General features: G+C 38.4%; 6 protein-coding genes across 10 annotated transcripts; 2 read left to right on the forward strand and 4 right to left on the reverse strand.

Annotated features, from left to right (window-relative positions):
• Window positions 1–1,527: 1,527 nt before the first annotated feature.
• LOC134804468 (uncharacterized) lies at window positions 1,528–16,372 on the reverse strand. Of its 2 annotated transcripts, XM_063777643.1 has the most exons (11): window positions 16,151–16,372; window positions 14,912–15,248; window positions 14,633–14,821; window positions 14,349–14,537; window positions 12,131–13,534; window positions 11,445–11,533; window positions 10,714–10,887; window positions 7,892–7,984; window positions 7,135–7,248; window positions 4,380–4,491; window positions 1,528–2,059 (listed from the first exon to the last, which is right to left on the reverse strand). In XM_063777643.1, the coding sequence occupies exons 2-5, from the start codon at window positions 15,054–15,056 to the stop codon at window positions 13,410–13,412; spliced, it is 648 nt and encodes a 215-aa protein (XP_063633713.1). In that variant the 5' UTR covers window positions 15,057–15,248; window positions 16,151–16,372; the 3' UTR covers window positions 1,528–2,059; window positions 4,380–4,491; window positions 7,135–7,248; window positions 7,892–7,984; window positions 10,714–10,887; window positions 11,445–11,533; window positions 12,131–13,409. The 2 variants fall into 2 exon arrangements, with proteins under 2 accessions (XP_063633713.1, XP_063633623.1); XM_063777553.1 differs by lacking the exon at window positions 16,151–16,372 and having other exon boundaries at window positions 14,912–15,289.
• Window positions 16,373–18,826: 2,454 nt separating this feature from the next.
• Window positions 18,827–19,667, reverse strand: LOC134793408 (uncharacterized protein KIAA1143 homolog). Its single transcript, XM_063764984.1, has one exon. The coding sequence runs from the start codon at window positions 19,502–19,504 to the stop codon at window positions 19,100–19,102; it is 405 nt and encodes a 134-aa protein (XP_063621054.1). The 5' UTR covers window positions 19,505–19,667; the 3' UTR covers window positions 18,827–19,099.
• Window positions 19,668–19,953: 286 nt separating this feature from the next.
• On the reverse strand, window positions 19,954–22,457 carry LOC134793437 (lipase member H-like). Of its 2 annotated transcripts, XM_063765013.1 has the most exons (5): window positions 22,279–22,457; window positions 21,996–22,188; window positions 21,330–21,730; window positions 20,978–21,163; window positions 19,954–20,868 (listed from the first exon to the last, which is right to left on the reverse strand). In XM_063765013.1, the coding sequence occupies exons 1-5, from the start codon at window positions 22,361–22,363 to the stop codon at window positions 20,651–20,653; spliced, it is 1,083 nt and encodes a 360-aa protein (XP_063621083.1). In that variant the 5' UTR covers window positions 22,364–22,457; the 3' UTR covers window positions 19,954–20,650. The 2 variants fall into 2 exon arrangements, with proteins under 2 accessions (XP_063621083.1, XP_063621092.1); XM_063765022.1 differs by lacking the exon at window positions 19,954–20,868 and having other exon boundaries at window positions 20,937–21,163.
• Window positions 22,458–24,142: 1,685 nt separating this feature from the next.
• On the forward strand, window positions 24,143–29,570 carry LOC134793423 (exportin-1). Of its 2 annotated transcripts, none has more exons than XM_063764992.1 (4): window positions 24,143–24,276; window positions 24,603–27,586; window positions 28,411–28,554; window positions 29,180–29,570. In XM_063764992.1, the coding sequence occupies exons 2-4, from the start codon at window positions 24,698–24,700 to the stop codon at window positions 29,324–29,326; spliced, it is 3,180 nt and encodes a 1,059-aa protein (XP_063621062.1). In that variant the 5' UTR covers window positions 24,143–24,276; window positions 24,603–24,697; the 3' UTR covers window positions 29,327–29,570. The 2 variants fall into 2 exon arrangements, with proteins under 2 accessions (XP_063621062.1, XP_063621071.1); XM_063765001.1 differs by having other exon boundaries at window positions 24,224–24,281.
• Window positions 29,571–34,739: 5,169 nt separating this feature from the next.
• On the forward strand, window positions 34,740–37,601 carry LOC134793452 (putative lipid scramblase CLPTM1). Its single transcript, XM_063765031.1, has 3 exons — window positions 34,740–34,957; window positions 35,187–36,807; window positions 37,107–37,601. The coding sequence occupies exons 1-3, from the start codon at window positions 34,859–34,861 to the stop codon at window positions 37,271–37,273; spliced, it is 1,887 nt and encodes a 628-aa protein (XP_063621101.1). The 5' UTR covers window positions 34,740–34,858; the 3' UTR covers window positions 37,274–37,601.
• A 2,768-nt stretch (window positions 37,602–40,369) lies between these two features.
• LOC134793463 (E3 ubiquitin-protein ligase RNF8-like) lies at window positions 40,370–55,745 on the reverse strand. Of its 2 annotated transcripts, XM_063765042.1 has the most exons (12): window positions 55,498–55,745; window positions 54,792–55,382; window positions 53,844–54,095; window positions 53,322–53,519; window positions 53,159–53,236; window positions 52,580–52,693; window positions 51,755–51,996; window positions 48,377–48,492; window positions 46,489–46,534; window positions 44,958–45,080; window positions 43,459–43,757; window positions 40,370–41,947 (listed from the first exon to the last, which is right to left on the reverse strand). In XM_063765042.1, exons 1-12 carry the CDS (start codon window positions 55,585–55,587, stop codon window positions 41,805–41,807), a joined length of 2,292 nt encoding a protein of 763 aa, XP_063621112.1. In that variant the 5' UTR covers window positions 55,588–55,745; the 3' UTR covers window positions 40,370–41,804. The 2 variants fall into 2 exon arrangements, with proteins under 2 accessions (XP_063621112.1, XP_063621122.1); XM_063765052.1 differs by lacking the exon at window positions 46,489–46,534 and having other exon boundaries at window positions 55,498–55,739.
• Between the last annotated feature and the right edge of the window lie 15,204 nt (window positions 55,746–70,949).

Consider the following 70,949-nt stretch of genomic DNA (forward strand, 5'->3'; position numbering starts at 1 on the left):
TTTAAATTATACGTATATGTACGAATAATAAGGAATCTGTAGGTAGGCACCTATAACCTTTTTATCAGTAAAAACCTTTTTGACAGAACTTTATTCTTTATTCAAACACTATGTATAAGTTTACAGCTCAAGCCAAGGCACTTATACTGTTAATTAGGTACATATATGTTGTCAGTATCATAAAATTAGTAGGTACACTTATTGTATTACACACTTATCTTTATAATTGAACATACAACTTATGGACTAACTCTAAGTGATTGGCTTTATCCATGACAAGCTGTTTTTATTGTTTTATTATTTTGATGTACCTTGTTGCTGTGACCTTTTGATAATGTCAGCAGTTGGTTCTTCAGATTTAACGACAGCTAGATTTGCTCTATGGCATTCGTTTCGGATTAAAAGATGACTAAGACGAACTAACAGTACACGGAGAAGACGAGCTTTGTGATCATTACATATCCATAGCATATTATCACATTTCGTCAGCATCACCATGACAGCTTTCTCAGTAATATGTCTCTCATGAAGAATCGGTTTGATTTTAGCTTCAAAATATGAGGTAAATGTATCTACTAATACGCAAAGATTTAATTTGTCAATAAGGCGGCTGTGAAATGATGGCACGTTGGGTTTCGACTTGTGGGACAATGTTGCCTAATAATTCCGAAAAGGTTTTCTAAGCTATCTTGGTTTAGCTGCCGAAGATTTAAGTACTTGAATCCTTATGATTCAATATACTTCCAAATGTCTTCCAATGATGATAAGGACGTAATGTATCCCTGTACGCATCGGATGTTCTTCAGTCTTAAAAAACTATCAGTCTTTAGGAAATACATAGTACTCATGACTTGTTCATAATGTCTCCACAATTCGACGTGGTTAGTTTTCTTGGAAACATTCTCTCGTCGGCCCTTGATAATGTCTTTTCTGGACGAGGGCCCATTTGTGCAATCAAAAAGCCTATCAAGATCTTCTATGATATGGGCAGTATCCGAGATTTCCTGAGCTTTCTCAACATCATCATCACCGTGCTTCTCAGCCATCTGTTTTAAAATAGCAGCGACGGTATTACTGACCACGTGAGCAGCTAGTTTTACTTTCATTTTCGACCGAAATGTAGGATTCACGTGTAGGGCTGTTAGTTTTTTGAAATATAAGGTACTTTTATTTTTTTCCGCCACTTCTCGCAGGTGAGACCACTTACCTTTTTTCCCGTTTATTACAATTTCTCCTCCATTATGAAAATTGTTTCTTACCGATTTCAGTAAATCCGGAATATCAAACATTATATAAACTCTCTTATCATCCAATATGAAATAATTGGTAGTAGTTGGGATGCCACACCACCTTTTGAGTAAATTCAAACTGCCAATAGTAGTGGGTCCTTGGTCACATACTGTGGTAACCACCGTGTAACCAATATCAGCAAGTGCCTTTATTATGTCTTTAATAATACCAGCAAGGGTTTGCGCTGATATCGTCCCCTTAACAAAATAGTAGGCTATCGGTTGCTTCAGTTTTTTATGTTAGCCTTGTACCATGAAAACAGGCGTGATCTGCCACTTCTGCACTTCTGTATCGAGTTTCTCCTAAATCCGTAAATCCTTCAATTTTATCTGATCTGGTGTTTAAAATCGGACGCTTTTTCAAAGCAATCTCGTCAAAAAGTAAAGCGACCAGCCTATCTTTTTCAGTTATTGCTGTCGCCTTCTTTTTAAAATGATTCATTATAGTCGGGATGATGCCCGGCTCTAATTCCATGTTTTGAAGTTGACTTTGTAATGTCCTAATGCTGGGCAAGGCCACCAGTTGCAACAAATGACGATATGTCCTGGGAGATTTCTTGTAAATCGCTATTGCCAATGCTTTTTCTATTGGGGTCCATCTTTTTCCTCGCGCATTTCTACGGTTATTGCGTAAATACGCAGTTATTAAGGTCTTCAGAGCTAATGATTTTATGCGGGGCATTACATTTCCTTCACGCAATGTTGATATTTTCTGCTTGTAGAAATCATTTTTTTTAATAATTTTCTTTTTCGAGGTGACACTTGTAAATCTGTAAAATAAAATTTATACCTTATTTAACCGAGTTATTTCAACGAAAAACATAAAAATAAAGATCAAATAGTTCCTTTCCATAATATAACTAGTGGCTCTGTGAGCTGTAGACCTCGCGAGCAGAGCTTTAAATATAGTAAATTAAAAATAAAACAATACGAAATTTATGTGTAAAAAAATACAAAAGGTTATAATATCCCAGCATACAATTACTGGGGATCGAACCCAGACCCTCTGTGCAAAAAGAAAAAAGCGAACGTTTACAAACTGAGCCAAATAGTTCTTAGATGGGTTGACGAAATTTAGCTACTCCTTCTCAAATTAAAATTAGTTAAAATTAAATATCTCAATACCTCCGAAACCAGCGAAATAAATTTTCTGAATTTTTGGTCATTTAATCTATAAACATATCTCAAAAAGAAAACACTCGTATGGTACCGATACCACTATTTGTTTAGGCGCGAGCTATCACGACTCCGCCATTATAAAAAAATTCAAAAAACCGGACGGACAAAAAAAATTTATTTAGACATAGAATCCAGTCACAAAATTTCACGAGATTCCGTTAAGAATTGCGACCTGTAGAGGAGAACATCCGGAGTATCCGGACATACAAAATCAAAATGCTCCAGTCGAAACGTAGACCTTCGCTACGCTCCGGTCAATAATACCACAATACTTCTTTATTTCTGATAAAATATAAATAGAAATCAATAATTTTAAATGCCATTTAAATTATTTTCAACCATAGTGCATCAAGACTTTCAAAAATATTTTGCCTTAGAGGAGTTTCATTCATTCTAGTTTTCATGAGCAGTTCAATTTCAACAAATAGCCCAATTATTTGCAGATATAAAGTTAAAAAAAATCGCTGTTGAGGCTGTATCTCATGATAGCTAGACAGTTGAAGTTTTCACAGTGTATTTCTGTTGAAGCTATAACAACAAGTACTAAAAACAGAATAAAATAAATATACAAGTGTCGCTCCCATACAACAAATGTGATTTTTTTGCCGTAATGGTACGGAACCTGTCGTGCGCGCGTCCGACTCGCACTTTACCGTATGGAGTAACAAACATAGACAAGTGCGAGTCGGACTCGCCCACCAAGGGTTCTGTACGTTTTACCCGACTACGGCAACGCAAAAGGAGGGTTATGATTTTGACCGGTATGTATGTGGGTATGTATGTATGTTCATCTGTTCCCTAATAACTTCTAAAGTACTCATTATAATTTGACAAACGATATGTCATTCGAATCGTCTGTCGTTCGCTGGTTATAGGCTATATGACGTCACAACAATTTGAACACGGCGCCCTCTAGAGGTTATAAAGTCACGAACGTTAATATATATTATGTACTATGAGCGTCATATACTAAAAGCGTCGGGCGTAGCCCAACGTACGTGGCGCGGTGTACGCGTTCCAAAGCCAAAGGAGTCGGGCGTAGCCCGATATATGCGGCGCTCTGCGTGCATTTCTGTATTGACGATGCCTTCGCAAAAGTAATATAAAGTGGCTTCAAATAGTCATTAGTACGAAATCATGACCCCAAAATTAATTCAAAAACTAAAACCCGACTAGCCGACTACTACTGCAAATCGCGCTCTAAAAAGTATGAAACAAGATATAATTTGCATCTGAGAATATCATACAGGAAATATTATTAATGTTATCATTTTTTAAATTAAAAAATATAATGTAATATAATTTACTATTTTTTTTATAAATTTACAGAGATTCAGAAGATAGCCGTGGTCGTATGCCACGTTACCTTAAAGTTTATAATCGCGTGGCATACGACCACGGCGATCCTTTGAATCTCTGTAAATATATGTATAAAGAAAATAGTAAATTATATTACGTTGTATTTTTTAATTTAAAAAATTATAATAAAATAATAATAATAATTTCAGCCTATTAGCGTCCCAATGCTGGGCACAGGCCTCCTCTCATCGAGAGGGCTTGGGCTATAGTCCCCACGCTAGCCCAATGCGGATTGCGGACTATATTTTCTGTATTATATTTTTAGATAAGAATTCTATATTGTTTCATACGATTTGCAGTAGCAGTCGGGTTTTAGTTTTTGAACTTATTTTTTATTAGTATTTGTTGTTATAGCGGCAACAGAAATACATCATCTGTGAAAATTTCAACTGTCTAGCTATCACGGTTCATGAGATATAGTCTGGTGCCAGACGGACAGAGGAGTCTTAGTAATAGGGTTCCGTTTTTACCCTTTGGGTGCGGAACCCTGAAAAACAACGGAAGGATCCTTCTAATTTTGAAATCTTTATGTAAATACACAGTGCTGTTTACCTTTGGCAGATAACTTTTTTCTTATAGGTGATTGGAGGATGCTCTTCTTTTTTTTAGAATAATCATGGTCTAGTAAATGTGACTCTCTGACTCTGTCTCGATGTAGATGGCTCTGTAAATATGAATAAAATATTTTATTACATTTGGTAATAAGGAGTTACCATCTCTAAGATGTTTGCTAAAAAGTAAAAACCTAACGTGAACTAGGCGTCGTTGAAGAATTTCAATCTGATCATCATCAGCAGTTCCACTTCATCAAATGCCACGTTTTTAGGGTTCCGTACCTCAAAAGGAAAAAACGGAACCCTTATAGGATCACTCGTGCGTCTGTCTGTCTGTCCGTCTGTCACAGCCTATTTTCTCGGAAACTACTGGACCAATTAAGATCAAATTTGGTACACATATGTAAATTAGTGACCCAAAGAGGGACATGTTTTTTTAATAATTTTAAAATACATAGGTTCGAAGTTATTTACGAAAATAGCCAAAAAATTACCATTCCCCTCCCCTTTATCTCCGAAACTACTGGGTCTAAAAATTTGAAAAAAATACATAATAGTTCTTTACCTATAGATGGCAGGAAAACCTATTAGAACTGTGCAGTCAAGCGTGAGTCGGACTTATGTACGGAACCCTAGAAATACAAACGAACAAACAAAATTTACTTTATTCATGTAGGCCTAGCAACAAGCTCTTATGAATCGTAATTAATCTTAATCTAATTATCAGAGCAATTTATTGATGTTAGTATTATGCCATAATAAAATTGGATTATTATACATATCAAATTTAACACTAAAAATTTCACAAAAGGATCGTCAAACATTAAAAAGATTGTATAAAAAAATACTAGTCTAGAATTTCTAGAATAAAATCTAAATGTCAAAAAAAAGCATAAGTAACAAAAGAAGTAGATAGTATTACATCGGAATATCCATTTCCTCATCAATAATCAAATATACCTAATAAATAAATAATCATTTCGAATAACAATTAATCCCACGTTGTAATATCATTCATGTAGTCTTGTGTGGTATAATAAGCTTTAGAAACAAGTTTACGCTTTACATAATTCTTAAATTTATTAATAGATAATTCAGTAATATGGTTTGGAAGTTTATTATAAAATCTTACACAATTACCCATGAATGATTTTTTAATTTTATGGAGCCGAGTGAAGGGCACTGCGAGCTTATGTTTATTTCTAGTATTAATATTATGAATTTCACAATTTTTCCTAAAATTTACAATATTTTTATGTACATACAGAATATTCTCATAAATGTATTGACAGTGCACTGTCATTATGTCAATTTCCTTAAATTTATCTCTAAGTGAGTCTCTATGGTTCATTTTGTATATTGCTCGAATAGCCCTCTTCTGCAGAACAAAAATGGTATTTATCTCTGAAGCACCGCCCCACAGTAAAATACCATATGCCATAATGCTATGGAAGTAACTAAAATATACTAATCGAGCTGTTTTCACATCAGTTAACTGACGGATTTTGCTCACTGCAAAAGCTGCAGAGCTCAGTCTATTCGAAAGAGTAGCAATATGGGGACCCCACTGGAGTTTAGAATCTAAAGTTATTCCAAGAAAAACTGTACTATCAACTAATTCCAATTCCTCATCCTTCACAATGACACTTGTTTGTACATGCCTTACGTTACTACTAGTGACAAACTTAATACATTTGGTCTTTTTCTCATTTAACAGTAAATTATTAACATTGAACCAATTTACTACTTTTGAAATAGCATTGTTTACATCATTGTAAGCTTGTTGCTGACGTTTGACTTTGAAAATAAGTGAGGTGTCGTCTGCAAACAATACTATATCATGGTGGGTCTTAACAAGGAATGGCAAGTCATTTATGTAGATAAGGAACAGGAAAGGCCCCAATATTGACCCCTGTGGTACACCCATAGAGACCAATGACCCAGGTGATCGCTGTCCACTCACATCGACCCTTTGTATTCTACCATTTAAGTAGGACTTAAGTAAATTCAGTGCCGATCCTCTAACTCCGTAATAATGAAGTTTCCTGATTAATGTTTCATGACAAACACAGTCGAAGGCCTTAGATAAATCACAGAAGACACCTAAAGCATCTCGTGACTCCTCCCAGGCATCGAAAATATGCTTAATTAGCTCAACACCAGCATCGGTTGTTGAGCGACCCCGTGTAAAACCAAACTGCTTATTATGCATCAAATTATTAACGTTAAAATGTCGTATTAATTGAGAAAGAACTAATTTTTCAAAAATCTTGCTAAATGTTGGTAGCACAGATATCGGTCTAAAGTTAGTGGGGTCAGAGCTGCTACCAGATTTAAATAAATGAATTACTTTACTATGTTTCATTAGATCAGGAAACTCGCCGCAATCAACACTGTTGTTAAATAGAGTCCGACTCGCACTTGGCCGGTTTTTTTAAACATATATATATGTATATGCTTGATTTATTGAAGTGATACTAAAGTCACAATACCTATTTATTTATTTATTTATTATTAATATCACAAGAACGGTTACAGTTTTTATACCAATTACACTTGCTACTACTTATACAATTATATCAATAGAATTTAAAAAAAATAACCACATATGCCTGTAATATTTAAGGAGTCCATTCGATTCCTTTTGGATCTCATCATCAGGACTCAAACTTGACAATACAATACAAATACTATTACACACCTCAATAAAAGGAAACAACGCAAAAGAAAACAGAAACACAAGCAGAGTTTACCTGTAGTAGCAGATAACTTTTTTCTTTTAGGTGATTGGAAGCTGCTCTTGTTTTTTTTACAATAATCATGACCCAGTAAATGCGACTGTCTTGATGCAGGTGATGGGCGTGGGTCTGTAAATATATAAATTAAAAAATTAATAGTGCAGTAATTGGCACAACACGTGCATACTTATGTCGAAAGTTTAAAGGGCCATAATGTATTGTACAATGTTGATAATTATTAAGAAGTACTGTATCCGTAAAAGTGTATGGCGACTTAATCAATGAATTTATTCATAATTTCTCCATGCATTTTCGCAGCTCACTGTACTGGTATGTAACTTTACATTTTTCTAATATTTCTAGTGCCAGGCCATGGGCCAATAAGGGTCTACCTACATCATTTTAATATTTTTACTCGACTACGGCAGGTCTTGCTGTCTACGTGTATTGCTTACACGAAAATACTAATTTAACATTTTGTTGATATTTTGTATGGGAGCGTCAATTATATTTCACTATTTCGGGGTTGGTCCCATATTAAATGTTGCTGAGTAGGACCTATTATATTCATCCCGTCAATTATTGCAGGTGACTGGACTGACTGGTGCATCATATATAGATGGTCAAGCAAATCTTGTCAGTAGGAAAGGGCGGCAAATTTAAAAATGTAGGCACGAAGGGTTATCGGTCCATAGAAAATTTGTGTTTCCCGCCTTTTTCTACTGACAAGATTTGCTAGACCAAGTATATTAACATTATTAACTCTATTTACCTGAACTGTGTGACCGGTTCCTTTTACGTGATTGGGATATTTCTTTGTGACTTAATCTTTGACCTGACAGCTGTTGCTCGAGCATATATGATTCTGTAAATATTCAAAGCATATAATTATAATCTAAATAGAGTCTGGCCAGCCAAATATTGTTGACAGATATTTCTTTGTTGTATCACCAATTGTCTATGATTTAAAAAAAAGCTAAAAGTCAGTTGTCAATTTATGTAATTCATTCAAATTGTTTGCGGTATATAAGGGGTTTATTTTAAATAATATTAATAATTACTATACCGAGTGAGGTCCGCAAACTACTATTTAAGCTCGTAAACAATTACGATGATGTGCGAAGTCGACGTGAAGCGTTGTATAACGAAAAACTGCAATGTTTACAAGCGTAAAAAATGTAGTAGGTTGGTGCTCTAGATATTTTGATACTTTAAGTGCTAGTTCTAACATTTGCCTATAACTTTGATTAAAGTATGTGAATTTATTAATACCATAATCTCATAAACAGGATAAGTGTGTAAAGAAACAGATAAACTAGAAATTCTGGAAAATATCAATAAAATCAAAACATTGGATCGTAAACATGTGTGTTTGTCGTTGACTGTACTTTACATAGTGGTAGAAATTATGTGCGCTGACTTTGAGTGCTCGTCAACGTATATTTAATTTATTTCCTTAGGTACCTTATGTGTGCACAGAAAATCATAAATATTTTCTAGTATCAAAACTAATTCTTACTACACAAAGTGTGACCAGGTCAAGATCTTTTGAATTGTTAAATCTGGGCGTAAAGGAAACTATGATAAGTCCATATGAAGATGTATATTGTCGAGGAAATAGGCACTGATTACAAATTTAGGCTGTTCAGCAGAAAGGTCGAAACGAATGTGACGGCATCACGCACGCGAACAAAAGCTGTATAGTTATTCAAACATTTAAACTTGTTCAGACGTGGCTCACTCCGCGATTTCGTCGCTTTGCTACAGGTAGCTAAAAGTACATCCGTTCCGCCCCAATTTTGGGGAAAGCCATAAGCCGCGCGTGGCGCTGTCGCCACCTAGCGGCCATATCTGTGCTGATTAGAGATGGGTAACTACCCGGGTAAATACCCGAGAGCGGGTATTTACCCGGTAAATACCCGATATTTACCTACCCGCGGGTAAATACGCGGGTATTTTCGTTTTTCTTCTAAATTTGATGTGTTTAATGGTATGTGAGTATAAATAAGATTAATTTAAGTATTTTATTATAATGTTACATAAAATGTATGTTCAAACTAATTACGAAAAAGTTGCTATGAGGTGAAGTTCGATTTTAACATATATCAGTCCAATTATAAAAATCGTGTAAATCATTCCCTGGCTTCCGGAAATGTTTTAAAATGCTTTTAATATACATTAGAAGGATTAAAATAAAGAATACTTATGAATGATAATAAAAAACAATTGTGCAGTATCCCAACTTGTGAAGCTTATAAGTCAAACACAGTTAGTTTTAGGACAAAAATGTATATAACTTTTTTTGTAGAAAATTATGTCTACTTTAGTTTGTACATACAACACTTTTCGATATTAATGACAGATTCCAAGAAATATGAAAAAGTTCACTTTTGCCCCCCTCCCCCCAACCACACCCCCCGCCGACCGAAGTTGGAATGTGTATTATCAACGTATAAGTACGATAATTTACAAAAGTCTAAAAAAAATACTCTTATGACGGCCTTTTTTTAATATTTATCAAAATTGTACTAAAAATTCCGTAGTTACAACTGCAACTGCAACTAAACCATTTCATTTTAAATGACACACAATAATTACAGCCATTAACTCGGTTTATATCTCCACTTTAACACAAATCGACATGTGCAACAAGAAATGAATCTACCCGTCCATTTGGGTAGATACGGGTAAATACCGGGTAGATGGGTATTTACCGGGTATTTACCTGGGTGGGTAAATTGGGTAAATACCCGCGACCCATCTCTAGTGCTGATCGTAACAGACGCGTTTTGTTAGAGAGTGAGTCTTCTGTACCTAGTACTATTATTTACTCTGTGACTTGTTCCACGTGCGTTTATGCAGTTACCTATAAAACAAGATTCTTTTAGTTTACGAAGACACTTTCCAACACTGGCCCTTAAACCAAAGCACTCTTGTTTAAACACACAAACACAAAAATAAAGTAGAGACCTACACTTCATTATAACATTAAGTAAATTAACAAAAACATATGCACTGAACTTTCGCTACACCGTATCAACAAAGTTCAGTTACCCACATTATGAATAGTAATTCAATAAATGTTTATAAAATAAACGAGTCTTTTAATTTCATGTAATCACTATCATGTTTGACTAAACCAACAAAACCCTGATGGTAATTACATTAAGAACACAATTATTACATAGAATACATAGTTATATGCATTTACCTATGACAGTAATGTAAGTTGTCTCACAAACTTACTGTGTTTAACTTTACACAACGCTTTTGTCAGTATATCTGCCAACATATCATTAGTATTCAGATACTCAATAGTAATCTTATTACTATTTACAAGTTCTCTAATAAAATGATGCCGTATATCGATATGTTTGGTCCTAGCATGATGTAAAGAGCTTCTACACAATTTTAGCGCTGACTGATTGTCATTGAAAATTGTCGGTACAATTTCTTTATTTATAATTTCTTTCAGAAATGTACTAATAAACAAACCCTCTTTACAAGAATTTGACAAAGAGTAGTATTCGGCTTCGGTAGAGCTAAGGCTAACTGTTTTTTGCTTGCGACTTTCCCAAGTAATTACTGACTCACCTATTTTAAAGACGTAGCCCGTGTACGACCGGCGGTCCACGTCGTCATTGCCCCAGTCTGCATCCGCATATCCAGTGATATCCAGCTGCTGCTTGCTTTTCTTAAAAGTCAAACGGAGATCCAAGGTACCTTTCAAGTAGCGCAAGACTCTTTTGGCTGCTTTCCAGTGGGTCTCTGTAAGTAAATGATTCATTAAATTGACTCAAGTAGCTAACTGCGTATGCGATGTCTGGTCGGGTATAGATAGCAATATACATAAGAGAACCTACAAGACCTCTATTATCATAGGTATGATCTCTTTGATTGCCCCTAGGTAACTTAAGTCCTGTTTCCATGGGAGTAGGCGAACACTTTACACTCTTCCATCTGGGGGCACGGCAGTGCCCCCGCCAAGTCGAGCAAAACAAAGAGGCACGGCCGTACCATCCTTTTCTCGAATTTTCTCGAAGCGATTCAGGCCATTTTCGACGTCCTGTAATTTTGTGCTGGCTAAAGCTAGAACCCTAAATTTTCAGTGACATATAGGGCTTAACATGCTTTAAGTACATGTAATCTCAAAAACATTCAATTCGAACTTGTAGTTTAAGAGATATTGTACGTCAAAGTTCCTTAATTTCGACATTGACACACTCACTCACTCACTCGCTCGCTCACCGATCATCATAATTCTAAGATACTTCTAGCATACCATACCCACAAGCTTCAAAGGGTCTAGCACAGTGTTTCTTAACCTGTGGTCCGCGGACCCCTGGGGGTCCACGAGTATATGTACGGGGGTCCGCCGCAGTCTCACCTATTCTCACCGGTCTGAAATGTAATGCTGTTTTTTTTTATTCGAGGGTCCTTGGATTTGTGCTTCATTTCCTAGGGGTCCGTGGATGGAAAAAGGTTAAGAACCGCTGGTCTAGCAGGCTAAGCGAACAAGAAGTGCCCCCAACGACGGATTTGGTCATTCTTTCAGGTGGTGTACTGGCAGGTCCTAAGAACACTCTATGCTTAATATCAGTCCTCGATCTTCTTTTGTTTTCGAGTTATTCAGGATAATGTAAAATAATCAGTGTATCATTGAAAGTGTCATATTTTGGAAACTGTTCAAGTTAGATAAACCAAACAAAATTATATTTGACAACAATAAAATAGACTACAAAATGGATATGTTTAACCTGCATCATGTCCTTATACTTCATTATAAAAAAAAAACATTTTATTATTCTTCTCGTTTTTTTTTATACTTTTCGCGGAGGTTTTTTTTTGACATGACGCACGAAGATTTATGCAAATATTTTTATATGTGTATGTAGTGGGTATTAGTGGCTACTCATGCATATTTTTTTTGTAGGTGTACCTCCGCGAAAAGTATAAAAAAAAATGAGAAGAAAAATAAAATGTTTTTTTTTTTATAATGAGTTGTACTCACAAGACATTGCTTCCCTCCAATTGTCAGCATCTGGACCACTCGGTGCTTCTTGTATAGTCCGTGGAGCATCTGGATCGGACGTGCCCGCTAGGAATCCAAAATGTGGAGAACCCGTTGAACTGTCCGAAGTATTCGTACTCTCCTCCTCTGGAATATAAGTTGCATCGGCCGGATCATCACATTCACCTGAGCTAGACGAATCATGTATTGTGACCGTACTCGTTCGATCGCTCGTACTCTGAGAATTTTATGTCAAATTGGCATCATCAGACGTACCACAGCTGTGATCGTGGCCCACAAAAATGGACTCGCCGGAAGACCAACGCCGACTCTCGGGTCGGCATTATGCTGAGGCGAGCCCATTTCATGGTAAACAATATGTAATTATGTACCTATGTCTAACCTTATCATTGTTACTTTTGTATGTAAAACAAGTTTATTTACATACAAAAGTAACAATGATAAGTTTAACGGCCTCCTAGCCTAGTCGGTAGTGACCCTGCCTTCGAAGCAGGAGGTCCCGGGTTCGAATCCTGGTAAGGGCATTTATTTGTGTGTTCATCACAAATATTTGTTCCTGAGTTATGGATGTTTTCTATGTATATAAGTATTTGTATATATGTGTATATTATATATATCGTCGTCTAGTACCTACAACACAAGCCTTATTGAGCTTACTGTGCTGTGGGACTAGGCCGATCTGTGTAAAATTGTCCTATAATATTTATTTATTTAAATATATTAAATATTTATTTAAAAATATTTATTACGAAAAATAAATGATTTATGATTTACCACTCACTACTAGTGTTAGCGGTACAGCCTGAAATTCGGGAATTAGCTGCAAATGGTGTTAAAAGTATGAAAATTGGTACGATTTATGTTTAGACCATTTGAATCAATTTGACCCGTAGCACCAAAAGAAAAAAAAAGTAGAAGAGTTATGACGTCATCTTTTTTTGTATGGAAAAAAAAATTGTTCAGAAACCAATCGTGTGTGATATTAAATGAAAGGCCATTCGGAGCCGGTTCTAAAAATATATCACATTATTATATTTCTGTCACTATTATAAGAGTCTATAACCCTTTGTATGCTGACAATACCCAACAAAAATGTACTTTTTGCCTTTCGGATCTAATTTTGAACGCTTCAAAGTCATCGCATAAGCCACAGAACCAAAGATACGTAAATGACTTAGAGATACCTTTTTCCCACTCCACTTTTCTTCAGGAGTGCTCCCCAGTACAGCTTTCGTAGGACAGCGGTTTTTGACGCGTGTTAACGGCCTCCGCCCAGAATTCGTTGCTCAGACCCGCATCTTGCAGCCTGCATCACGGTCCTGTTCGCGCGTTCAGCGACCCCGTTCTGAGCAGCGGAGCCAGGAACAGTGGTTTGAGATACGCCTGAAAAGCAGAACTTGTGAATTCTCCTCCGTTGTCGCTACGTAGCGATTTTATCTTTTTACCTGTCCGGTTCTCCACTAAAGCTTTAAACTCTTTGAACCTATCAAATACTTCACCTTTTGTAGTTATAAAGTACACAAACGTCTTTCTAGAATAGTCATCTATGAAAAGCAAGAAATACCTCGCACCGCTGAATGAGGGAGATGGTAGCGACTAAACCCAGGACCTCGAATCTTTAGCCCTGTTGAGAGATTTCTTAGGAAAGGGGACCCTAGTTGCCTTACCTTGTACACACGCTACACACGTTTCAAAATCTCTACTATCATATGATATACCAGAAACCGTGACGGCATCACGCACGCGAACAAAAGCTGTTTATTTATTCAAACATTTAAACTTGTTCCACGTGCGCTTATGCAGTTACAAGATTCTTTTAGTTTACGAAGACACTTTCCAACATGAATTTCCCGCTAAAACTTTGTGTAATATTTCAGTAGCCAGACTCTACTGAAAACGTAGGATAGGCCTTACGGGCAATAAGAATGTGCTACCAGTACAGCTGTGTCACGGACACGAATTCGAGCCAATCGTGCAGTCAACAATCAACCAACTGCGATTGGTTGATGAGTTCGCATCAAGTGCGCGCGATTGGTTGCAACTAGTTGCGTTAGACTGCACTATTGGCTATAATTCGTGAGGCACACCGCTGAACTAGCACTAGCACCATTCATAGTGCCCTAAGGCCCGTCCTTAGATATATGTTAATGGAAAACGTTTCAAGAGATTTAGCTGTCAAATACAAGCTAAAACTTACCCGAGTTACTAGGCCCAGCGATAGCTTCTACTTGAGGTAGTGAAACTTCATTGTCATTCCTTTTATCAACAATGTTTGAATAAGCATTATTGGAAAAATTCAGCTGAGTTTCATCAGTGATTGGAATAGCTTCAAGCTTTTTTAATGGCATGGCTTGAGATGGCAGCTGCTGTCCAGGCATGAATGAGTCTGCAAATATTAAAAGTGTAAAAATATAATAAAAATCCTTTACTCATCCAAAAGAGGTATAAGTTATAACTGTCAAATAAAGGTTTAAAAATTACCCGAGTTACTAGGCCCAGCGATAGCTTCTACTTGAGGTAGTGAAACTTCATTGTCATTCCTTTTATCGACAATGTTTGAATAAGCATTATTGGAAAAATTCAGCTGAGTTTCATCAGCGATTGGAATAGCTTCAAGCTTTTTCAATGGTATGGCTTGAGATGGCAGCTGCTGTCCAGACATGAATGATTCTGTAAAAATTAGTGTAAAAATATAATTAAAATCACTCATCTCATCTAAAAGAGGTAGGTATAACTGTCAAATAAAGGTTTAAAACTTACCCGAGTTACTAGGCCCAGCAATGTTTTCTACAACGGCTTCTACTTGGGGTAGTGAATAAACTTCATTGTCACCGATCGCCAGAGGGTCGAGATTCGTAGGAATGTTCCTTTTCGAATAAACATGACAAGGAAAATTAAGCAGCATTTCATCAGGAAGTGGATCAGCTTTTAAAGTTTTTGAAGGTATGGCAGATGGCAGACTTTTTAAGTTGATTGTTTTTTATTAAAAGCTTTTTTTTCGAAATGGTCTGCGCATACAAATTTTAATTCATGTAACTTTTCTATGGGAAGATATACCAGGTCTTCGTTCCCAATTAATTTGACCCACTGCTTGCACCTGAAAACATTTAAATGTGTTATATAATTACAGTTCCAGAGAAAGATGGAAAAAACTGGAGGAGGCCTTCACCCAGAGAGGGATCCATATAAATAAATAAAACAACTAGTTCAAAAATACATAGTTAAACTAAAAATGGATATGGAAGAAAAGGCTATAATAATCATAATATATAATTACAGTTTACAAGCAAAATGTAGCGTGAAAGGAAGATTCTAAATAAGTTTTTGGCAAAAATTTCTTTTTTGGTACAAGCTTTTATCGCTGACTGTACTTTTCTTAGGACAGACAACTAATACTCATCGAGACAATTCTAAAAACCCCTAACACAATTAGGTTGCGTTGTTTCATCACAGAGTTCCTATGGCCACCTCCTGTCTCCATCATCAGATCAGCTCGAAAATTTGATTACAGACTACGGGACAGGTGAAGGTAAATAAAAGCTTGTAAAATGGGAAGTTATGTGACTAGGTATAATGGCAAAAGGAAAATTTTCTGTAAGAAAGATATAGATCTGGGAAAATTTTCGGAGAATTAATTATAGTCATATCGCATGCAAGATAGAGCTAGACCATGAAAAGTCTGCAGCGATTTTGATACCTTGCCCACGCAGTGCATGTGTTATTTTAAACATCAAACGTCTTTGAAATTATGACGTAGAAATAACACTTGCACCGCGTGGGCTATCAAAATCGCTGCAGACTTTTCTTGGTCAAACTCTAACAGGAAATTTCACTCATCTTACTATATTATTTACATTGATAAACAAACAAAGCTGCAGTTATCGATACTTGTAGTACATCCCTAGCTGACAATGAAAATGATATGAAATATCAAATTTTCGATGTGTTTTGGTGTGTTTACACCAAAATAAAGCTAAAAGTATCTAAAGCAATACTTACCGGTCTTCATCCAACGGGAATTTCGCCATGAATTTCCTTTTTTCGGGAACATCGCGAGTATAGAGATTGCCACATATTTCGCATTTAAAGGCTCTGATTTTCGGTAGCATTTACACAAAATCTATGAAGTCACTATATGTTTTTATCACATTTGATTGTATTTGAAAATGGTAAAGGATTTTGAAATTAAACTCCAAGAAATACGCGAGTAATACACGCAAGGCGCCATGACAAGCAAAGCAATATGGCTGACAGTTGACTTGACAGCTAAATAGCACTGACGTTTTGTTTTGCTTTTTTGGCTATGGTTAGGTCACTATTTTCCATACAAAACTTTTTTTTGTTCCTAGTTGCGTCAGCCTGGTATGCACTTGCATCTATATTTCTAGTCAACAAGAGTACATTGCTTCGCATGAGATATGTTGGTAGTAGTGAAACACGTAATAATTTTGTCAGGTGTCAATAATGAAATCGCAGAGTGTAAACTCTGCTTAACTAAGGCTAACAAACAGAATTTTCATTCGGTTTCCGTTGGTTTCCGTACGTAATGACAGGTGGAAACGGGACGTCGCTCTACACATGCATAGCGCTGTCTCGCTTGTAGATGTCATTCCGTACGGAAAATTCCATGCGTCTGAGGCCAGCCTTAATATGACATATGTCATTGTGATGTCAATCCTAGTTTATTTACTTTACGTAGCAATTTAGTAATACTGTGCAAAATACAAATTCTTTTTAAAAATATACTTTATTAATTGATTCTAATCCTTCTTCGGCTACGCGTAAAGTGCATTCAATGAACACAAGCATATCCATCAGGTACCACTTGCTTTAACAATGAACAACGTCCTACATGAAAAGCAAAATAATCGCTACCGTAAAAAATACAAATTTATGAAAAGAAGAATTAAGAGCTTGATACTAGTAAGTACTACATAACGTATCTTATATACTAGGGAATGTTTAAATCTTTCGAGTCCACACAGGACGAGCCGCCTTACAAGGAAACTGCCGCGCGAAGATGCTCGGTCTGAGGAGACGTGCCTCGCCCGAGGCATTGTGGCCGCGAGTGCGTTTGCTTCGCCCGAGGCACGTCTACAGCTACACAGACTGAGCTGCTTCGCGCTGACCCACCTAATAAACAATAACAATCATTGCCTTAGTGTGGTATTCCATCTGTCCATGGTCCAATGTCTGTGCATCTCACTATTTTATTAAGCAAAATGTGAGATGTAAGACACATTGGACAAAGAAATTGGACAGGTGGAATACCACCCTTAGTTACCACCACACTACACTGATTTAAACTTTCACGATTATTAAACATTATCAAACTGCACAACGGGACTTAATTGCATATTTAAGTTTTAAGATTGACCTCCGACGATCCGATCCGATCTTAAAACTTAAATACGCGATTAAGTCCCATTGTGCAGTTTGATAATACCACCACACTAGTTAACATATAATAAATAATTCCAGGAAAATGCTGCGCTTTGTGATGAAGTTGCAAAAATTCAAGAGAGTATAATAATTGTAAAGGATGAGAGAAAGTTTCTGCTGCGGAAGCTACTGGAATATCTCAATGAAGCTGAATTCTCACAACAAAACTACAGGCATGATACAACCTCTGTGGCTAATGGACCTAGCACAAAACTTAAGAAGAGAAAGAGTTTAGAAGAAAATGGTAGAAGCATTTCTTTATCTTAACAGCCTTGTGCCAATGTCTTGAACTTTTTGATCATGTCTAACCTCTATAATAAAGCAAGAGAAAGAGATGCTAAAGGAACTAAAGCAGAATTATGGTAAACAATACAATTGTAAGTTATTTTAGTGACATTCCGATTAAAACTACATCAGAAATGGTAACTTGCTCTACTGTTGGCCACCTCCCTAATTTTATCAATCTCAGAAAACAGACAGGGCAGGTTATGCTAGTTACATTTAGTTCATAACCAGACCTACATTTGTTTATTGAACTTACCAAGAAAAGCCATATATATTTCAGTTACAATTACAGATGTGCATATGTAAAGTATCACAAAATTATCTTTCATAGAAAATGTAACTTTCATTGTGAAAATGAAAAATTTCATTCCTCATACATAAATGTGAAAATTTTCAATGTAATCGTAATTTGGGAACTTTTTGATGACACATCAGTAGTTACAATGGAGTTGGCAACTGTCAAAGGTTTGCATAGATGGCGCCATCATAGCTTGCCCCTTTCTTTAGTTGGGTTCTTAAAGGGCTGGCATCCAGGACATAAAATTCCATTTAAAAAAATGAGAATTTGACATAATTCTAGAGATTGACAGGGCAAGCTACGCTGGCGCCATCTGCTAAATACTTCGACCATCCAACCCCATTGGTTAGTCCAACATTGGTGTTATATTTTTATATTGTATAGTTCTTTCTGTGTAGACCATAATTATAGTAATGATTGACCTTTTGACTGTCATTTGTTGTATCTAAACATGATTTGTACCTGCCCCATCACCTGTGGGCACAACCACCCAACATGTTTCGGACATCTTTGCATTGAAAGGTTTTTGAATTATTTTGTGATGTGTTGTCAGTGTTTGTGAATGGTTGTAAACATTTATTTTAGTGAAAATTGACTGGATACAGGAAGTCTGTTAATGGAAAGTAATATGTTAAATAATAATAACAGAATACAGAGATTGGTTCTTTATTCACCATCAACTTAAGAATATAATCACATAAAAACTTCAACACATTATCTCTTAGCTCTGCATATGCTTAATCATAAACTTTAATATCATCCTAATGAGTCAAGTCCAGGTCCATCACTAATGGGCCAAAGCCATCAGAACAGGGGCAAATTACATTATAATAATGTCAAACACTGACATTAACTATTATATTTATAACATTGTTTGCACCCATCAATCACCCATTATATCGTACAAGCAACACTTCACGTTGTTAACTACTTTCATCGTCTTCCTCTTCATCATCATTAAATGACAGCAATTGACTTTGCTTTTTTTGTGAGTTCTTGCTTGGCTCTTTTCCTTTTTTGTCATTTTCAGCTTTCTTTGATTTAGGTTTAAAAATAACCCGTTGACTAAGGTCTGCTTTAGTTTCTTCCGCTTCTTTCTCTAACCGTTTTCTCTCCACCTCTGCCTCCTCGGCAGTGAGGTCTCCCGGTTTCAAAACTACAACTTGCGGCTCTTCGCTTTCTGTATCGTCCACGAAATCTTCTTCGGCATTCTCAAGCGGATCGAATTTCCGATTTCTGTCATCATATCCAGCTTGTCTCTTTATCACTTTAAGGAACTCTGGGTCCTCTGGTTTAATGTAATTCACGTTCCTTTTTCTATTAGCCATAATGCTGACTGGCAGTTAATAACAACTATGCCTGGTACCTATAATAAGGTACATTCAATACGAATGAATTATACTTTTGTTAGAATAAAAAACATTATAATTTTTACTGAAACTTTAAAATATATCAATCCAGCAATGGAGATATTAAAGACAACATTGAACCAAGCTTCGCATCTTCGCATTCGCAAGCTTGTCAAAAATTTGCCACAGATAATGAAAATGAGTGACATTTTCTGAACAATGTGAGAATGTTCAGGGGTATAAACATAAAAATCTACATAAAACTCTCTCACACGAGAGCACTATTTTTTTTATATACTCTGGCCATGAATCTTGTATATACTGGATCTGGCATGAAAGGTGGGGTGAAGTGACCGAACAGGATAGTCTTATGTATATCTTTCAGTTGGAGTAGCAGCGAAAGAGCTATTATTATACCAAAATCATAGAAGGTAGGATCGTATAGAAGTGGTATACGCGTGCCTCCGTGAGGGACAACATATACGCAAATGCGACACTGTGATTGGTCGAATTCATTTGTTGCCCACCATTCTCCATACTAATAAAAAGGTGGGGAACAAACAAAAAGTGAGACTGTGACAAGGACAAGCAATAATACCGCTTTCTCTGCTACTCCTACTGAAAGATACATAAGACTATCCCGTTCTGTCAGTTACCCCCACCACTCATGCCAGATCCAGGTATATCCTAGATTCATAACCATAATCCATACTAAATTTACGGCGGGGAACAAATATGGTTGGTCCATGATGGGTTGGTCAAACCAATCTGTCAGTCAGTAAGAACCTGGAAAACTATACTCATCCTTTTCTTTTGGATGCTAGTACTAGTGTAAGACAAAGATAGTATGATTCTCTCTGTCTATGATTGAAATGAGACAGTCCTTTGACAAACTATACTTATTTACTTTGACTGAGCCCGAAGTGCGCGCGAAACGTCTCCTTTATCCAACTTGGGCAAAATTATGCTGTCGTATCTCCGGCTGTTCTCCTCAACAGGTCGCATTTTTCAACCGATTCTCAAATTATGTGAGCGGGATCGATAATTGTATAGCATTTTTTGACGATTCAGTTTTTTGGAAACAGAAATGCAAATGCAGCTCAGAGATTCACTAGTCTAGGTTTGTTAGAAGCGAAGGGTACCTACTTTATCATTTGTTCTTAAGTAATATTGCCCTTTTGCGTTTCGATCGACGTTCTCTCCCATATATGTCTGCTGTTTACATTCAGTGTTATTTAAAAATTCCGTCCAGCTTTTGCTTCGGCAAGCAGGAAATCCAGTAGGACTATAAATGGATTCGGAAAAGTACACGTGGGCTCTCGCATGACTACATATCTCTGGAACTTTACAAAGAAACATTACCTACCTAATAAAATCATTGAAAGAATACAAGATAAAACTTAAAATAAATATGTTCAAAATAATGTTAGGTACCGAAGAGAAAAAACATACTGTCACACCCAGGTTGTGGTGATTCACCACTGTTTGGGTAAAAATCAGCATGCCCACTGCTTTCTTTGACGCCCAGGGCTCCACTGCACGTGTGTATCACGTCTACAAACACCGCGTCTGATGGGTCCAGGGTCAACGTGCTCGGTTTCTTTGGATCCTCGAAGAGAGGTCGTGCTGGATCAAGGCCTGAGGTATAAGAAGATAAGTTATGTGCGACTAGTCAGTGTAAATGCCTCAATTCTCATGTGTATGCTAATTTAAAAATCTGTTCTGTTGGTATTTTCTATTCTAAATTACCCACATTCTAGGATAAATCATTCAAAGAGTTTTCGCCTTCGGAATTCATAATTACCCGTGACTCTTCCCACTCTCACATTAGTTGTCGACGCAGCGACCCCCATCAAGTGTGCTCCGAGGCTATGTCCGATTAAATGCAATCTGTCGCCGGAAACATTGTAGAGCTCGCAGAACGTATCTAAAAAACGTCCAACACGTGCCCCAACTTGCCCTGTGCTCTCCACTACAAACGGATAGATATAGTCATTCGCCGTATCACTCCAGTCCACAGCTATTACTGCCACATCTTGATTTTTCAAGTAAGCATCCTTGATGCTAATGACCATGCCGTCTTCAATAGATGATCTCCAACCGTGTGTTACCAATTTTACTGGTTTATTAGACAATAGGCTGGTCATGTTTGTACCGCTGGGTGGCTGGCCTGATTCGTTTAGATTTGCGTAATTGGATAATCCCCTGAGAACAATTTCATAATAACAATACGATAAAAAGCGGAGGTAAATATTTTATCTACAATAGAAAATTTAAACACAGGGAAGCAAAATGTACCTATTTACACCGGGGGCAACAAAACTTAGGATTCATTTATGAAACTGAAATTCAAAAGCATGTGTTCACAAAATGGTCCCTGAAACTTTATTTTGTGAACACCTACATTAACAGCCTAATTAAGTATTTTCTTCAGTTGCAAGGTTACTGTGAGGTTTCGAGGTATACGAACCTTATGTACAATCTGTACTCAATTATATATTGACCTGTACGCAACTGTCTCCGTTTGGTCGCGGTCAAATTAACGAAGTGGGGTATGCCATCTCCATCTGGGAAGTAAACCCACTCCGTTCCGTATCCAGGGTAGGATTTGGAGCTTTGATTGGGTCCTCCATAGGAGTTAACTCCAACCATCCACATTTCATCTGCAGTACATTAACGGAGGTTAGATTTATCATCGTTTCAGCCAAACGACGAGCATTGCTGCATGGACATTAAACACAGAAGGATATTACCTTCATCTATATGTTTTGTATTGTAAACACACGTCAACTGAAATATGGACAAAATGCTCAGTAATAATTTGACTGAAGTTTCCATTTCCAAAACCCGCACGTCTTAGCACAGCTACACGTTATCTCGGCCGTAAATAACAAATTTAAGTCATGGTTGACGAATTTAACAGCACTATAAACTAATTAAGAACTGTACTATTGGTATGAAATTCCCAAAGTAGGTACTTAATTATCTTCGTAGTTGATACTACGCGTTAATATAGGTACACATAATCTAGGCTCGCATCCAGGTTCAAGAGAAGGGGCAATTTCTTATGTGCGGACATCTTCGCTCGTGTAGGTACTAAACTAAATTAAATACAGTTACGATGGGTTACGGTACATCCAATCCGGCTCCAAGGACCGCTTTAATCGCTTTATAGAAAACTAGGGTTTATAGGACTCATTGATATTTTAATGGGCGGCGCCTTGGCGGGGCGGTAGGTCGTCCCTTGCCACCGCGCCGCGTTCATCACACGTGGGCAACAACCTAGAAATTTGAAATCGAATGGATCTACATCATCCCGCGCTAGGTTAATAGTAAACATTCGTAAACAAGTTATACGTTTTCTTGCGACGCTTCATAATGTACAGTGAACAGCAGAGTTATTTGACCCCCTGCATACAAGTTTACTATGCACAGGGAGTCACGTCGCTGCAGCCGAATGAGCTGACTATACCTATAGGTACATAGTCGATGTACCAACACGCTCCGCGATTGTTGCGCCATTCAGGGTCCTAGCTAAATTGGTTGTTCAATACTTCGCTAAGAATTTCCAATTTAGCAAGAACCCTAAATGGCCTAACAATTCCGTGTGATGACTGTACTTAATAAATAATCATCATCGAGCTAACAGAAAATAAGAACCTACGAGGAGTACGAGGTCTGCGACAATATGGAATCCTCAATGACAGCAAAAAATATCCATATTCCTAAATGTAAATGGGTTAACTCCTAAACCCAGAAGCGTTTTCACCCAAAGTCTTCACTCATCCAGCGACTATAATAACCACAACCGACTGGGCGCTTTCTTTCGCGTACGACGTCAGGGGTCGGCAAACTTTTAAGAATACAAAGAACCAGCTACACCAAAAATCTGTAAATATCCCGTTTCTAAGAGCTATATATGTATAATATAAACTATCATATTTAAAGAACTAGAGGAACCGTAACTTGCCGACTCTTAATTGGCATACTTTATGAACACAATCTACAGATGTATTAAAATGTATAATTGTAATTTCTCTGAGTAAGTATCTGAGCTACAATAAGCAGAGAGCACGTGACAATTTTGGGAGTCGTAAAATACAATAATGTTTAGTTATAAATAATTAACAATAAAGTTTTGGTTGATCCATTCTCTGTACGGAAATTGCGATCGATATTCGCATTGTTGAGGAGGTTGAGGACACGTCATGTATTTGTCTAACTAAATAGAAAAGTGACGTAACCCCGTAATGTTTGTTTCGACTATGTATAATATAAGTGGTATTATTCACCAACATCGGGACATTTTTTTGGTTTTACTTCCGCCATACATGCGTGAAATATCAGCCTTTATTTTATGCACCTTCTCTGAGAAAATAATATTATTGTTTTCAAACATACAGTTTTGGCGCTAAGTAGCGATATTAAGCGATTCTATAGCGACACTGATGGTCTAAACATCACAAGTAAAGCCATGTCACACGGCACCAATTTTTAACTTTTATTTCTGTTTATTATTTGATAGTAAATCAAAAATATTAGATTTTTTATATGTTTCAGTATATATTTATAACGTATTTATATGATATTACTTCGATTTCGTTTATAGCGGATTTATTACAAGACGACAATAACCATAGACAAAAATAATGCGACATGTAAGTACGCTTTTTCAAGCTTCATGAAAACAACGGACTATGAAGTGTGTATGGAAGTGCGTTAGACTGATTGCGCCGCAAATTACTTTCTAGGTAAGGTTTGTACGATTATACTTTTATCAAATATTTAATAAGTTTACGGGAAACTATTTTCATCCGCACCCGAAATACTGATATACACTTTTCAGAAGTAGTTTGTTGTATGACATACAGGGTGTGTGCTCCTTATTTTCTAATTTTACTGCAAAACAGTTTTTGCAAGATATCTAAGCGTAATGTTAAGTTCGGTTTGTGTATTTCTTAGCAATATTGCTTTCGATAATATACAAAAACACTTATATGACGTATCATTAAAGTATTGGTAGTGAAAAGAGGTTATAAGATTTTGTTCTCTAAAATTCTGCTTTTATATATTTCAGTGTGGCACGAGGTGAGGAATGAATGTGAATAAATCAGCCTGATTTGGTTATCAATAAGAGAAACGAAGACAAAACATTTTTTTTTCAAGATCACAATGACAACTTTAGAGCAACAAGCTTCCAAACTTTTGGATTTTAACCAAAAGTTAGACATTACTTTACTGGATAATATTGTGGGATGCCTCTACTCGACCGTAGGAGAGCAGCAACGCATCGCGCAGGACATTCTGACCACACTTAAAGAACACCCCGATGCCTGGACTCGGGTTGACACAATTCTGGAGTTCTCACAGAATCAGGAAACAAAATACTATGCTTTACAAATATTAGAACAAGTGATACAGACGAGATGGAAAGTTCTCCCGAGAAATCAATGTGAAGGAATAAAAAAGTACATTGTGGGTCTCATCATAAAGAACTCATCCGATCCTATCACTATGGAAAGCAACAAAGTATTTTTGAAGAAACTTAATTTGATTCTGATTCAAGTTTTGAAACGAGAATGGCCTCACAACTGGGAAACATTCATTAGTGATATTGTGGGTGCCTCGAAGACCAACGAAAGCCTTTGCCAAAACAACATGGTGATCCTCAAGCTCCTGAGTGAGGAAGTTTTTGTGTTCAGTACCGGCCAGCTCACTCAGACCAAAACCAAACATCTGAAAGATACCATGTGTTCTGAATTTAGCCAAATATTCCAACTCTGTCAATTTGTACTTGAGAATTCACAAAATGCCCCACTTGTGGAAGCCACGCTTCACACTCTATTAAGATTTTTGAATTGGATCCCATTAGGCTATATTTTTGAGATGAAACTCATAAGCACACTAATATTTAAGTTCCTCAGTGTGCCGCTGTTCAGAAATGTGACTCTGAGTTGCTTGACTGAGATCGCAGGTGTGACTGTTAGCAATTACGAAGATCAGTTTGTTGCCCTGTTAGTGCAGACGATGGACCAGCTGGAGGGGATGCTGCCACTCACCACTAACATCCGTGACGCATATGCTACTGGACGTGACCAAGAACAAGTGTTCATCCAAAATCTTGCACTGTTTCTTTGCACCTACTTGAAGGAGCATTGTCAACTTATTGAAAGACGAGGATTGACCAATACATTAATGAATGCCTTACGCTATCTTGTGTTGATTTCTGAAGTGGAAGAAGTAGAAATTTTCAAGATCTGTCTGGAATTTTGGAATTCTTTAGCTGCTGATTTGTACAAAATTGCCCCTTGTTCCCAATCATCAAATCTAGTTCTGGGCAAAAGTATGGGCAGGAAAGCTCTCTATGCTGATGTACTGAGCAGCGTGCGCTATATAATGATCTCGAGGATGGCCAAGCCTGAGGAGGTCCTAGTGGTTGAGAATGAAAATGGTGAAGTAGTGAGGGAATTTATGAAGGATACAGATTCTATCAATTTGTATAAAAATATGAGAGAAACACTAGTGTACCTTACTCATTTGGACTACCAAGATACAGAACGGATTATGACAGAGAAATTACAGGCTCAAGTGCATGGCTCTGAGTGGTCTTGGAAGAACCTTAATACATTGTGCTGGGCCATCGGCTCCACATCTGGTGCAATGATGGAAGAGGATGAGAAGCGCTTCTTGGTAGTGGTGATTAAAGAATTATTGGGTTTGTGCGAGCAGAAAAAGGGCAAAGACAATAAAGCTATAATTGCCAGCAACATCATGTATGTTGTGGGACAATACCCGCGCTTCCTCAGGGCTCACTGGAAGTTCCTGAAAACTGTTGTAAATAAACTTTTTGAATTCATGCACGAAACTCACGACGGCGTACAGGACATGGCTTGTGATACGTTTATTAAAATTGCGTTGAAATGTCGGCGCCACTTTGTCACCACACAGGTTGGCGAAGCATGCCCATTTATTGAGGAGATTTTGAGCACTATCAGTTCCATTATCTGTGACTTGCAAACTCTTCAAGTTCACACTTTCTATGAGGCTGTCGGATACATGATTAGCGCACAAGTGGACCAAGTTGCCCAGGAGCAATTGATTGAAAAGTACATGTCTCTGCCCAACCAGGTGTGGGATGATATAATTTCGCAGGCATCCCATAATGTGGATATTTTGAAAGACCCTGAGGCTGTCAAACAGTTGGTCAGCATCCTTAAAACGAACGTGCGTGCATGTCGCGCTCTCGGGCATCCATATGTCGTGCAACTCGGCCGAATATATCTCGACATGCTGAACGTCTACAAAGTTATGTCGGAAAACATAAGTCAAGCGATTGCACTGAACGGTGTCGCCGTCACGAAGCAGCCTCTTATTAAAAACATGAGAATTATCAAAAAGGAAACACTGAAGCTCATCTCTGGCTGGGTTTCACGCTCCACGGACAATAGCATGGTACTGGAGAACTTCATTCCGCCCCTTCTAGACGCCGTTCTACTAGACTACCAGAGAACCGCAGTTCCCGACGCGAGAGAACCCGAAGTATTATCGTGCATGGCAGCCATAGTGTATAAGCTGGGAGGCCACATCACATCAGAGGTTCCGAAGATATTTGACGCAGTTTTCGAATGCACTTTGGAGATGATAAACAAGGACTTCGAGGAGTACCCGGATCACCGGACAGAGTTCTTCTTGCTGCTACAGGCTGTGAACACAAACTGTTTCAAGGCATTCCTGAGTATACCGCCGGCGCAGTTCAAGCTCGTGTTGGATTCTATTATATGGGCGTTCAAGCACACGATGCGTAACGTGGCCGACACGGGGCTGCAGATCCTGCACCGGCTGCTGCAGAATGTGGAGCAGCACCCGCAGGCGGCGCAGAGCTTCTACCAGACGTACCTGTGCGACATCCTGGAGCACGTGTTCAGCGTGGTGACGGACACGTCGCACGGCGCGGGCCTCACCATGCACGCGACCATCCTGGCGTACATCTTCTCGCTGGTGGAGGCGGGCCGCGTCACGGTGCCGCTCGGCCCGACGCCTGACAATGTCCTCTACATACAGGTGAGCAGTCATTGCAGCATACCACTTAATTTAGTCAGACTGGCTGTGGGGTAGTGGTGCATTTTTAGTAGAAAGCAACTTAATTTGAGACTAAAATGTAGTCTTTTTTTTCATGTTTCAACTCTTATTATACCTATCCAAGAAATACGGCCCGGGAGTGTAGTCTAAAACCCGTTTAAGATGGATGTATCATCCAGAACGGATTGTTCACAACTACAGATTTCTATATCCTGTCCTAGTGTGAGATGCATTAGTTATTAGTTGCCTGCCAACTGCCAATGTGTGTTTCACAATTTTCACATACGCTTTTAATATCGTTCCTCATATGGCTATGGACAGTAGTTACTAAACCACATAAAATTCATGATCCTGCATCAACTGCATGTTTCTGTTTGACCCAATAGTTGACTGGTAGAGAAAGCCTTAATTTTTGCATTTTTGTATTGTGAAATAAAGTTTAAAAAGATGATACAGGGTAATATGTCAACAAAAGGCTACATAACCTGAAATAGCTAATAAACTGCATACATATACATTACAACTTATTAGAACTTATATATGACACCGTAGGATTGTGAACCCGTTAGTTTATAATCTAACGTAGGTTAGGTTAGGTTAGATTGTAATCTCCCTACCGTCAGTTTATAATTTAACTAGCGATATTATAAACTGACGAGTGTTTACAATTTTACGGTGACATATATATATATATATATATATATATATATATATATATATATTTAGTTTTTCTATGTTTACTATCCCACCGAAAAACATTTTAGGGAAAATACATGTACAAATAATGTATTATTATTTATTTTCAGGACTATGTGGCGAACCTCTTGAAAACTGCATTTTCTCATTTGACGGACAATCAAATAAAGATCACCGTGCAAGGACTGTTCAACCTGGACCAGGATATTCCAGCCTTCAAGGACCACTTGAGAGATTTCTTAGTTCAGATAAGAGTGAGTTTGTTTCATTATCACTATGCAGTGTAATTTTTTAGGTGATACACGGAGGAACCCGAAAGATTATAACAGTGTATTCCTGATCATATTTAAAGACTAAAATGTCATATAAACTTTTCTGGAATTCGCCTAGTTTCAAAGTTAATACCAATTTACACAAAAAAACATCTTTACCCATACCACGAGTCACTCACAGTGTCAACACTGACATATACTCTAACGTCTGCGTAATTTACTTTCGAGATCTAGGTATTATGACACGGCATCGATTTCAAGTTTAGGGCATTTTAGGAATGTGGTATTTTGAGAAAAATATGCATTCTGATATTAACCCGTGGAGCGCCCTACACAGACACGTGTGCTGGTAACTAGTATAGGAGTTACATACTACGGTAATTCTGGGGCGCTCCAGGGGTTAAATTGCAATGAAACCAAAGCCCGCGCATAACCTCTTATGATGTTATTCAGAAACGTGTTACGGGCCTGAATTAGCTATGAGTCGTTTGCCTTTATCTGTCATTTTGACTTATGTATTTGTAAGAAAGGGATAAAACATAATTTAATTAAATCAGACCCGTAAAGTATGAATAAGGGGGTTAACGCTTTTATCATCTGATTGCAGGAATACACGGGCGAGGACGACAGCGACCTGTACCTGGAGGAGCGGCTGTTCGCGCTGCGGCAGGCGCAGGAGGAGAAGCGGCGCGTGCAGCTCTCCGTGCCCGGGATGCTCAACCCGCACGAGCTGCCCGAGGAGATGCAGGACTAGGCGAGGTCAGGCCGCGGGGGCGAGCTGTGAGTAGCGATGGCCGAGTTTTTACATGGCCGTGTTTGAACAAGAAAAACATTTATATACTCAGAAACACCCTTCAGCAGAAAACGGCGCTAAATTCAAATTTTCTACAGGAAGTCAACCCTCCGCGCCTAAATTTTTTAAATTTGCCGCCTTTTCCTAGTGACAAAGTGGGTGTGCCAGAGTATAGTTTGGCCAGGGACTGTCTCATTTCAAATATACTTAGATAGAGAAAATCATACTGTCTTTGACTTCGCTACTACTACCACCCAAAAAAAGGGATACAAAGTTATCTTAAGCCGCGTTCTCACTTAGTGTTCTGAACAGTTCTGAGCGAGCAATAGTTCGTTCGTTCGGTAATTGAAACACATGCTCCATTAGTGAATGGGAAGAGCAAACACTTGCTCAAAACAAAATGTTTGCTCAGAACACTAAGTGACAACGCGGCTCTTTAGACGGACTCTAGTAGGGTAATTATGTATCAGCGTATCACAGACACATCTGAAAATCATAACTGAATAGTTTGCCTCTGATTATTTTCTACGGTCACGCACATTATCGGTCAAATATAACTGATAGATTACAGACGATTTTTTTAGTTATATTTGACAGATTTCCTTGACCATAGACAATAATTTGCGCCAATGCACTTGAGCGCTAAATTTTGGATGTGTTTGCGAAGGCCCTAATGTATGCATATTGCATATTTTGTGTTCGCACGGGACTTTCATCTAAATACTCGTACTTGTACGTTTTAGAAAATGGCCGATCGCTACTCGCTTCGTCGTCGCTGATCAGACAGCTGCCCTAATCTCTTTTTGTAACTTTCAGATACTAAAATGACATCGCGTTGCTTATTTATGACCTTAAATTGGGGGATACAACGAATTAACTGCGGAACTTTGTAAAATTTACTAACTTATTCGTTTTAGGGGGATATTTGTAGGTGTAATTGGTATATAGTTCTTTAGTCAAACTGACTTAGTTGACTATGATAGATCTTAGTTGCATTATGGTTAAGAATGGTGAGTTAACTATGTCAACAATCTGTACATTGTTATATCTTATTTTTTTATGTCACTGTACTACGTTAAATGTCATTTTAGTATATGGAAAATAATAACTGAGACAAGACACTTCTTTGACCGAGGAATCGAATATTCTCGATTACTCTTAAGAGTCTCTTAAGGCTGCCCATTAGGATAAACTCCTAGCTACGCCGAAGACTAGTAACAGTTCACTAAAATACGCTACAACCACTTGACACTACGAATGATGTTTTCGCAGAAAACGGTCTACAACGGCTAACTCAATATTAAGAACTGGCACGACCGAAAATCGATAAACAAAGTTTTTTTACCCACTTTGAATTGAACAGTTCATGTAGCTGTTGGTTTTACATACAATGGATATTAAAACCACAACTTCAATTAGAAATCCATGGTAAAGAAACTATGATTTTATCCGACTTTGCATGGTTTAAGTCTCTTTAATCGATTTATCTTTTTTAACCATCGTTGTAGTTAGAAATCTGGAAATGAACGAAAAGAAAACATCATTTTTAAACCAAATTCAAAATTACTTGTATATACAGCCAGATCAGTGTGGTTTCGTGTTAGTGTAAGGGCGCTGTGACGTAATAATTATAATTATAATGTAGATCAGGATTTTGTACGGCTTATGTAAAGCCGGGTATTCATTAGGCAACTTTTGTTAATAAACACTGTTTAATGATTGTTTATAAACAGTGTTGCACGATGTTTCATCACCTCTGTAAACATGTTTATAAACAAGGATGATGAAATATTGTTGCATAAACATGTTGCTGTGTCCCCCACTCTAGGTGGAGAACAAGACGAAACATTCAGTTTATAAACGTTTATAAACAGATGTCATAGAGTGTGGACGTGTGTGACGCATGTTTAGAAACATGGAAATAGTACTACCTCCTCGGGCGACATCCTAGCAACAACTAAACTAGTGTGGACTGCTAAGTTTCAGAAACAATGTTTACGGTAAACCTGTTGCAAAACATGGTGATCAAATTCATAAACAGATTATTAACAAAAGTTGCCTAATGAATACCCGGCTTAATAGTATTTTTATATTTTTGGACACAATGTTAACAACCCGTTGTTATAGCAACCCAACTCTGTGATTTTCTAAGGCATTGTTTACCAATTGTCAAATTGTGTGCGAACCACTACAAATTACGCATATTCCGGAGAAGATAACTCCTTAATTCCGGTTCATTAGTGATGACCCGGAATTCAGAGAAGAATGTCTATGGTCACGGAAAATCTATCAGACAAAATTAACAGAATTTAAAGAGCTGACGGAAAGGATTCTATTAGCCTAAGCGCGCACCACGATTTTAGTTTTTGCGACACGATTTTAGAATCGCGCTGTAATATATCGCAGAAAATTCACTGCGCGCACTGCGATGAAAAAGTCGCGGTTTGTTCATTCTCAACATGGATTTCGTACCAGTCGTTTGTCATGAAACGTTGTCTTTAATATGTGATCGCTGTATGACTTTGAGTATTTATACCACAAAGGTGATCTCCTTCTATTTTCATAATTAAATGGTCAACATCTAGCATCTTCAGCAGCAGGTTCCGACATGTTGACGCTTGGAGAGCGATATGCCGACTGAGGTCCGGGTGCGATTTTATTATCGCAGTGCGCGCGGGGCCATACAACTCCGTATGCCGCAATTCACTTTGCGACAATCGCGTCGCGAGCAGTCGCGGAAAAATGTGACAAATCACAATTTTAAAATCGCTGCGATTTTTTGTCGCATATGCGCGCACTGCCATATAAACACATACGTTACATTTCTGCGACTAAATTATCGCGCGACAAAAAGTCGTGGTGCGCGCTTGGCCTTAGATCGGCCAGAACCATAGACATTCCATTCTGAATTCCCTCACGTTTGTGGTAAGCAGTTGATTCGCTTGCGCTCCGTCTAATTGGAATTAACAACCCAACGTAAGATGACTAGGCTCATTCTGCTTCGACGTATTGGTTTAAAAGCCAATTAACCCATTTCGTACCACTGGCTCACCGCCAACGATATAATATTACGTAATAAATATCATCTTTCTGTAAATATGGCATTCTAAGTAATATGGCCCATCAGGACAACTTGTATATTTGATACAGACCAAGGCTAATCGCATAGAAAGCATTGCCTTAGAGAAAACCAGAGAAGACAGCTTGTACTTAGTGGTTCACTAGTTAGGGGAGTCACGTGCATTGTAGTTGGCGAGCCTAGTTTACGCTTTTCAACTATTATTTGTAGCATTTAATACGTATTAAGGGTCAAGTAATTTCAATAGAGTTAGCCCCAATAACTACTATTACCTATACTATTTGCGCGTTTAGTGTGCGTTTTGAGAGTTTTGAGCAGTTCATAAAATAAGTGCACAGTTAAGCTTGTCTCTCGCGAGATTTCTTGTTTTGTGCGAGATCCGACCCGAGATGTCGCTCGTGTCGTCTAGTTTGATACTGAGCTAAAGTGATAAGTTATTTTGCCAAAATAACCTCTAAGCTAAGCTGATAAGGGTGACTACTTCGAGTCATGTGTATCACAATTCACAACATGTGATAAAAACAGTAAGAGCATGCCACTTGGATGGAAAGTCACTTGTATAAGCCTAGCTACAATACCTATTTCGAATGTAAATGAGAAACGATTGAATATGGACATAACTTAATAAGCTGCCAATTTCATGATCCAAGTTTGATTTAATTTTAAAGTACTTTGATGTTATATTTGTAAGTTTTAAAATTGTATAATAACGATAGGACTCGGCTCTGCAGCGAGGCAGCAAGACTAGTGGTTAAGATATCACATTTAAGTGGACTGTTATCATAGTTTTACGTGGATGCAAATCTTGTGCCTATAAAATATTACCTTATTCTGCCAGATTGTACAGAGACCGTATGGAACATGTAAGGTGATGAATGCTAGGAAGGTTGGATCACAAACCACTCCGATAAGGGCATATTTTGCCGGCACAAGTCGTAGGTGGGCCTTATTTAAGCAAGCATTAAATCATGCATCAATTTACATTGCTAGATGAGATAGAATATTTCTATGTTTTTAAGTAATCTTCAAATGTAATGAAATCTCTGTGATGGAACCAGTGTCGGATGTTCAACATGTGCGCTACTAAAGCTGAGTATTAATTCGTAGATTCTAGGTAAAACTTTATGAAGTGACTTGCTGTTAGTAACATTTTTTTATGTTTTGTTTAATGTTGTCTCAACTAATTTCATGATGGTTTGGGAATCTGAACACTCAGGGTAGTATCCAAACACATTTTGGGCCCGATTAACTGTCAGTCTTTCATTTTGTGTTTGAAATAAACAAATAAATATTAAGTGATGTGTCTCTTTTAATTGAGTTTCCCTGATGTTACCTTTCCTACCCCATAGCCTAATACTTTGAGCAAGGAAATAAATAGAGTGGTGTGTAAGGAAATGTAATTTTTTGGCAAATATCTCATTTAAGATACAATTTATCGCTGACTGTACTTTAAATTTTAGTCACGTACAACTAACAGAACTCATCGAACGATTCTAACAAACCCAGTGGCGGATTTGCAGTTTTTGCCGCCCTAGGCCCCAGGACCTGTAATAACTACTAGCCGCCCCTTTCTCAGCACCCATCGTATAGACCGCCGCCCCTGATTAGCTGTACTGTGCCTTAGGGCAAATCCGCCACTGAACAAACCCAAGTTCAATGAGGTTGCGTTGTTATATTTCCTAGTTCACTAGTTCCTATGGTAATTTTCGGTTTCCATCATAAGAAAATGTCGATGTCATCAAATATGGTACCGGTTTCTCTCATATGGCCGGACACTTTCTGCTATCTTGTTGATAAGAGCGACAGGGAAATAACATCTACCTTTATCTGTCCCTCTCAGCAAAGTGTCCTGAAAAAGGTTACGATCTAATAATCCCTATACATTCTAAATCATAAGACTAAAAAGGACTAAATAGCCTATCTATATTAATAGCTGTATGGCTGGCCGCACACGTACGGAATTACATGTGCAAGCGAGACAGCGCTATGGATTTTTAGAGCGACGTCCCGTTCCCACTTGTCATTCCGTACGGAAACCGAATGAACGTGTGCGGCCAGGGTAACAGACTACCGCACCGCACCAAGGTCGCGGTGCGGTGCGGTAAAAGCCGTTACTGCCGTTAGAACCACATTCGCTATCCGGAATTCCGTCGCGTGTGTAGTGAACTTATGTGGTCATTTGACATTGGTCACTTACGCCTGTCATTTTTATCTGTGGCATCATTTTATAATATTGTCTATGGTAAGTCAATATTAATTTCGAGTTTTTTCGATTTTATTTCTATTTTTATGTCATGGCAATGGCGTAAAATCAAGTCCTTTCAATCATTGATCTCAGTGTTGAATTCTGAAATAACCTAATTTATTGATGGTTTAACATTTACCAAAACAAACGGCATTTTAAAGAGGAAGAGATGGCTAACACAGAAGAAACGACGAGCAACGATTCCGCAGAAGATAGATTGGTGCCTAGTGAGAGCAATGATGCTGGGTTATCACCTGATAACGTCGATGTAAGTTCTCATTCTATTTCACATACTTTGACTATATTTTTTACGGAATAAAGCGAGAATAAACTACATTAATACTTAACGATGTCTTCTTAGATTTGTAAAAGTGTGTGTCACTAAAGTTAAATACCTATAAATCATTACCACTAAGTACTATGCCAAGGTTCGAAGTTTTTATTGTATGTAATGGCCACGGTCAATCTTTTTTAACCTGTACTACAAAATATTTCAGATTAATGCTCAAATTGATGAACAACGTGAAAGAATGCAGCCAACCAAAATGGAATCGTTTTTTGCTATAACCAAATCCTTGATACTAAGGGCTTTGGTTGTGTATTTCATCACCTCAATGTTCCGTCAGCCGGCTGCTCCTAAACCAGAAGTGAATTCTCCAACAGGGGCCCCAAGGATTCCCTCCATCAATATGTTTTCTAATGGGACAGAATTAGATATGTTTTGTTACTTATCTGAAAAGGAGTTTTTTGGAAAATTTGAAGATGCTAAGTTAATTTGGAAGCATGAGGGTATTACCTATGGGGATTGGTATGCAGGACCAAACAAGGATGGAACCTACACATTTTCTACTACAATTGAACCTTCACATTCCTTAAAAAATAATGGCTCAATTTATCTTCATGTGTTTATAGTCCAAGCAGGAAAGTCGCCTGATCCCAGGGACACAGAAAACTATGCTGGGGACTTCATCACCTATGGAAAAAAGATGGTTAACAAGTACAAGAAGCTACGCTACATGAAAACACATAACTTACTGACTGGCCAGACTGAAAAGTCAGAGGAGGAACAAAAGAAAGCGGAGACTTTAAAAGAAGAAATTGTATCTCATTGGCATCCTAATTTGACTGTCAATTTGGTGACGGATCAGACCAATTGGATGCAAGGGAGCGTACCACCACCTCTAGATGAGTTCATATACTTTGTGCCTGATGGCAAGTACTACAAGCCAGCTGTGTTCCTAAATGACTACTGGAATATGATGAGAGATTATGTGCCAATTAATTCATCTACAACTACTCTTGAGTTGCAGTTAACTTACCAGCCATTGAGTTTGTTCAAATGGCAGCTGTACACAGCACAAGCTATGAGAGACAAGCTTAGCATGTTCTCAGCTCTTGGGGCCGAAGAGCAAGATGAGGAGCAGGACACAGTTAAGGAACTGCTCCTGGACACCTCCCCATATCTGCTGGCACTCACCATATCAGTCTCTATACTGCATTCAATATTTGAACTCTTGGCATTCAAAAACGATATTCAGTTCTGGAACAACAGGCAATCACTTGAAGGCCTCTCTGTGAGATCAGTATTTTTCAATGTTTTCCAGTCAACTGTTGTACTGTTATATGTTTTGGACAACGAGACTAATGTTATGGTCAGAATTTCATGCTTCATAGGTTTATTGATTGAAATATGGAAAATTAACAAGGTGATGGATGTGAAAATTAACAGAGAAAACAGAATACTTGGTATTCCAACATTGAGTTTCACAGACAAGGGATCCTATGTACAATCAAGCACTAGGGAGTATGATACTCTGGCATTTCGCTATCTCAGCTGGGCATGCTTCCCACTGCTTATTGGTTATGGAGTTTATTCCCTACTTTACCAAGAGCACAAGGGATGGTATTCTTTCGTTCTTAATATGATGTATGGATACCTCTTGACTTTCGGATTCATCATGATGACGCCGCAGTTGTTTATCAACTACAAACTCAAGTCAGTTGCCCACCTCCCATGGCGAATGATGACATACAAGTTCTTGAACACATTTATTGATGATATATTTGCATTTGTGATTAAAATGCCAACTATGTATCGTATAGGCTGTTTCCGTGATGGTACGTATAAAATATCATTTAAAAAAAAATAGAATAATGTAAACTGAGGTTACTTTGATTCGTGGGGTAACATTGATCATCGATTTTTAAACTATAAAGAATACGTTTCTGAACGCTTTCATTATCTATTTTTGTTAAGCATGCCAACCACATCATAAAATGTTTAAGTTCGTGTTCAAAAATAAACTCCCAATTCCTCAAAAACCAATGATCAATGTTACCACCCCAGTCTACGGTACCTATCTTCCAACATCATAATTTTAGATTATTACAATTGATTGTGATCATCTTTGTTTCAGATATTGTATTCTTTATATTCCTGTACCAACGTTGGATCTACAAGGTGGACCACAAGCGGGTGAATGAGTTTGGCTTCTCTGGTGAGATGGAGCTGCAGCAGAGCCAGGAGAAGAATGGCACCCCGGCCATTACTGAAGGCGAGCCCGCTGATAAGAAAAATGACTAAGGCTTTTTGCCTGAAATAATATTGTTGTTATCAGTACATTTCTGTCCTTAATCTAAAATTGAAATTGGGCAAACATATTTATTATAATCTAGTTAATACGATTTATCTTACATGATGCTGGTGTAAGCTAAGGGAAGTAAAGATTTGTGCTAGGATATCTGTTAAAAATTCTAGCATAATTCTTTACAGCTTGTGTTATGTACATGGGTATGTCCATGCCATTGCTGTTTTTATTTACATAATAATATGTATGAAGTGCGTCTTGGGGATGTGTGAACCTTATGTCTTGGTTTAATTAAATTTGCATATGAATTAAAGTATTATACAATGTCTTGTGATTAAATACCTACGTACAAACATTCTATTAAGGTTACCAAAGAACTTTCTTGGTTCTACTTTTATTCAAGTTCTGACAGTATTTTGTATATGTTCCAGAGGTTAGTATAGGAGGCCACAATTCTTGCAATGGGCATTTAGAAATACCCTTAGTTATCTCAGGCTCTAAGCTGGAGATAATAAGGACGATGTTTCAATACCTACCGCCTTTGATTATCTACGCAAGAACGTGGCCCACTTTTTTAGACTATCATATCATTCTTTACATTTTTTCTGATCTTAAAAATATCAAAAATTGTTATAGATTTTAGTTAGGATTGTTAAGGTTTATTGTATTTATTCTTTAATACATAATGTATTCTTAGCAGGGTAAAAGAACAAGCGACTTAATGAAAAGGATTTGATTTCACTCGAATATGCGTCTCGTGATGTAGGTACCTAACTAGGACGTAAATATTTTGATAATTTATTTCATTTAACTAGACTGCCTCGAGTGGGCTATAACTTTTACTTGTTCAACAAGGGAGCAAAGTTATTGTTTACCCATCGCGCTAATACTTATATCCGAGCAAGCGAAATATCCCCAAAATTGAAAGAGGAGGTGAACACTTAAAAAAAACCATCAAACCAGCTATAGTGAAAAATCAAAAACATGCACTATAGGTAAACTGGCACTCTAGACGATATACTTTTCACACTAATTTTAAAGAATTAGAAGATCTTTCCCAGCAGGTGTGGTGAAAATTATTGGTACATCGGTTCCAATTTCCAAGTCACGATTGGTCACGATTGTAATTCGATTCATAAATATTTTTGTGATTTATTTTACAATATTACAGGGTTCTATGTAACATTTTCAAGATAGTTGAAATTCGACTTAATGTCACTATGACAATGTTCAAATTTCAGTTCGATAAAAGTGAAACAGAACCCTGTAATATTGGGGCAGCGATATGTTTGCAGTTTTATAATTGATACTTTCGACCATTTTAAGCCTTTGTAAGGTAGAGGGAATATATTTCCCACCTGATTTTGAACTTTATTTCAAAGTGATAGGGTTCAATTTTGCATAGTTTCTGAGACGATTATGCCTTATAAAGGGTTAATTTAGGAGTTACGACGCACTTGGTGTGATAGCAAATTCTCTACTTAGGCGAATCTTATTTCAAGTATCTACGTTATTCCATTCTCTTATCTTAACTGAATTACTTATTTCAGTATTTGTTGTTCTTCGAATATTATCGATTTTGTTAAAACATTTTAAAGTATTGATTATTGTGGAAATAAATGGGTATAATATGCGGGAGGTAAGGTGATGTGATAGCGGATCGTACAGCCGACGATTTACAGTGAATACCTTCGATCGTTCGTTCGTCGGTTTTCGTTCTCTACCTTGAAAATGCAAGATCGATAGGGGATAATAAATAAACGAGCGAACGATCTAAAATGTTGGCAGTAGAACATTCGACTACGACCCGCAGGGTCATGCTCCTTAGGGTGGTATTCCATCTGTCCAATATATTTGTCCTTGTGTATTGCGTCTCACAATTTTGCTTAATGTGACAATGCCATTGAAATGACGCAATGACATTGGACAAAGAAATCAGACAGGTGGAATACCACCCTTACCGCATGTTATACTGTAAATGTGATTTGATCTATTATTACGGACATCCTAGATACATCCTGGTTTAGTTTATAATCGTTCTCATTGATTACCTACACGTTTGGTCATCATTGAACTGTTATTACTAACGTATAGAACCGGCACAGAGAACAAGTATTTTACGCCATGAGTTGATGTTGTTTTGACAACGAACCATAGAAGCGGAATCTCACGACCTAAACGCGTAAGCGCCATGAATTTCACGGCGCTTACGTTTTGGTCGCACGGTACACGTTGGGATTGCGACAATTTCATTGTTTTGTTATTTAAACATCCTTACAACCCTCCGCTATAAGGATGCTTACATAGTAAAACAAATAATTAGGGTGTAATTGGGTAATTCTACTTCAAAATGTCGGCTTATTCCGAAAATCATTCATAATTCCATTACTTGGTCCATGTCGGCATTCTTAACTTTTCGGAATTACCCGATACACCCTTGCTTTAATTGTTGATCCATTTCAGGTTCAAGCTAATTTGGTTGACAATACAAACGGTATGAAATGTCCAATGTAAAGTAAACCCTATATGGCTCAACAATTAAAGTCTGTGACTGTACAAGGTTCAACTCCTTGTACAGTCAGACAGGAGTCATATAAAAAGTCGTTGGCGTATAGACATTTTTTGTGTTTCGGTTTAAGGGTTTAGGAAATGCAATAAAAAATAAAATTAAAAATACTTCTTTATTCTTTTAATCAGCATTATTAAAATAACTTTAAATTAAACAATTAACGTCTTATCTTTTGTAACATATCTGATGAGATGATGTTGACATGACACATTTTTATAATGATTATCAATTATTCAAACATCAAAGATTCACCATTTTTATCAACATTATAATAATCTTAGAGGACACTGATAAGAATCATACAATTATCACTTAGACAGTTCTCACTCTTGATTTACTTTTAGTGGTTATATAGTGCCGCTTTATAATGAATTATTAAGCCAGGGATACACTAGGCGACAAATGTACCGTGATACGAGTCGTCAGCGACGTCGGCTCGTCGGTTTAAGTGGCGCGACGTTGCCGGACTTCGCTCGAGATGTCTGGCAACATTGAGCGAAATTTGTCTCCAATTGTGTGTCGTCTGACATATCTTGACTCCATGACTATTGAAATGAACTCACCTCACATGCAACATCGCTGGCGACGCGTGTCATCGAGCATTTCCCCCCAGTGAATCTATGCCTTTATGAGGCATATATAATGATTAGTTATAATAAATTTCAACCACTCAAAGAATTTACATTACCACTCTTGTATAGTTCAGATATAGTTTATCATGAAAATACAAGTACAAAAGAAAACAATTTCCAACGGATCTGGCATACAGATAAAATCGTTATTAGAATCATAATATCACAGTCATTATTAACTTTAAAATTATTTTATACAGTGCCATTAATTAGTAACTTAAAACACCACCATTTTAATGCCTATTGTAGAAATGTTACGTTTGGTGGGCGGTACGAAGATAATAAATTAATAATAGTGGTTTTAATGAAAGATGCGCTCTCTCATCTACATGTTTTAGGGAGGTATTTAACAGTTTAGATAAAAGGTCTACGCAAGCACGGAAATAATTGGGAGTGATCAGTTTCAATCTATCAACACTTTAATTCTTTGAAGGCAACAATAATTGAAAAATGCGTCCTGCAGATTTTACTGTTTTTCATCATCGCATAACTTTTTATCTGAATTGTTAAAACCTCTCTAAATAAAAATAATAATGTCTAGTTTTAACTTCAATGCAGACATCATACATTAAAATGTTTGTTGAAATTTTCATGAAAAAAAAATCCCCTTTTTTTAGTTATTGTCTAAGGATTGCTCAGGTTATAACTACATGTTATTTGCTGATGGCGTTATTCATTAAAGTTTGTCAAATCTAACAAACTGTTGATAATCATTTGTCCCTATCCGTCATTTTGACATTTCTGTTTGTTAGAAAGAGACACAATTTAACAGTGTGGCACAGGGGCGTAGACTAAAAGCCCCCTCCACACTTCAGAGTGTGGAGGGGGCTACAAACAGCAGTTCAACCCAGCTATTAGAATACAGTATTCTGAAACGCTATCTATTAGTGATTCTAGCGCTAATTTTATGGCACAGTTTTGGTTTAGGTTTATCACCTACTTTGTTATGTTGTTTTAAGACGTATCACACAAATAGGGTCGTTCCCACTCGTTACCACCAAGTTGTTACTGGTGGTAGAAAAATAAATTCCAGTAGTGATACTCGAGTGAATTTGTGGGAATAACTCGGTGGGAATCACCATCACAAATCGGCGCAAATTGCACGGCATACGTTAACATTATGCCAAAAAGAATTACGCTTCGCAAGTTTGAAATCGCAGTTCGTTCGCAAACGTGAGTTATCAGAAACCATCGTTCCCAATTTAGTTCACTCGTTCCGCGGCAACATATATGAAATTCTTAAAGCCCGCTCGCAAACGTGAGCTTCAAGAAACCAACGTTCGTAACTCAGTTTAGTGGTTCTGTGGTGGGCGTGGGTGCGGCGCGTTACCGGTTGGGGCAGCCGGGCGCCCAGTGGCCGCGGGCGTGGCAGCGGAAGCAGCGGCCGTAACCGCCGTAGTAGGCGCCGGGGAGCCCCGGGACATGGCGGCGCCGCCGGCGGCCATTCGTACCAGCTGCCCGCTCGCCATCTGTCACAAGCGTCCTTACTTCAAAAATATAATAACACGATATACCAAATTAAACCTAGGGTGGATACAATTTTTATTTGCTGCAATAATGGGGTTATTCCCACTAGTTACCACCAAGTTCTTATCCGTGGTAACTACTGGGATTTTTTTTCCAACCTTTTACCACTGGTAACTACTGGGAAAAAAAAATCCCACTAGTTACCACCAACTCGGCTTAGTGGTAACTACTGGGAATTTTTATTCCCAGTATAAACAGTATAAACAGTATAAATAGTATAGTATAAATGTAGCGTGCTGTAATAAATAATTATGTGTCAGTTAGTGATTCAGTAAACTGCTTTAAAAGTGATCAAAAATATTAAAACAGTTTTACCGGTATAAGTGTAAAAACTAAAATACATATTTTCCAAAAGAATAAAAGTTAAATATGTACAAAAAAGAAGTGTACGAATAGTACCTGATGCCCCTAGGTTGAGTGTTATTACCATCCCGCTATAGCGTGGGTGTTTAAGCAATCGAGCCAACCAGCGTAACATGACCGAGCGATGTAGTACCCGAGCGTAATTGGAATGCGAGCCTATGCTGGTTAGTCCGAGCAGTCAGCCCATCCGAAGCGCGCCCTAAGCGGTTTAAATAACAACCATGCCCTGTACTTATTTAGCCTGACTACAAATTATGAATACCTACATATTCCAGCTCTGCGTCGTGTTATAATAGAACGAAAAGAAGTAGCTGTAAATAATAAAACGAAATCAGTTCTGTCGGTTTTTGACTGATTTGTTTGTTCGTTTGTATAAATATGTAATTCAATTTACAGTTAATGAGATAAATTTAATCCGGATAATAAGTTAATTTCTACTTGACTAGAATGAGACTCATCTATTTTAGTTTTTACACTTATACCGGTAAAACTGTTTTAATATTTTTGATCACTTTTAAACAGTTTACTGAATCACTAACTGACACATAATTATTTATTAAAGCACGCTACATTTATACTATACGGACGTAGTTTAGGGTAAAAGATCCAATCCACAAAAATCTGTTAGTAAAATTTGTACTTTCTCTTAAACGGAAAAGTCATTCATTTAAATGACAAATTTTAGAGGATGGATCTTTTACGCTAAACTACGTCCTCTATTTATACTGTTTTTATTAGTATTGAATTCTAACAATATTTTGGTGGGAAAAAAAAAATCCCAGTAGTTACCACCAAGCCGAGTTGGTGGTAACTAGTGGGAATTTTTTTTCCCAGTAGTTACCAGTGGTAAAAGGAGGGAAAAAAAAAATCCCAGTAGTTACCACTGGTAAGAACTTGGTGGTAACTAGTGGGAATAACCCCAATAATGTGGAGATCTCGTTTGTATCCTAGAGGTCTTTATCAACATAAAATGTAGACTCACGTAGTTTACTGCACGCCAGGCGGGTTAAAAATGCCTCAATAAATACTCAAATTATAAGAAAAGAATATTGATACCCGTAGGTACCTATAAGGAACAAGTAAAACTCACCCTGACCACGTGGACCACCTGCGGCACCGGCGCCCCCTGCGGGCGCTGGAAGTACGCCCGCAGCGCCGCCTCCAGCGGCACCGCCGGCGCCGGCGGCGCCATCCCCCCCCGCAGCACCATCCCCCCCCGCGGCGGCGCCGGCAGCCGCACCGCGCGCAGCTCCCGCGTCGGCGGCGGCGGCGTCGGGATCCAAGTCAGATCCACTGTCGGAATCGGAGCTGGACGAGTAGTGGCCGCGGTAGTCGCGGAAGAAGCGCCCGCCGCGCCCGAAGAATACATCGAGGGGGTGTTCGTAGTCGCTGTTGTCATAAAAAATTTAATAAGTTTTGTCAAGAATTTCAATTATGATACAAGGTTTATCGCTTACTGTACTTCTCTTTGAACAGTCAACTAATACTCATCGAGATCACTCTAACAAACCCAAAAACAAAGGGCTTGCGTTGTTTTATCGCAGTCTGGCCACCTCCGGTCTTCATCATCAGATCAGCTTAATGGTGCCACAATATTGCATCGTTACCCAACTTAAACATGTGATGTTCCAGCTCCAGCTCAATCGAATAATGAGCAGTGGATCTAATTTAGCTTCCATGATTTGATTATAAACAACGGGACAGAGGAAAGTAAATAAAAACTTGTTAAAATAGGTAAGGTTAAGAAGTAGGCTAATAAGACAAGGATAAGTCAGCTATCTAAGCCCCATCACACGAAACTTTCCAGGCGGCATTTCCAGACTTTTCAGTATTTCATAACATAAAAGTGACAATGACTTAACGAGAGAGAAAGCTATATTAAAAGGTATTATAGTAAAACACGTGAGCTAGTTCAACAATTGATTTATTATATCATTTATATCCAAATGTAGATAGGTACAGTATTGTACAAATACCCTAAACATAGGTAATATATTACAGATATATGAATTCCATCCCACGAAACTTAATATTTGCGCTGATAATACAATACAATTCTAACATAATACAACTCTTTATTGCACACCTTTTACAGAACATAGATAATAAATTTGGGTAAAGGACAATTTCATGTCTAATTGTCTATACTTGGAAAAATGTAGATTTAGATTATAAATAAACTATGTCGTTAATGAATGAACAGTGTAACGATAAATAAAATAAATAATTGTCTATACACAGTGGCGTAGCGTGAACTAATCGATCAGTGGGCGAAGTCGCATCCGTGAGGCCCTTTTTTTTCAATGTGTATTCCTAAGCTATTAAAAAGGGACCCCCTAACGCATACACTGCCAACGTTATCGCCGGCTACGACCGATCGAGTGTCGCTACACTCGTAGCCGATTCTTGCGCTTTGTAGAGGAAAGCGACTACGAACAGAGCGCCCGCCAAACGGGTTCCCGGGCCCTTGAATGTCACTCAAGGCCGTAGTCGAGGGGCCGTTTCGCCTACGCCTAGCTACGCTACTGTATACACGCGGTATGTTCCGTGCGTTAGTTTTCAACCTACGCATATGGCTTAGTTACTCACTCGGCGGGGCCCCAGTCATATTCGTCGTCGTAGTTCTCGTAGTCGTTCTCCTCCGGCCACGAGTCCTCCCCGTCGTTGTCGCTCTCGCTGGCGGTTGAGGAGTCGTCATCTGAATTACCTCCGCTAAAACAGAAAGGACATCTGTTATCCGAATATCTAAACTCGGACATTTTTTTTTTGTTAGATTACTCTAACTCTGAAAGAAGAGAGCAAGCTCTTAGTGGCGGAAAGGAAAATCTGGCCAAAGATTCTGGGAGCTATCAGAGATAAAGTCAAAGTTGGAGGTGCAAGAACAACCCCTGTTCTTAGAGGAGCTAGTGGCGGTGCCCAATATAATTGGCGAACTTAAAGCCACGCGACTCCGCTGGCTCGGTCACCTGTAGATGATGGAAGGGTGATTGACGACCGGTCTGGTCTAGTGGATAGTGACCCTGTCTGCTAAGCCGATGGTCCTGGGTTCGAATCCCAGTAAGGGCATTTATTTGTGTGATGAACACTAATATTTGTTCCTGAGTCATGGTTGTTTTCTATGTATATAAGTATGTATTTATCTATACAAGTATGTATATCGTCGCCTAGTACCCATAGTACAAGCTTTGCTTAGTTTGGGGCTAGGTTTGATCTGTGTAAGATGTCCCCTAATATTTATTTATTTATTAATCGAATTCGAGCTGTGAGAAGAGTGTACAAACAGCAACACTCCTTATTACAAAAGGCATAATGTCCACCGATGTACAGTTAACGTTATAGGGAACCTGGGTGGCTGGGTGAAAAACGTCCGTCCGGGCGTCTCAGATACCACTGGAAGTCTTAAAAGACCTGTCCGCCCTCTGAGTAACCAACTGGTGCGAAGTGGCGCAGAATAGGGTAGAGTGGCGTTCTCTTGTCAGAGGCCAAGATCCTTTTTTGGTCACTGAGACAGTGAAGGGAGTAACTACTTATATATGGTACCTATTTACCTACATGCTTACGTCGCATTTCTAATAACGCCGAAAGCATTAACCCGCCCGAGGCCCTTTTTACTCGACTATGGCAAATCCAAAATGATGTTATCTAAGCAGGTAATATCAGGCGTGGCTCACTCCGCGATTTCGTCGCGTCGCAACAAGTAGCCACACGTACATCCGTCCCACACCAATTTTGGTGGCTAGCCATAGGCCGCGGTCATATCTGTCATAATCGTAACAGACGCGTTTTGTTAGAGAGTGAGTCTTCTGTACCTAGTAGTACTATTATTTATTCTGTGGTAATACCAAGAACCTGCCTGTTTATGTTCGTGGATATATTTGTGTAGTGCGTAGCCTGTAAACTAAATAAATACTGAGCCGATTTTTGTGAATGTGCTTTCAATTTATTCGTCTACGCCACGGGTGACATAGGCCACCTTTTTAACCGACTTCTTATTATATTTTTCGAAATATTTTTTTTTCTACGTTTTGCTTGTTAAATGTTTGACTTTTACATCAGTTTTACATTAAACGACACATATAATAGACGGACGAGTGCATGCAGCAAAGTTAAGTAAGCATACCGAGTGGTTCCGGCGTAGGAAGTGGTCGCCTCCTTAGCCGCCATCTCTGCGAACAATACAGCTTCATAAGATCCCGGTATACGTACTACTCTAACTATTCTCAAATCCTAGGATACTTGGGGAGCGCTTTTAGCAACTTTATCTCAAAAATTGGCCCAGGCATTTTACGAATGCCTACAACCCAAAGTCTGTATAAAGGGGATACTAAAACCTACTCGTAGTAGGATTTTCGGTTCCTCACGATGTTTTCCTTCGGAGAGCAATTGATAAATATCAAGCACCATCCGAGTTTCGGACCCGCGTCCTTCGTGAGCAAGGACTCCAACACTACTTAACTATTCTCAAATTTAGATATATGTAGTAATATTTTTTACCACACCATCACGTAGACGTAGTGTCTGTATTCTTAAAAATCTGATGAGAAAGTTACAATTTAGGGGCTATTCATAAATTACGTCATTTCAAATTAGGATGATTTCAGGGAGGGGGAGAGGGGGGTGGGTCAAAAATCGATGACGTAATTTATGGACAGCCCCTTATCTACAAGAGTGGCAAAGCAATTTGATGCAAATTTTGAGGTTTTGCTCATGTTGACTGGTAGAATTGCCTTTTAACTGATGATTATGAACGATAAAACATTTATTCAATTAATCACGTTCATTTGGATTTGAGTTGTAATGTTTTACAGTTAGAGTTCTTATCGCGTTGGTGTGGTGAAAAAAATTGTGTTTCACTCTGTTGCAAATATTGTTTAACCCTCGTGCCTTGAAACCCTCGCAACGATCATGATTCCAGTTTTCGAACAACCCGCCCGTGGTTCAATTTTCGAATCTATCGCTTGTTCGGGTACGGAGGTTAAACAACAACTTTGCCCGCTTGTAAAACAAATAACTTATTTACGGAGATGCGCAGAGTTATTAGACCTAAAGTCAAGAGTAGGTCTAAACTAACACACAAGCCAGTTTATGAACTAACATTCTACGTCCCTTAGAAACCCACAATAAGTTTCAATCGTACCTAACGCTACCGTACTCATGTTAGTGACGTTAGTAATACAGTCAATCGGGTTTAACATAAAGAACTAAACAAAACGTTGTACATATGAAGCTGCATTGTTCGGCCCAAACGATTTTTTTTTATTTTTGTCTGACAAAGCAATTTGTCAGTAGACAGAGGCGGAAATTAAAAAAAGTAGCAGGGAAATTTAGGCAAGAAGGATCGAACTCCGGTAAACATTAATTTACTGACACATTAGTTGAATGAAACGCACATTTTCTTATATTACGCGGGCGGCGAAAAAGTGTAGTGCCCGCGTCGGAAGATAAGCGGTATATACCCATGGACTCTTGAAAGTGCTATCGCCTGCGATCATATATAACCACTATCGCCCACACTGTTAACTGTCCATCGGTGGACCTTATTATAAAAGGCATAAGGCCCACCAATGGACAGTTAAAGAGTGCTGCTGTTTGTACAGGAGTGCCACCCGTCCCGTGGGGTGCTGAACCTTTCAAACCCTGTATTCTTCTTTCTTGATGAACCCCATATTGAAGTTATTCGATAAAATGCCAGTAAATAGCAAAAAGCACGGTAATTTATAGTCTAAGCACGACTTTCGCGCAGGCGTGGCTCACTCCGCGATTTCGTCGCGTCGCTGCAAGTACATGCAGCCACACCAGTTTTGGTGCCTAGCTGTAGTAGTTGCCGTGCACCGCTATGGAACGGACGCCTGCTCGCGCTTGCGCTTGTATCTCTCGTAATAGATGCGTTTTGTTAGAGAGTGAACCTTCTGTACTAGTACAATTATTTATTCTGTGACAAAGGTAAGGTTCCAGGTTGTGACGTCGGCCTGTGATAGCGCTGTAAATAATTAAATGTAAGGACGTACCTGCTCTCGCGTTGAGGATCTCTTGCCGCTTCTGTTTGGTCTCCTCCGATGTTTGCATCATTCGCTCGATTAGCGAGTCCAGTACTATGCTCTTGCACTCAGATGCTATAACTGTCCTGTAGAAAATACGAAATTACTGTATATGGACAAAATACCAATAGCAACAAATTCTTCTAAAAGACGCGTTAAAAACATCCCTGAATAATAAAGTAGAAATAAAAGCAGCAAAGCGAAATCACTAACAATATATTTCCCTAAGGCCCACTTGCACCATTCCACAAACCCGGGGTTAACCGGTTAAACCTGGAGTTACCATGGTTACCAGTACAATTTGACACTGGTTTGACGGTTTAACCGCTTAACCCTGGCAGAGGCGTATTTACAAATTTGGCGCCCCGGGCCATTTTGATTTGCCGCCCCCCTTCATCAGTGACGATAAAGTATTTTATTTAAGAAAAAAAAAACCTGCAACAAGTACCTTTGGGGTGTGAAAAAAAAAACTAAACATTTACTCACATAGGCATTTACATTGTTTTCCTATGTACAAATTGGTTGACAAAATCATCAATAACGCTGTCGTAATCTAAAACGTTTGTCAGCTCAGCTTCTATATTAAGAAGAGCTAAGCTATTCAGGCGCTCTTCGCTGATAGTGGAACGTAGATAATTTTTTATTCTTTTGAGTGCAGAAAGGTGACATCACTAATGTCACTATTCTAGATACAGATTTATATGGGCCGTTTTTGTCACTCAATGACGATGCGACCTCGTTATATTTGCCTGATCTGATCGGTGACCGGTGGGTACTGCTGGGTTTTGGCCATTGAGAATCAAGGTGAGACATGGCAGTCAGGCTGGATATAGCTAAGGAGTTCGGTCGGGTCTGGCATCGAGTCTGCTCGAGGGACTATGTTATACAAATGGATCGCTAGCTTTTTTTCCGGTAGACGCACATGAGCCGTATAGTAGACGGAAGCTGCTCCGATAGTGTGGACATTACCGCTGGCGTTGCACTAGGTTCTGTGCTGTCATTGCTGCATATCAATGATAATCATTGCTATGCAGACGACAGTAGTAGGGATGCGTATTACACAGGCCGTACCATTATCCCTCATTCTGTGGTGCTGGAAAGTCATGAAGTATTGTATTTGTATCTGATATCGAGAGCACTCTATCTGTACTGAGTTTCGGCATGGGATCGGAACAATTTAGTGAGATTCAATACCACGAAGACACAAGAACCGCCCGTATGTATATAGTCAGATGGGTCATAAATAATGTTAGGTACGTAAGTGAAAACGCGAGCGTAGCGAGCGCGAAATTTTTTCGAGAAAATAGTAGGTAAATTTTTAGGGTTCCGTACTTCAAAAGGAAAAAAACTGAACCCATATAAGATCACTTTGTTGTCCGTCCGGCCGTCTGTCTGTCTCAATATAAAGGGTCTTGACATGACAGAGGGCGGCAAAATCGACAAGGCTTGTTATTTAAATTTTACAAATAAATAGGGGAGCGACAAAATTCTGGTCGACCCTATCTGAACAGCTAATAAAATATTTTTATGACCCAAATTTGCCGCCCCCTAAAATCTGCCGCCATAGGCTTCAGCCTACTCAGCCTAGTGGTAAATCCGGCACTGCGCCGTACTAATACTTCTTGAACGAAAATGTTGCTTAATTTAGGTACTTGTTGGTAGATATTTTTAGCAATTGGTGGGGTTTGAAGCGTTCGTTTGTTTATTAATTTAAATGTCAATTAAAATATAATAAAAAAATAGCTAAGTTTGATTATAAAAGGCGCCCAGAAAAAGCCGCAAGGGGGCGGCTTCGCCGCCCCCCTGCGGCCTGCCGCCCCGGGCCATGGCCCCCTTGGCCCTATGGTAAATACGCCCCTGAACCCTGGGTAGTGGGATGGTGCAAGTGGGCCTAAATGTATGTATGTATGTATGTATGTAAACACTTTATTGTACATAAGACAGGTTACATTTAGTGATGTGCCGACTATTGATTTTGCCGACTAGCCGACTAATCGGTGCTCGAATGGCCGATTAGTCGGCCGACTAGTCGGCTAGTCGGCCAGATCATTGGTTTCGTATCGTTGAGGTGAAAAACAATAGTTTTACTCCTTTGGTTGCGCTATTTCATCATATTAGCTTGGTGTTCTCTACAGCTTCAAGGACCTATCACAAGAATTCTCGTTCAATTCCTGTCTTTCTTTTATTTTGCGATCCTGAGCAGATCGTCAGTACAGCTTGTAGGAGGTATTTCCAAGGCTCTATTTCCCGTACGTAGTCGCCAGTTAAGAACCTATCCCCTGTGGTCAGCGTCTTTACGACCAACGTGCCCTGTCTAAGTCTCTAAATTTTGCAATAACATTAATAGTTCGCCATAGCTCCACCATAAAAAAAAAACAAATCCATACTATCCATACTAATATTATGAAGGCGAAAGTGTGTCTGTCTGTCTGTTACCTCTTCACGCTTAAGCCGCTTAAATTTAGTATAGAGATAGTTTTTATGTTGGAAATCATCCCTGAAGAGTGCAAAGGGGGGTGGAATTGAAAGAGTTAATGAAATGCCTAATAATTGAAGTAAGCAATGCGCGAATTGAATGATTGCTATTAGCATTATCCAGGCGCTATACGTAGGTATAGCGCCAAAAGACAAAAGCCAAAGTACTCGTAGGAGTACTTTGGCTTTTGTCACTAATTCCACGCAGACAAAGTCGCGGGCTAAAGCTAGTACTGAATAATAATAAAATTATTTAACTATCAAACTTGCCCATGGAATTACACGAGAATCAGTAGAGATCGACCTGTAGAGGAAAACACCATCCCACCAACATACGATAACGATCAAACGGTCAATTATATGAACAAAAGTTTTCGTATGTACCCTGAATAGGTAAATATATATTTTAGTAAAATAGACATAAAACATATGGTAAATATTGACTGTTGATTTCTTTTTTTTCTGTTTTTCTTGCACTAATAAAGTGCCGACTAATCGGCCATTTTTGCCGACTAATCGCCGACTACAAATGTGGCCGGATAGAAGGCTTTCCCGACTAGTCGGTACATCCCTAGTTAAATTACAATGAAACAAAAAATATATATAATGTACAAAGGCGAATTTATCCTTATAAGGGATCTCTTCCAGTCCTTTGAGCAATTGAGAGTAAATTAAAACAAACATGATAGACAAACGCACACTATGTACAAAAAAGTAAACTATGGTTTAATTACAATGGTTCAATGTTTAAAGCAGAACGTTGGAGTTGTGATTATATTCATCAAGCTGTGCCCAGGGTCATGGCATTGTTGAAGAGCCCCTAGATCATACTGTACTGTAACTATGCATATTGAGTTGAGATTATGAACATACCTGCATATGGGGCATTCTCGTTTGTTCTTCTTCCACTTGTCGATGCAGTACTTGCAGAAGCTGTGCGAGCAGCCCAGGGTCATGGCGTTGATGAAGAGCTCAGAGCAGATGCTGCACTGCAGCTCTGTCTCTATGATGTCTTCCACGTCGGCAGTTTTGGAGCCCTCGCCCACGCAGGTCACTGTTAGGCTCTCGAGGAGGGACTTCTTTTCGGTTTCTACTGATTGTAGCTGGTGTCGCACCTGGGGAATTTGAAAAATAAATGAGAGATGACCAATAGATTATGTTGATCATAGATTGGAAAGAGCTTATATTACTATACTAGTAATATCTGGGAGACCGAGATTTGCTCGGAAAACATATAAAAACTCAAAATTGCGCGTTTTCCCAAAGATAAAACCGGGCTAGATCGATTTTTCGCCCCCGAAAACCCCCATACAGCAAATTTCTCGAAATTGTTCCAGCCGTTTCAGAGATCCTCGTAATATATATACAAGAATTGCTCGTTCAAAGGTATAAGGTATGCCAGTGTGACAAATAGAGTTAATTTGAGTGATATGCTCGGAGTTTTTGAGCGAAACCGAACAAGGAATGGAAATATCCGCCAGAAAACTAAAGTTGTCGACATGGCTCAGACAGTTTCCAGGCTTAAGTGGGCGGGGCACATTACTTATAGAACTGATAATCACTGGGGCAGAAAGGTTCTTGAGAGCAACCTCGAACCGAAGGACGCGGCCATAGAAGCCTATCTTGAAGATAGTCTGCAAGTTTGTGTGCCTGAGCCAACAGTTCTATCTCCCTCCCGCACTACTGTCCCGCTCTAACCTTCTCCAGCTGCGCCTGCAGGGAGCTGATGACCTCGCTGGACTGCTCTGCTTGCTGCTGGATCCGATCGGCCGCTAACGCTGATAGTTCTATCTCACGTTTCTTTACGTGTTCCTGTTAATAATAATTTCAACTTTGTTGTAATAAAAATAGGATAGGAAATTGTATGTAAGGGGCTGTCCATAAATTACGTCATCGATTTTTGACGATTTTGGACCCCCCCCCCCCTATAATCATCCAAAAATCACGCTTCAAATGACCCCATTTCCTCCTACTTCATGCTACCGTCATCCGATGTCCAGACCCCCCCCCCCTAATTTGAAATGACGTAATTTATGAATAGCCCCTAAGTAGTTCAAGGTTATTTACAGAGGCCCAAACTTAAAGAACTAAAAGGTTTGAAATCAACTCTTTATGCAGAAGCATCTGTATGCCGGTCAACCCGCCATATAACGACAAGAAAGTGGCATTTTTTTCAAAAGTATTATTAGCTAAGGGCGTCAGATGTTTTATATTAGAGATCTTTCATCAGGTACCTATTGAATAACGAACACATAAAATGATGATGGTTGACATTACCTCTAAGGTTTGTATGGACTTGCCGGCATCTGCTTCGGCTAAAGCCAGTTTCTTTTCGATTTCAGCACGCTCCTCTATCTATAACAAAATAGTGTTGTAATATCAATTTTTAGACAAGCAGATCCTCTATAATCCGGACAGACTGAATGTGGAAAGAGCTTACTAGTTGTTTTATCTTTGATTTCTCCTCATCGCTGAGTTTTTGGAGCTGTTCCTTCTGCTGGATGAGTAGTTGTTCTGCTTTAAGCTTCTCATTTTCATGTAACTCTATCTGTTTTGCGAGATTATTCTTTATACTTGTTAATTCTTCTTCTAATTCTTTTTCTCTGAGTAGTTTTTGTTCTTCTAATTCTTTTAGTTCCTGTAGAAATAGAAAAAGACATATGTTAGTGGTAACTACACGAACAGCTATGATAATATTGTATGATTTGTGTAACTAATAAGCCATGAATTATACATGAACACAACACATTTTGAAATTTTTTCGAATAAAAAATCAAGTTCTCTGCAAAGAACTCAAGTTTCTAGAAAAGACTGTCTCTAAAAAGTTGAATATAACTCACACATTTTGGTTTACTTATAAGAGCAACTTGAGTCTTAAAGCAAAGGACTCGAAGGACTTGAGTCTTGGCCAACTTGATTGGTTTGTATATTTTTGTCATATGGTAATTTAAAAAAAAAACACCTTTTCTTTAGCAAGTCTAAGTTGTTCAGTCTCTCTCCGCAGCGTCTCCTCCAACTCCTTCTTTTCTTTTAGCCGCACTTCTTCCTGCTCCCGTATCCTGGCTTCTAGTTTGTCCAGCATCTCTTGCTTGGAGGAACTCTCTCGGTTCAGCTCGGATAGGAACTCGTCTCTCTCTTTTAATAATTTCTCTTTGAGAGCATTATTTTCTTGAATCAGTTCTGACTCGGTTTCATTATGTTTGGATATTTGCTCCTGGAATTTTAAAAATATAAGTATATTTTTTATACTATAAATAACAAGCCAGAATATTGAAACTCAAAACATTGTCTATCTCCATCTATATTACTCTTTTAATAAGAGAGTGATAGAAATGGAGGTACAGAATTTTTGATTTTTCAAGGTACCAGTAGGCTTTCAAATTGAAAGTTCTGGCTCCCTGTATTTTGTACCTGGCAGAGATGAGAGGAAACATATGCAGAAATAAATCAACAGCAGGAGCATTCCACAGGCTGTCCCATACAGATCCATTCTATTTCATGTGTTGAGTTTTTTTTCGGCAGGCGATTATTTTACTGTGCATATTTTTGACCATTTGTCATAAAAAAGGAAACTCTTATATCTGCAAATCTTCAGAAAATTTGTGTTGTATATGACATTGGTAGACAATTTCATGGAATGCTCCAGCATTGGTTGTAATCCAGCAGAGCAGAGAAGAGATATGGATTACAACAAATGCTATTGGTGGATTCCCGCACATTTGCTCTCAGCTCCACCTTAGTGGAAAGGCAGGCAGATTAAGCTCTGTGTCACATTTGAGACCTACAAATTTTACACACAGATGCTTTTTGCTGGATGTTCTGTTTGAAGTTACAATCCCAGTAGAGTTACAGACTACAATAATCCTGTAATTTATAATCTATTCCATATTGATTTTAAAAGAATGCTTACCATTAGGGACGCTATTTTCCCCTCCATTTCCACTTTAATTGCCGCCAGCTGCAGGTCCCTCTCCTCGATGAGCATCGCCTTCTGCTGCTCCACCTCATCCTGTTGCCCTTTCAACTTCTTTATCTGAGCCGCATAATCATCATGCAGTTGCTGCTCTTTTCTACTCAAGTCTAACTGTAACTGCTCTTTTAATCTCTTACTAGTGGTCTGCATGTGTTTCGCATTCTGGATTTTCTCCTCAATATGCTGTATTTCACAACTCTGGGATTCCTCAAATTTCTTTTTGACATTATCAATAAAATCATGGTTCTCATCCACCTCTAGTTTTCTTCTCTTACATGGCGTCGACTGTTCACTTGTACTCACGAATTTGTACACAAATTCATTGGAAGATTCTAGCTTTATGACATCCTGATTGTTTAGTTTGCGCTTTTGGCCTTTGCCTAGTTTATTTCCATTTACTTCAATGCCAAAGGAACTGCAGTCTTCTAATATCCAGTTATCGTCTATTTTCTTAAACACACAATGATCTCTAGACAGACAAACGAACGGTATAACGACTGAGTTTTGAAGACCACGGCCAAGTTTGAACTGAAAGTTTTAGAAGTTAGATTAACTATAATGACCACCTGTGTAATTCTACAAGCTAATAACAACTTATCATTGATAGCAACATGAGTATTATTATATGTTTTCGTGTACTTACGTCTTCAGAGGTAATTGCGATTCTTTGGAATTTTACAAATTCTGGCTTTAAAGGTTTTGAGGAACATAGTATCGGAAACTGATCTTCCATTTCGAAGATTCATAAAAAAGAGTACAGTAAGTACATTTGCATCGATACATACAATTATTGAGTTATTATAAAATAACAAATTACGAAAATCCAGTATAAAGCATTGATTCGAAAAACAAAGTCAAACAATGTGTCAAAATAGGGTTACCTGTAATTAAAATTGAAGCGTTCTACAGATGTCACAATTTCGCCGCCATTGATCATTGCAATTTGTCAACAAAAAAGGACGGAATATTGCCAAACTTAAGGCGTATCCAGATTAGTCAATTTTTCGCCAATCTGATTCAATTGCCTGATCGAATCAGGAGGTGCGGATGCAAATACCATTCATTACTGATCAAATCAACCGATTTGATCCATAGACTTATAATATATAGAGACGGTGTCTCAGCGAGCTGTCACTGTTGCCACTTTTGTTTAGTGTACGATTAACAATGAGGCCCACGTTGCTGTAGCCATGTCGATAAAGTCATATCGATAAACTATCGACATTTCTTGCAATTTTAATTTTACTTCAAAGGCTTAACGATACCTAAAATTACCAAAAACGCTTTTATTCTTTATTGTGGTTATCAGATCACAATTTTATAGTCACGCCCCAGCAGGGAACCAAGGGAAAGTTCAGATATTTAATTAAAATACATGAATACGTCCTAAAATAGGTGTTCCGCAATAATTGAATTATATTATTATATTATAATATATTCATTATCCATTAGCATTTCAATTATGTTTATGTTTAACGAAGATATTGAAGCTTCAATTAATCGCTATTTCGTTCCGCTGTGTAGCGTTTATCGATATATAACATGATTAAAATCGACTTTTCACATCCCTAAAAGAGCACACATATACGCTTTTACGCACACATACACAGCCTGGGCGCATCAAAAAAGGCAACACTTGATTTGAAGTCCACCTTGTCAACAGTATGGTTGTCCTTTTTTGACAAACGGCATTTTTAAAAGAGCGAGGAGAGAGAAATGATACTAGTTGCTGCGACGTGAAAGAGAACAGAAAACGTTGGGCCCTTGATTTGATCAGTCCCGTCTGAGGGCCTACCGCGAACCACTTTCGACGTGTTGCCTCTCAGTCACACTTATGTACGAATTTACAAGTGCGACAGAGAGGCAACACGTCGGACGTGGTTCGCGGTAGGCCCTCTGGATACCACTTTAGGCCCCATTCGCACGACAGCTTAAAAAGCGTTGCGTTAAAACCCGACGTTGGCGCTTTTTTACCGTTTCCAATATTTGTGTTCATATGAACGCTTAAAAATCACTTGTGAGTCGTAATGCCACGTACGCATCTCAGCAAAGCCATACTTTATTTGCTATTACGACGTATTATTTGAATATAGCTTGAATATTTCAGGAATTTGTAAGCATAAGTTGACATTTTTAAGGTGAAACTAATAATAATCTTGACGATTGACACCAAAAATTGACACTTGACAGCCAACTGACAGCAGCGCCGGCGCTTTTTTAACGCTTGTGAGAACAGATACACGGAGTTCCGTATGCTCTATTCAATTTGACGCCAACGCTCAACGCCGGAAATCGAACAGTGCTCGATAAAAAAGCGCCGCGCTTAAAAACCGCCTTCGTGTGAATACATACATGGTTATCCATTGGTGTCATTCAAACGCTTTTTTAACGCGCGTTGAAAAAGCTGCCGTGCGAACGGGGCCTTATTGAAATGATGACATAGATGGTAGAATCCTATAGATCGGGCTATAAGGCTCCATTTACACGAGAGCTTTTACAACGCGCGTAACGACTTTAAGCGTTGGTCGTTAAATCAAATTTAGCGTGTAGATGGATTCAAGCGCTTTTTTAACGCTCGTTGAAAAAGCTCTCATGTAAATGGGGCTTAAAGGCCCTTAAGCCGATCCGAACGATCGATACGTGCGCCGCACCGCACCAAGGTCGCGGTCCGGTGCGGTCGTCTGTAGACACTTTAACGGACATACGGCGAACCATCTCACCAATAAGTGTAGTCCAGACGAGACAATTTTTCGCGGATGCAAACGCCAATTTGATTCCCCGATCAAATCAGCAGAGGGGCTACCGCGAAAACCGAAATTCGCAAATTGCGGGGATCTTTCTCTTTTACTCCAATGAAGGCTTAATTAGAGTGACAGAGAAAAATGCCCGCAATTTGCGAACTTCGATTTTCGCGGTTATAGCCCAGGGGCGGACACAAAAAAGCCAATTTTCGAAGTTACTATCTATGGAATGCAAATTGGTGATTAAATTTGTGTACGTGTGGACGCTAGATGAGATTGGCGCCAATTTTTTTCCTGATCAAATCGGTCGATTTGTCCAGCTCGTCTGGACTCTACTATATTCTTTGCATCTCATTCAATCTTCAAGCCCGCTCCACACTCGTGCGCGAATCGCGGCGCGAAGCCGCGAACGAAAGTGTGGAGTCGATTTCGCACATCAGCGAATTCGACTACACACTCGCGTTCGTGCGTAGGGAGTCATTCAGGAAGTACCTATTGGCCTGCATGCGAGTCTTTTAACCCAAACGTTGGCGCAATATATACCAGAGTTGGGCAAAAATTAACTTGAATAAGAATAAGAATAAAAACAGAAATTTTATTCTTATTCAAATCGATTTGAATTAGAATTATTCTTGCACTAGTTATTTTAGAATAAAATTAAGGTGAATAAATCATGTGACTCTTATTTTAAATGCGGAATAAAAAACAGAATAATTATTCTAGAAGTGGGCCTATTCTAACTAAGGTTTTATTCAATTAAAATGTTATTTAGAATTAAGTTAATTTTTGTAGTACAATCGGTTATATTTTGTAAGTTGATTTTCACCCTTCTATTTAAAAGTCGGATTGATTTGATATTTGTTACTATAGTTTAGGTATAGTACACATTGAAGAGTTCCGCTATACACTATCTAGTTCTATCATCCGATCAGGGTGCTTAGCCAACATACCAAACGTTGACCCTCCGTAGAGTTGCGCATAGTCTCTCTCTATCACTCTTACATATCAGTGCGATAGAGAGACAGATAGCGTTTTGTTGTCGTAGCGCAAACGTTTGGCATGTTGGCTACGCTCCCAATGTGCCTAGCCAAGATGCCAATTTTTGTTTTTATTTTAATAACCGAATCATTAGGTAAATTTAGCTGTTCTGGGGGCCTAGCCAACATGCCAATCGCTTGCGCTCCAACAACGAAGCGCTTTCTGTCTCTATCACTCTTACATATTAGTGCGATAGAGAGACAAAGATAGCGTTTCGTTGTCGTAGCGCAAACGTTTGGCGTGTTGGCTACGCTCCCAATGTGCCTAGCCAAGATGCCAATTTTTGTTTTTATTCTTATAACCAAATCATTAGGTAAATTAAGCTGTTCTGGGGGCCTAGCCAATATGCCAATCGCTTGGGCTCCAACAACGAAGCGCTTTCTGTCTCTATCACTCTTACATATTAGTGCGATAGAGAGACAGAGATAGCGTTTCGTTGTCGTAGCGCAAACGATTGGCATATTGGCTACGCACCCAAGGTGCCTAGCCTAGATGACAATTTTTGTTTTTAATTTAATAACCAAATCATTGAGTAAATTTAGCTGTTCTGGGGGCCTAGTTAAGATGCCAATCGCTTGTGCTCCGACAACGCAGGACTTTCTGTCTCTATCACTCTTACATATTAGTGCGATAGAGAGACAGAGACACCGTTTCGTTCTCGTAGCGCAATAAACGATTGGCATATTGGCTACGCACCCAAGGTGCCTAGCCAAGATGTCAATTTTTGTTTTTAATTTGATAACCAAATCTTTGGGTACAATTTAGTTGTTCAGGGGGCCTAGCCAATATGCCAATCGCTTGCGCTTCAACAACGAAGCACTTTCTGTCTCTATCACTCTTACATATTAGGGGCTGTCCATAAATTACGTCATCGATTTTTGACGATTTTCGACCCCCCCCCCCCCTAAAATCATCCAAAAATCTTATGCTTCGAATGACTATATATTATATATATATATATATATATATATATATATATATATATATATATATATATTATATATTATATACCTAGTCTGTCAAGCCATTAGCACCCAAAAGGAAGGGATAAGTATAATTTTCCTGGTTCTTACTTACTGACAAGTTGTGTTTGCCAGACTATAGTTAGGAATGTTATGACGACTGAAATAAAAGTAAGGTGTGTGAAGCATGTGTGAAGCGTTTAAGGGAGGCAGGCTAGCTTTTTCAACGCGCGTTAAAAAGCGTTTGAATGACACAAATGGATAACCATGTATTCACGCGAAGGCGGTTTTTAAGCGCGGCGCTTTTTTATCGAGCACTGTTCGATTTTCGGCGTTGAGCGTTGGCGTCAAATTGAATTGAGCATACGGAACTCCGTGTTCATTCATTCATTCATTCTTTTAAAATTATGGCTTCAGCCCATTGGGGCTATTTCGCCAGTGTCAAGGTCGTAGTAGCAGGGTAAAACGATTGAAATTGTACGGTTATTACAAGACAGTGTACGGTGATTTAGCTCTTGTAAAGCGATAGCGGGCTTTACAAGAAACACGTGGACAACCGGCCGTTGACTCCAAAATGATGGTTAAACGTGCTTCAAGATAAATTCTCCATTCACTGCACACTACCACATTAGTTTACTGTATAATAGGCTATCGATATTACACTTTAAACAATATTAATGAACAAAAAACAAAGCAATTGATCCCGACGCGTGCCATCAAGATGGCGCTCGAACCGGAAGACCCCGACGCAAAGTCGAAAAGCGTGTATCTGTTCTCACAAGCGTCACGCCAAGCGCGCACCACGATTTTAGTTTTTGCGACACGATTTTAGAATCGCGCTGTAATATATCGCAGAAAATTCACTGCGCGCACTGCGATGAAAAAGTCGACGATTTGTTCATTCTCAACATGGATTTCGTACCAGTCGTTTGTCATGAAACGTTGTCTTTAATATGCGATCGCTGTATGACTTTGAGTATTTATACCACAAAGGTGATCTTCTATTTCCATAATTAAATGGTCAACATCTAACGTCTTCAGCAGCAGGTTCCGACATGTTGACGCTTGGAGAGCGAAATGCCGACTGAGGTCCGGGTGCGATTTTATTATCGCAGTGCGCGCGGGGCCATACAACTCCGTATGCTGCAATTCACTTTGCGACAATCGCGTCGCGAGCAGTCGCGGAAAAATGTGACAAATCACAATTTTAAAATCGCTGCGATTTTTTTGTCGCATATGCGCGCACTGCCATATAAACTCATACGTTACATTTCTGTGACTAAATTATCGCGCGACAAAAAGTCGTGGTGCGCGCTTAGCCCTAAAAAAGCGCCGGCGCTGCTGTCAGTTGGCTGTCAAGTGTCAAATTTTGGTGTCAATCGTGATGGCCGTGCTGAGAAGCGTTCGAATGCAAAAAGTATATCGTACCATTCGCAATAAATAACTATGTGGGAGATCGATCCCGAATTGCTAATTCTAGAAGTCTAGTCTCGACCATTACTCTATGTTAACCGGAATACGGAAATAAACTACTTAAAAATGGATCGTGTTTTTATTACTACACGTTCAAAAGGCAGGGAGTACGACTGACAAGTGATTTTTAAGCGTTCATATGAACACAATATTAGAAACGGTAAAAAAGCGCCAACGTCGGGTTTTAACGCGACGCTTTTAAAGCTCCCGTGTGAATGGGGCCTAAGATGGCGGTTTTGAAATTATTGGTCACTGGTCGGTTGTTTTGCTCGAGTTTTAGGTTTTCATTTTTAAAAACCAAGAGACCAAAACGAGAAGCGCTGGTGGCCTAGCGGTAAGAGCGTGCGACTTGCAATCTGGAGGTCGCGGGTTCAAACCCCGGCTCGTACCAATGAGTTTTTCGGAACTTATGTACGAAATATCATTTGATATTTACCAGTCGCTTTTCGGTGAAGGAAAACATCGTGAGGAAACCGGACTAATCCCAATAAGGCCTAGTTTACCCTCTGGGTTGGAAGGTCAGATGGCAGTCGCTTTCGTAAAAACTAGTGCCTACGTCAAATCATGGGATTAGTTGTCAAGCGGACCCCAGGCTCCCATGAGCCGTGGCAAAATGCCGGGATAACGCGAGGAAGAAGAAGAAGAAGAGGCCAAAACCAACCTCCTTGGTATACACGCAAGCCGGCTGCCTGGCCGCTGCGACCGATGCTGCCTTCGGAGTTCTTTTGTTTTATAAAGTATAATTTTCTCTAGTGATTATATGCTCTTTGATTTTCTCTTCATTGGAAAACAATGGGAAAATACATTAACATTAGGAAGTAATTGTATATATTAAAATGATATAAGATTTATAACTCTTGTCTATTGTAAAAATTAAATTTGTGCATTGAAAACGGGTTTTTTTCGAATTCGATTAGGAAAAAGATTTGTCCGCTGGATTTGTTGTGTTGTGTTTCATTACCCAATTTACCCATCACGGAACAATGGTGTTCCCATGGTTCCGGACATTTTGGGAGGCGTGGGCTGAGCTGAAGCCAACATACCTAGAATATAGAGTCCCTTATTACTATTTCGCGTTACGAAAACTCTGTAATTGTTCAAATATTGTGGACTCTGATATTGTGGACACTTCCTGAAATTCAATCTACGACAATGCGAATCCTGCGTAGGTAAGTACTAAATTTTTAATTTTTCATGTTCTGAAAGTGGCTTATTATGGGCTTATTTATTTATGAAGCGGGTTGAAAGTGATACACTTCGACCTTAGGGAGTTTTACTTTTCAAGTACTATAGGAATTTTTAGGTCCACTTTTTAGGGTTCCGTATTTCAAAAGGAAAAAAACGGAACCCTTATAGGATCACTCGTGTGTCTGGCTGTCCGTCTGTCACAGCCTATTTTCTCTGAAACTACTGAACCAATAAAGTTGAAATTTGGTACATAGGTACATGTAAGTCTGTGACCCGAAGACGGACATGTAACGTAAATAAATGAATTTTAAACATAGGGGGCCCTTTTGGGGGGTAAATGAGACGATTAAAAAACAAAGTTTTGCAAACTATATCGTGTTATATATCAAAAATGAAAGAGTTCATTGTGAGAATCTCAAATATATATGTTTTATAATTTTAAGGTAAATAGTTTAGAAGTAATTTAAGACAATAGGCAAAAAATGACAATTCCCCCCTCTTTATCTCCGAAACTACTGGGTCTAAAATTTTATAAAAAATACACAAAATAGGTCTTTACCTATAGATCACAGGAAAACCTATTAGAAATGTGCGGTCAAGCGTGAGTTGGACTTAATTATTTAGTTTTTGATCCGACCCTTACGGGTTTTTTTTAAGACATTTCACTCACGTTTCACATCAAAAAAATACATTGTTAAAAATTGTGTAATGTACGGAACCCTTGGAACGCGAGTCCGCCTCGCACTTGGCCGGTTTTTTATGATTAGCATTGAAAACTCGGTTCAAAATGGATTTGTCGTACCTGCCCATGTTTTAACCACGTACTTATCATCCTGATTCCATAAATAACGATCCTTTTGTCTACTTAAATTTTAATTACTTTCCTCGTATTTAAAATAAAAAAATACAGTCACAGCGTTCGAGCGCCAAAATATCTTAAATACTTATTATCTCGTCAGAAATGGGTGGCTTTCATCCATTGGTTAACAATCTACTGATTATCTTTTAAGCTCAGTATAATTAAGTAGGTATAGGTATCAACCTTTACTATGCAAACAAAAAAATACGTAAGTAAAAAAATCACAAAGTACATTTAAGGCCATTTCCCAAGTCTGTTGATTAAACAAATAACAGTTGAAGTGTTCCTTAATGACGTGATACCCAAGGCATGTTTTGAAAAACGTCTTTAATGAGATTTTTCTTTAGAAACTCTTGGGGCGGCGAGCGTTCCCTATGAAGAGGCGGGAATGGAAGCATATTTCTTGAGGGATAAAACGAATAGATAGAGGTCTTTAATATAAACGAAGCAGACTTTAGTACTCTCGAAAAATGCAAGCATGGCGGTTGGGTACACTGTGAATTTTTAAAGGGCAGACGGGTTGGCTGGATCGTGCCGTGGGACTTGCGATGAAAATTTCAGTTCGACGTTTTTGGCGTTGGGCCTTTTAGGAATTATGTGAGTGGATGGTTATGGCTTGATCTATTATCGGAGAATGAATAACTAAATTAAGGACGCTAAGCACGAAGAATATTGTACATTGAAGCGCCATTTTCCTATTATCGCACGCGCATAATTATATTGCTGTCCTGCTTGCACAGTGGCATTGATCGCCGATCTTCTGCAAGATTATTTAAAGGTACAGAAATCCCAGAGTTTTGGATTTATGACAATGAGATGATGATGATAATATCTGATACTTCTGAAAGCAATAGGTATATGATTTAGGTACCTACTTATGTACCTAATGGTAGTGACAAGGTACCCCATTTTTCACACACCATAAGATTATCATGTGGTGTGGAACAATTTACCATCCCAAAAATGTCATTACTTGAAATGTTAAAAAATATTAGGTACCTACCTATATGTATTGTTATATTATTGGGGTTTACCGATGACACGGTGTATAGAGTACATCATTATCATTTTCTAGCAAGTATTCCGTATAAAAGATTTTGCAGTTCTAGTGCGAAGTTAAATTTTACCGTCGCCAAGGCAATACAATGAAATAAAGTTTTCTTTTCCGCATCAGACTGAATTCATATTGAAATGAGGGTGGTTAGTGAAAATAAAAGGATAAAAGTAAAAAGCAGTTCAAACTAGTCTACTTAAGTTTCTCCGTGTTGGGCACAGAGAATCAAATCCTACAGAAGTCTGACTACCTACAGTTCGATTATAACCTCGTAAGTCCCTGTGTACTTGTACAAGTACCAATTCAATTCGAGTTTGGGCTTTTAAAGAAATTAGATTACTTTGGGTCTAACAATATTCGGATATCATTTCATAAAAATATAGATGCGAAGATGTAGAAACATGGAAACTAGAATACAATTAATAAATTGAATAAAATTTAGTTAAAAAATAATATTGATTATACATTTAATTAATAGGTGTACTGCCATCTCGCCGAAATATTTTTCGCCTAATTTCACTTCCCAACCAACTTATTGCAGTACTTTTAGTTGGCAAACCAATGCTTAGCATATTATTTAGCATAATTTTTATTTGATCACAATTTTATTTAGCAAATGTTCATTTTACCACGATTTATTTAGAAAAATAGTCACTAAGCAAAATGTTTTATTATACCTAACTATTTATTGTTAAATAACGTTTGCCCAAATTGAAACTTCGCATACTTTTTATTTGATCACAATTATATTTAGCATTTTTTTTATGACCCGTAAAACGAAACTGCTCCCAGAGATAGGTAGGTTAGGGTTATTTTTTTTATGACCCTAAAAACGAAAATGCTCCCAGAGAGAGATAGGTAGGTTATTCACAATATTAGGCGAAAAATAATTTATGCCTATCAATACATTCGACATAACAATAAAAGACATTTTGAAACATGACCAACTAAATATTTTGCCATATAATAATATTGTAAATAATCATTTGCGACATGTTATATATGCGAAACATTGGTTTGCCATCTGATAGTTTTGCCAAATGATACTATGGGAAAAATAGTTTGGGAAGTGATAATTTACCATACAATGTTCGGCCACATATAAGTAAACCTTATTAATAACACAGTAATCTCAATATACCTACATCTATGTAGTTAAAAATTAATGGAGCTCCCATAGAACACGTGATTTTTCCGTACCTTACGTACTTAAGTAACACGTGATTTTTCCATTTTTTCCGTACGTACTTAAGTACCTGTACCTACCTAAATAGGTGTGGAAACCTTTGTTGCGTAGTCCGATTTGTAATATTTGGTTAGTTATTTTTTTTTATTTGTAACCAGTAGGGCTACCGCCAATACCGAAAATCGTCAATTGCGGGCATTTTTCTCTGTCACTCTAATTACGCCTTCATTGGAGTAAAAGAGTAAGATCCCCGCAATTTGCGAATTTCGGTTTTCGCGGTAGCCCCTCTGAAGTATTATTCTGTCTCGGAAAATAGAAATAGCTGTATACCTATTTTGTTACGAATATTTTTTTTAGGTACCTATAAAAATAATTTAAAGAGCATAAGTTTACTCAGTACATCCACTCACATTTCAAGCATTACGTTTTCTGTGTCTTAAGCCACCACGCCGCTAGTCCTTTAATAAGAATGATAATACCTTTTATCTATTTGGACTAAGCCGACTCATTAACTCCAACTTTATGCCGGGATTTCCATTCCCACCCTTTTGTGGCCACTTCATAAATATCTGTCTATTATTTAGTTTAGGTAATCGCAATTTATGCGTTTGGTGTAATTTTGCAGACAATTTGAGCCGTTTTAGGTATGTTATCCGAAACTATAAATATATAAGAGCACCGTGAACAAAGTTTTGTATGGTGCTCTAAAAACATAGGTAATAAACATAGTTTGTCAAATTAAATCATAATAAACAAAAGCTTACAATAAAAGCAAACTTAAATAAGGTAGGTATTAGGTATATATTCCAGTTAATCTTTGAGGAAATAAGATAAATAGAAATAAAGGTGAAAGACAGAGCAGTCCTTTAGCTAAATGGCCTTTTAAACGGTAGGGGGTTGGGGTGTGTTATGTATTGTATTGTCCACAGAGTAACCGTTTTTTTTCTTTAATGTCGTTGAGATATGTACCATCGTCCACACTGTTTACTGTACATCGGTGGACCTTATGAATTTTGTAATAAGTTCCACCGATGTACAGTTAGGAGTGTTGCTGTTTGTAAAGTATGTGCCGCAAAGAGAAGGGTGTGGAATGTATTAGGCCCCATATACACGGTGTAACATGAGTAAACCGAATAATTTTAACAGCGTATTCCTGACCATATTTAGAGACAAAAATGTCCTATAAACTTTTTTGAAATTCGCCTAGTGTCAGAGTTAATACCAATTAAAAAAAAAACAAGTTTTTATTGTTATATAGTGGAAAACGCCTTTTTGATGGCGATGTTGCTACGTGTTTGCTACTATGGGACGTAGTCTAAATAAATATCCTTATTGATAGATGTCAAAAAGTGACAAGTAACACTTTGCAATATATAGTTTTACAAAAAAAAGAAGTAAAAATCCATTTTAAGTGACATGTTTACCAATAACATTTACTTTTTATGTACTAAATACATTTAAAAAAATGAAAAAAAAAACAAACAAAAAAAATTTTTTATTGGCGAAATTGACCTAAACTCATATTACCTTTTTTTCTTCTTTGGACCTCAGAAATGCGTGGTTAAAATCTTTCGCATTCCTCGTGAACACCATGTAATCCACGACTCTTCTCTTTGCGCACAGACTCAACTACTAAGTATGTCTGATAAGTGACGTAAATACAAAGTGTAATCTTGGGCTTACTAAAATAAGTGACTTACTTTTCGCATATTTGTCATGGACCTCCATACCAGGACACCTATATTGATTTGCGTTACACTTGTCTTCGCTCCATAAGCAATAGCAATGAGAGTACCTTACTGCGTCCCGAGTCCTTTCATCGTAACTTACCCTTCCGTGGATATACGTATCAATAGGTCTTAAATAAATAATCAGAAACAAGGGCGGAAGGGCCTAAGTGTGGGACATTAACAAGGGTCCAGTCCAATTTTCGTCCTGTCCACGTTGATATATTGGGGCCGACGGGCCCGCCCGCGCCGCGCCGACCGCCCGACGACACAACACAACTCATTTACTTTTTCACTAGACTCTGAGAAATAATTGTGACGGTTTAATAAGGCTTGATGTGTATTTACCTACACACCCACCGCTTTTTGCTGACTTGGGTCTGTGTTTATACGTACGGCTGGAATCAGAAATTCGTTTACCTTTATTTTACGCCTTGCCATTGTATTGTACGGTCAAGGAATTTAATTTCAGTACCATTTCGTACCTTGTCACAGTGACAAAAGTATGAGGTTCCTAGCGACTTTCATATTGATTGTCACTGTGACAAGATACGAAATGGTACCTGGTCTACTGAAATTAAATTCTTTAACAGTACCTACATAATAAGTACATAGTACCATCATTTGTGAGTGGAAGAGAGATTTGTCCAGTGTACTTACACCAGCCACAAAATTTCATGGCCTCTTTATGAATGAATTCATTCATAATGTGTCCATGCAATTTTGCAGCTCGCCATGCATCCAGCTGCAATAGTGTATGGCCACGTTATGAATGAATTCCATTTATTATATGTCTAGCTCTTTTGCAGCTCGCTGTCTTTTTATATTGTTATGAAACAAAAAAAAAGCATACCATCAGACCCACAGCGTCACATTACAGAAAGCTCATCCACCTTAGTTTTCGTCAAAACAGAATGTTCGTTTACATATAAGTCATCTTCAACACGCATCGTCAAAATTAATAAAAAAACTTACACACTCTTACTTACTTGATTACTTTTATATTTCTAGAGTCTGTGCGGAAAGAGAAGAGTCCTGGAATGTAAGGGAGCCCATACATTCTTCGATTCTTTCCGCACAAACTCTATTAAACGATACACTAAATTAAGGCCCATAGACAGCAGGCCCATGACACCACATGTACTTGCAGCACGGCTTCCGCTCTTTGTGTGGACTTGCTTACAAGCTTACAATTTTTCCACTCGACTTGAGACGTAAAAGACTTGGAAGTTTTTTAAGCGCAAAATCTCGTAAAAGTTCTTCAAGTTTAGACTAAAAGGGCTCAAGTTCCTACCAGTGGCGGATTTGCAGTCTTTGCCGCCCTAAGCCCAAGGCCCTGTAGCCGCCCCTTTCTCAGCACCCATCATATTGACTACATTTTGAGTTATTTCTTGTTATCATCAGCGAATTTTTTGTCACAATTTGCCGCCCCTAATATCTAGCCGCCCGCCATAGGCCCGGGCCTACTTGGCCTTAGGGAAAATCCGCCACTGGTTCCTACTAGTGGTCAGTCGGTAACTCGCTATGGAATGAAATCCTTCACTGTGTACTTGTCCAGTACGGTACACAAAGCGTTCATTTGTGGAGCGTGACATTGTTGTTTTACATGTAGCTCTGTTTGTTTTACTTACTCGTAATAATGTTTCTGTTTGTTAGGTCTACACGTGTTTGCTTTTAGCTGTTGCTACAGCGAGCGTGTCATCGTTACAATAATTAAAGAAATAACGTTGTAATGTTGTTTTGTAATATTTTATACAACGTGTTATTCAAAAACTAAAAACGTGTCTCAATGCGATGTTGGAACTGTTTGGGAATTTCGTAGTGTATATAATTTTTAGGGTTCCGTACCCAAAGGGTAAAACGGGACCCTAATACTAAGACTCCGCTGTCCGTCCGTCCGTCCGTCCGTCCGTCTGTCACCAGGCTGTATCTCACAAACCGTGATAGCTAGACAGTTGAAATTTTCACAGATGATATATTTCTGTTGCCGCTATAACAACAAATACTAAAAAGTACGGAATCCTCGGTGGGCGAGTCCGACTCGCACTTGTCCGGTTTTTTTCTTTGTTTTGGGACTAGGTAAAGTAAGGAAGCTAAGCGCGAGGAATTCCGTACATTGACCTGTCTGTTCCTACCTCTTTACTTTTTTTTTTTTACTTATTTCCTCTTTACTTATTATTAGACTTTTATTAGGTACGCTCATGAAGTTGCAGGCGTCCATAGGCTACGGTGACAGCTTACCATTAGGCGGACCGTGTATATCGTAGGTATAAGTACCTACATAATCCTTGTACGGTTAACTTCAAAAATATCTTTACAAATTACAAGCCAACGTTCCAAAAATACGATACAAGTGCGGAAAAGAGGAAATTTGAACGAAGGGAGTGTTGTAAATCGACACGAGTTGCGAATTATCTATTTGCAAGTGTATCGTACAACGTTTTACAGTACATATGGCCCTTTAAACTTTTGACGTACGCACGGAAAGTGCTCTTTCCCGCACTAGTGCTGGAAAGTAGGACCATATGTACTGTAAAATATATTTATTATTATACGATCTTATTGTCAGTGTCTTAGAGGCGTGTAAATAATATATATTTTCGGACCGTTGGCTTGTCTGACGTTCATGAATTCGATTGTAGGTACATTTAAATGTTGTCTCGCTGTCAAAAAGCTTTCATTCTTGTCATCAAATTATATTCATCGTCCTATTATATGTAAAATGCATTAGTATCAAGCGCCTCGTCGAACGAACTTTATGGACTCGAAAAAAGAAATAAATGTTAATTTATTTAAATGACTTTATTAGAATGGGCTTTAAAATTCAGTTATTCAAAGAAGATACGACGCTTTTTGCTGTAACAATAACACAACAAACAAGTTAGAAGATTCATTGCACCGGCCGAGGTTCTTTAAGGCGACTAGTGTCCACAATGACCTTGACCATACACGTCGGCATACTATTAAGCGCGTCAAGCGCCTACGCGCTTAGTAAAGTACTTAAGTACCTACCCATTAACCTACCTACGTATTTAATGGGTAGGTACTTAAGTACTTTAGGTACTTTTTGTAACGTAGAACTATGTATACATTTCATCATTGGACAGGTAAGTGACTCAGCACTAGGTTTAAGAGCCTAAGGCCACTTGAACCATCCCACTAACGCGGAGTTAACCGATTAAACCTGGAGTTACCATGGTTACCAGTACAATTTGACGCTGAGTTAACGGTTTAACCGGTTAACCCCGGGTTAGCGGAATGACGCAAGTGGAGCATAGGTTCATAAGTAAATATAAAATATATTCCACAACATTAGTCGCCTTAAGGCATTATTAAGGTTAAGAATGTATCCGCCCACCTACATACGTACGACTGAATAAATTGTTAGTACATGTTTGCGATATTACGACGAGATAGAGACAAATTTTGGCAATAAAAAAACGTATTTACAATAATTTCGGTCTTGTATCATGCGAAAATATTTGTAGGGAAAATGTATCCTATAAGTAAACGTCTCATATTTTCTTTAGGAGGGTTGAGCCTGAGCCACACACGCATACCTGTTTTTAATATATTGTATTGAAACGTTTTTGCGGCAATTTGTGGGATTAAAACGAATGTTTCCCTTTTGAATGGCACCGGCTGTTATTCGGACGTCTAGGTTTTATTACTCGAGCTTGGTACTTTATTTCAATTACCTATTTCTTTTGATCTACCTAGGTAGATATTTCCTGAAATTGGAAGGAATTTTATAGCGGAAAAAGCATTTAATAGGCTACTTAGTTTACTTGTATGTAACAATTGAATCTATTAATATTTATGTGAGTTAAATAATTTGTGGCATTTTACAGCTGCAAACGTGCAAAT

The sequence above is a fragment of the Cydia splendana genome, chromosome 1 (assembly GCF_910591565.1).
Source record: "Cydia splendana chromosome 1, ilCydSple1.2, whole genome shotgun sequence".
Classification (NCBI taxonomy): Eukaryota; Metazoa; Arthropoda; class Insecta; order Lepidoptera; family Tortricidae; genus Cydia; species Cydia splendana.

What these genes read in the sequence shown, in the direction of transcription:
- LOC134804468 (XM_063777643.1), bottom strand. Translation starts at nt 15,056, where the DNA reads ATGCTGCTTAATTTTCCTTGTCATGTTTATTCGAAAAGGAACATTCCT. An exon ending in CGCTGGGCCTAGTAACTCGG is followed by an intron (nt 14,538 to 14,632) that starts GTAATTTTTAAA and finishes TAATATTTGCAG; the next exon opens with ACTCATTCATGCCTGGACAG. An exon ending in CGCTGGGCCTAGTAACTCGG is followed by an intron (nt 13,535 to 14,348) that starts GTAAGTTTTAGC and finishes TCTGCTTTTCAG; the next exon opens with GCGTATCTCAAACCACTGTT.
- LOC134793408 (XM_063764984.1), bottom strand. Translation starts at nt 19,504, where the DNA reads ATGGCTAATAGAAAAAGGAACGTGAATTACATTAAACCAGAGGACCCA.
- LOC134793437 (XM_063765013.1), bottom strand. Translation starts at nt 22,363, where the DNA reads ATGGAAACTTCAGTCAAATTATTACTGAGCATTTTGTCCATATTTCAG. An exon ending in TACAAAACATATAGATGAAG is followed by an intron (nt 22,189 to 22,278) that starts GTAATATCCTTC and finishes AATGTACTGCAG; the next exon opens with ATGAAATGTGGATGGTTGGA. An exon ending in ACCACAACCTGGGTGTGACA is followed by an intron (nt 20,869 to 20,977) that starts GTATGTTTTTTC and finishes TTCTTTGTAAAG; the next exon opens with TTCCAGAGATATGTAGTCAT.
- LOC134793423 (XM_063764992.1), top strand. Translation starts at nt 24,698, where the DNA reads ATGACAACTTTAGAGCAACAAGCTTCCAAACTTTTGGATTTTAACCAA. An exon ending in ACAATGTCCTCTACATACAG is followed by an intron (nt 27,587 to 28,410) that starts GTGAGCAGTCAT and finishes ATTTATTTTCAG; the next exon opens with GACTATGTGGCGAACCTCTT. An exon ending in ATTTCTTAGTTCAGATAAGA is followed by an intron (nt 28,555 to 29,179) that starts GTGAGTTTGTTT and finishes ATCTGATTGCAG; the next exon opens with GAATACACGGGCGAGGACGA.
- LOC134793452 (XM_063765031.1), top strand. Translation starts at nt 34,859, where the DNA reads ATGGCTAACACAGAAGAAACGACGAGCAACGATTCCGCAGAAGATAGA. An exon ending in TATCACCTGATAACGTCGAT is followed by an intron (nt 34,958 to 35,186) that starts GTAAGTTCTCAT and finishes AAAATATTTCAG; the next exon opens with ATTAATGCTCAAATTGATGA. An exon ending in TATAGGCTGTTTCCGTGATG is followed by an intron (nt 36,808 to 37,106) that starts GTACGTATAAAA and finishes TCTTTGTTTCAG; the next exon opens with ATATTGTATTCTTTATATTC.
- LOC134793463 (XM_063765042.1), bottom strand. Translation starts at nt 55,587, where the DNA reads ATGGAAGATCAGTTTCCGATACTATGTTCCTCAAAACCTTTAAAGCCA. An exon ending in TCCTACGCCGGAACCACTCG is followed by an intron (nt 45,081 to 46,488) that starts GTATGCTTACTT and finishes TTTCTGTTTTAG; the next exon opens with CGGAGGTAATTCAGATGACG. An exon ending in TATGACTGGGGCCCCGCCGA is followed by an intron (nt 43,758 to 44,957) that starts GTGAGTAACTAA and finishes TTATGACAACAG; the next exon opens with CGACTACGAACACCCCCTCG.